Source organism: Periplaneta americana, chromosome 5 (genome assembly GCF_040183065.1).
Source record: "Periplaneta americana isolate PAMFEO1 chromosome 5, P.americana_PAMFEO1_priV1, whole genome shotgun sequence".
Lineage (NCBI taxonomy): Eukaryota > Metazoa > Arthropoda > Insecta > Blattodea > Blattidae > Periplaneta > Periplaneta americana.
In genome coordinates, this window is record NC_091121.1 from 57,524,184 (window position 1) to 57,585,131 (window position 60,948).

The following is a 60,948-nucleotide window of genomic DNA, read 5'->3' on the forward strand; positions in this document are numbered from 1 at the left end:
AGTCTCCCTCACAATATTTATGTAATCCCACTCAATGTGCCTACTACAAAAAAACAAAACACGCCACCTGGATATCGTGCACTAGTAGATTTCGTGCGCTACCAACTTAAAAAAATTATAAAATTCTTACTCAAAACTGTCGTTGGCGCAAACCAATTCCCTTAAATATGGCCGTACTTTTCAATTGCAAATAAACAATAAATCTGGCGCAAACGCATTACACCCGAAAAAATCTCGGGAAAAACAAATGCAGGTAATCAGCCGAATCGGAATGGAACCCATGACCGAGCGCAGCAATACCTGGCAATACCTAAGTCGTCTAGTTGAAACTGTATAAAAAGGAATTGAAAGTTTTGTTGTTTCTATTATAAAAATTCAAATGAATAGGATATGGAAACAATTTCATCCGCACGTGATCATTTTTCACGTTTAAGCGACTTCGATTTAATTTTCAAGTCAGCATTTTTTCCCCCTGATTCTGATGCTCTCTTCATAATTCTTGAAACAAAAACATGTGACATTGCATTTTGTAGTGAAGAAATAGACGAGTTTAAAAATGACATGCAACACAGGAGGGAAAATGTTGATCACCTGTGGATAAAATGAGAGGCACCTCTTCTTCCAACTGCTTATCACGCACCAAACGAATTCGAATTGACTGCATGGTAGGACAAGGAAAAAAATGCTCATACAGACGGCTATGAGCTAAGATCATCGATACAGTATGCCAGAATGTTTCCGAAAGATTTTCTGAGAAGCCGAAACTTTACTTTTTTAGTCTTCTCGATGCAAAATATGTTTCTGAATATAAAATATCAATCCCTGAAAAAGCTTTTAAATGTCTCATAGAGAATTACGGATTGTTCTGCGACAAGTGAACTTGTAGTAATTTATTCAGATTCAGATATGTTGAACGGCAGTGTACATGACTTACATCATCGCATGTGTACTTCAGAAATTACCTTTGCTTTTCCTCAAACATCCAATTTTCGTGAGTTGATCCCAACTATATCGGCAACCAGTGCATCATCTTCTGCTTTAAAAGGAATAAAAAACAGTTTGAGGAACTCCCAGAACGAAGTCAGATTATCATTTCTGGTTTTAATGAACACTGAGAAATCCCTGCTAGTCAAATTACAGTCCACACAGAACTTTGAGGATAATTTTATAGACGTAATGTATTCAAAAAGAAAGATCGAAGAATTGATCTGCATATCTGCATTATAAATCATAGGGCACGACTGTTAGCGGAGTAGGCCTACAACTATTACTTATTCAACATATATGATTCTTAATTATTGTGAAATTACATTCCTACTTTTAATTAATTTTTAAGAATTATTATTACGAATACCGTTAGGTTGCTTCCCCTGTTTCGAAAGCTACGCTACACCACAAATAAACCAAATGTTTATGAGTAGATTTTTGTAGGCTATGACTTTTTTTCATTTTGGATGAGAAATTGTCACCAAAGTTTGTACAGGTATATCTGTTACACCCTACATATCTATTTTAATTACAATTCGGCCTGTAATAGGTGTACAGGGTGTAACAGATGTACTTGTATTACAGGCCTATTATAAGTATAATTGTCACCCCCGTAGCTTAGTCGGCTAAGGTGGTTGCCTACCAATCCGGAGTTGAGCTCGGACGCGTGTTTGATTCCCGCTTCGGCTGTCTACCTGCTTGGTTTTTTCCAAGGTTTTCACCAACCGTGAGGCAAATGTCAGGTAATCTATGGCGAATACTAGGTCTTATCTCACTAAATACCATCTCGCTATCACCAATTCCATCCACGATAAATAACCTCGTAGTTGATACTACGTCGTTAAATAACCAAGTAAAAAATATATAACTCAAATTAAAGTCATTCAGTTCTATAATTTTAAAGGGTATATAATAAATAAAAATAAATATTGGGAATAAAGGAATAAAAAGATTAATTTGTACACTTTGTCTAATTTATTGCATACAATTTATGCATTTCCACGAAAACTTTCGGAACCAAGGTACCACTGTCAGTTTTGTATTCAAATCTCTTCCAATGTCTGTGTTTTGATTTACAATCCTGCCTAGCCTCCATTATCCTACAACTGGTTTATTTCACCATTAGATCGTCATCGCTCTATTCTTCATGGTAAATCAGATAATTTATACACGGATCGAATTATATGTTACTGTACTAGGCCTATAAGAGGAATAACAACATTGCTTGGGTTCTATTACAGCCTCATACTTCAAAGTCTGCTCACGCTCAGACCCAAACTTTAGAGAATGTGTGCTGAAGAGAGGCAGAGAAATAATGCCGCACCTCATGAAAGGCAAGTAAATAACAACTCATCCGTTCATACACTAACAAATCACACCGCGCCGGCCTGAAGACCTTACTCGCCTTCTTAGTTCATGTACATACAGTACAAGGTGATTCATGAATAGTGTGCAATATTCTAGGAATTGATTTAGCCAATACTTTGTGCAATATTGTTTACAAGTAATATGAATTATTATCATTGGGAATTCATTGACTATTACACGATTAGAAGAAAGTATATCAAGATTAGAAGTAACAAAGTATTCAAATACAATAAAATATTAATTGACTTACGAAAATACAACTGTCTTTAAATGTATTATTGTACTATCTCAACATTACGTTAGATGGCAGTAGCTGTTATCTTGTTATCAGTTGTGCCAAATATGGAATCTTCATTGAACTCTGTGGACGGTTACTAGTCAAGAAGGCTTTTTTGGATTCAGTTTCATTTTTATTAAAACATTTGCATTCCACTTCAATCATCCGGATCCCAGTAATCAACGTTACTTGACAGATGATTTTCAATAAATCTTAGTATTAAACAATCTCTGATACGTGGCTATTCATAATATCATATAGCAGAAGCTATAACAAACATAACCTAAATAATATAAACGAGTGTTAGAAAAGTTTTAATTAGGAATGATGAAATAAACAAGAAACGTTTTAATTAACGATGATGAAATAAAAAATAAACAGAAATAATTTTTAAAGAAACAAATTATTCGAAGTACAATTTTCAAATTTGAATGTTTTAGTGGTTGGTGGTTCAGTTGATGTTATATTGGACGTGTGCGTAAAAGAAGTGAACTCGTTGATGTACATGGTGTATCCCTCAACTTATTCAGGATTTCCGAATGGTGCTCTTCATTTATTTGTAAATAGGGTTTCAGGGAAGATGCATAGCTATGACCAGTGATCTTTATTAATTCTTGTTCTTGAATGACAATGCCAGTCACATTTTAAAGTGCTGTGCATCGACTGGAGTGGTTTGTAATTTTCTGTTTTTTTGACGTCCAGATCAGTGCAGTTTGAAATGTTGGCAAACAAAGAAACAAATACTAGGGTAGTGAAAAAAATAAACAAATGCTAGGGACGCGATAAAATTAAACAAATGCTAGGGACGCGATAAAATTGTGAGATAAGCAGCCATGATTGGTTGAAAGACGTCCTTTCGTACCGTTTTTATTGGTCAAAAGTAGTGTGACGTAGTAAAAGTGTAATAGTCAGTACAATATAATTCAAAACGCTCGAGCGAAGTACACAAGAATCCATGTTACGGAAGAAAGAACCGTGATTTTTGCCAAAACTAGTGAATGTACCTATTATATTATATAAACCTGTCCGGGCAAGAAGTATCAAGAAATAATTATTGTTCACCATTTATTAACAGAACGATATTTTATTATTATACAGGATGCAGGAACTCTCCAACATTTTATTTTTATAACAATGCTAGAAATCTATAAAAAAAAAGCAAGAAAATTGAAGAAAACAATAAAGATACGTTTTATCATTGCAATTTATGTCACGAAATGCTAACAGTCAACATTAATTATTCTAATTGAACGTAAAAGTTCAATCGCGAAATAATCTTCTGCCGTTCGGCTGAATGCGGTGAAGAAACTGGAACTTGTATGCTCGTAGTTTGAATCGTTTATGAAGAACGTCATGGACAGTTGATTTGGGAATCTGATCTGATGACTAGCCTGCCTAAAGGACTTCCTTGGGCTCCGTTTGAATGAAGTTCGTATACGATCGACAGTTTCTTAAGTTATTTTTTTCTTGGGATGCTTGCCTGTTTGTTGCATCAAGGATCATGTCTCTTTAAGAGTGCTATCCCAATGCAAAACTGATTCCGACGTAGGTGGATCCACTTTGAATTCCAGACGAAATCGGCGTCGAACTCTTGTAACAAATTTAAATTCGCCAAGCCAAAGCACGCACTTCACTTTTTGCTCTGGTGTCCACCTTTTACGTTCGCAGTTGACTCAACAAAAACATAGCATTCAAAATACTTTCTTTAAAAGGGGAATTATATGGGGATTGAAGTAAATAAATATAAATATTTCGATTATTACCGACTAATGTTACATAAAAGATGTTCGTTCAAATATATTTCGTACCAGTTTTATTGTAAAAAAAAAAATTATATAGGACCTCTATTAAACGATATATACGAATTTTAAAATAACAATGCGCTTTATATCCGTACCGCCTCAATCAGACTCATATAATAAAATTAAAACAACTGACTGCGATTTTAAGGTAAGTCTTGTAAGTATCTGCTGCATGTACAGTATGTATGTGTGTGTCTGTATGTATTAGAGTGCTGCAAAACAGCGCTTAGAACCGGTTTATATTCGACCGGCCCGAAAACAACCGGCCAAGTTGAACATCCGACCGAATATCCTATTTTCAAACGATTGTGCCTAATGTTTTGCAGGGTAGGCAGAACACCAGGTGCACTTCACCCCACAAGAACTCTTATGATATTTTTTGACTACACAAATGGAATAAAAATTGAAGGAAATTTGCTTTTCCTAATTAAAAAAAGTGTTAGCTTGAAATAGGCCTATAATTGATTCGACACTTTGGTACATTTATCTTCATAACTAATAAATTATATAGCCTATATCAATTAATGGACATCGGTAAAAACAAATGAAATAAGCGTAACTCATAGATAAAAACTGACATGTAAACAAATGCAAGAATAAAAATAATAAATTACAAATACTTACAAAATAGAAGAGCAAATAAGTACACACTTACTATTGTAACCTCCAGACTTTAAACTCAAAATGCATAGATTATCTGTAAAAAAGTAATTGTTAATATAAATATAGCCTTTGCCTTTTAATTCTTCTAAGTGGATGTACTATTATTTCATTAATAAACCCTTTTTAAGGAGGTGAAAAGTTATTGACAAAAATAAAAACACTCTCAAGCTATAATAATTGTTCTTTCATGTTCTTTTGCTTCTGACGATACCTAACTGCAATACCTGAACGAATGAATGAATGAATGAATGAATGAATGAATGAATGAATGAATGAATGAATGAATGAATGAATGAAGGGAGAGAGGAGGAAAAAAATATATAATATAAACTTCACACTTTCACTTCGTAACTTTATTGTGCTGTATTCTCGACTTGGCTTTCTAACAGTAACTGTTGTATATGTTTTCTATAAGACATCTAGTATAATCCCTTATTCTTCTAATTGATGTTGCATCTTATTCGAATACGAAATCTTCGCAAAATAGTTTAAGTAACATGTTCTACAATTACAATTAATTCTGGTAATATAATTATGTCGGTCTTAGTGACCAAATTGTGCAGTATAGTTAATTATGGTTAAAATGATGTGGCATACAGGCCTATTCTAGATTTCAGTAATTGTAAAGATGACAAATGTCTTTCTTTGAAGTTTAATTTATAAATACATTTCAAAATATTCTACATTTTTATTTATTTTTTAACGTTCAGCATAGTCAACTGCTGAGCTGTAAAGCAACGGTTGGCATGTTTGATTGCGAAACGAGCGAACACGGGATCCAATCCTGGTCGCAACAAATTACCTAGTTGGAATTTTCGAGGCTTTTCCTCAACCAACTGAAGCAGAATTGCTGGGTAATTTTCGGCGTTGGATCTCAGACTCGTTTCGTCAACATTTTTTTTTTTTCAGTATAATTATTACAATAGAACGGATTCGGTTCTCAGTGTAACGTGCTTTATTCGTAGAAGAGTGTGGCCTTTCGACAACAATATCATTCAGAGAACAGCAGTAGTAACCGCAATAAGCTTCAGGCTGGGTCCTCCTCCGTCAAGGAAAAGGAAAACAAGAAGTTCAGCTTGTATGAGATATAAACGTAGTTACTAAATAGATGACAAAGAAAATCTCTATACATATATTTTTTTCAAATTCTACTTATTACTAACATACTAACGATTTTAAGTCGGGTTTCAAAATATAAACGCTGCCTTCCACAGCCTGCCTGTCCTAACCACAAACTTAAAGGGTGGATATCGGTGTTGCATGCCTGCTGTTCACCGCAGTTTGTTGTGAACTACAGAAGGACTCACTCATTCGTCCGCAATGTAATACAAGCTGTAGTGTTTTTCTATTTGTTTGGGAACAATGAAAGGATTATTCATTCGTGCAGTGCAGATCAAGCTATTATTATTATTATTATTATTATTATTATTATTATTATTATTATTATTATTATTATTATTATTATTATTTTCATAGGATAGGTACTCAAGCGAGTTTCTGCAGTTCTCAGTTATGTAAAAAGTGAAAGAAAACATCCAACAATAATGTCGAACTTTTCGCAAACACAGATTGGTCGAGTATTTCAGAACAAACTTCGGAGGTGTCAAGTATTGAAGAAGGAGTAGGACAGTTTAAATATTTTTGTGACACAGGTAAAATGTGCTTGTATTGAGGTTTAATTATTCTATATTCATTTTACCTACTAAAAAAGTTTTAGAAACTAAAGTTACTGCCGTAGAAACGGCGTCAGATTTCGCGGTCACTGTGCGAGGTGTATAACGGGAAATGTAGTTAAGCTTGCTGTATGCGTGAGCGTGTGCGTATGTATGTATGTATGTATGTATGTATGTATGTATGTATGTATGTATGTATGTATGTATGTATGTATGTATGTATGTATGTATGTATGTATGTATGTGACACTACAATTGGGTATACACCCGGTGGCAGTGATATATAATATACAATGAGTAAAATAAAAGAAGAATTGAAGGAAATTAAGAAAGATAATAACTCATTGAAAGAAGAAAACGATGTACTTGGGTTCAGACTAAATGAAATTGAACAATATTCTCGCAGGGAAAATGTAATGATATATGGAATTCCAGTAACCAAATCGGAATCACTGTATGAAGTTAATAATACTATCTCGAAAGTCACAGGTGCAGAAAATTTTGGTCAAGATGTTAGTGTTGCTCATAGACTTCCATCTCAGAAAGGTAAAGTGCAACCGATTGTTCGTTTCTGCAAGAGATCGAGTCGTGATTCATGGCTTAAATGTTTTAAAGAGGAATCACGAAAACACAGTGACGGCTTTGGGATACCACTACAGAAACTCTCCCAACACTTCCAACCTGGTATGGTCACCGCAGGGGATCACTTAACTCCTACAACAAGAAGTCTTTTCAATAAAACTAGGGAGGTTGCCAGAGAAAAAGGATACAAATTTATTTGGATAAAAGACTGTAAAATTCTCATAAAGAAGGATGAAAATAGTTCAGTCAGTAGAATTATACATTACAATGATTTGGATAACTTGTGAATTTGAATCCCTTTTTTCTCTACGTTTGAATTAGGCCTAGTTACATGTAATATTATATATAATTATCATCATGGATCATAACAACAATAACGTTTTTATCTTTCTTGAAAGTTATTATATTAACAACAGCCCTTCTAAAATATTTTATGATTATATTCTTGTTGCAATTACATTAACAATGGTTCCTTTTTCAATTTAAAATTATTTCATTTAAATATCCGTAGCATTAATAAAAACTACTCCGAATTCTGTGTATTGTTACAACAGTTTTCTTTTACTTTTGATATTATTATACTCTCAGAAACATGGCTTAATAATGATTTAGGCTTTGACATTAAAGGGTATAGGACATTTAAATTTGTTAAACCTTGTAAGTATAATAAATGTGATGGTTTAGTGGTGTACTTCAGAAACAATATTGATGTAGCATTAATTGATGCAGATATCGTAAACTGTAATAGTTTACATTTTAAATTTAAATTCAATAATATGTCCTTTGATTTAACAGCTATTTATAGATCCCCTAACTTAAGCAAAAATGAATTTTTATATGATTTAGAACGCCATTTACAATAGTATAAAGATTCTAAAACACACATTCTCATTGGTGACGTTAATATTCAAATCTTAGAAAAATGTCTAGACAATTTTGGCCACAAATATATGGATATTCTACAGGAATTTGGTTTTAGTAAATTTTTTAATGCAGTCACTAGACAGTTATCGTTATCGTGTCTTGATCATATATTTTTTAAAAGTTGTACAAATATTCTCAATTTTGATTCTGGAGTCTATTGTAGTGCATTGACAGATCATTATTGTACGTTTGCTCTCATTAACTTCATTAATAACACTACTTTTGTGCAATATGATTTATCTACATGTGTTAAAAAAATAGATTATGAAAATGTGTTATCTGACATAAAAAATGAAACTTGGGATAATGTTATTAAGTGCGAGAATCCTGATATTAGTCTTGATAATTTTTATGAAATTTTGAATACGGTTATTAGTAAAAATACTACGAATAAATTTATTAAACAATCTAGTAAATATAAAAAAATAAAGCCTTGGATCACAGTTGGTATCGTGAGGTCTATACGAACTAGAGATAAACTAGCTAAGAAAGTACATAAAGAACCATTCAATACTGAACTTAAATATAAATACAAAAAATATCGAAATATTCTAACAAATGTTACAAAATCCAGGAAAATTAGCTATTATTCCGAAAAACTACAAAACAATCGAAGTGACCCTAAACAATTTTGGCAGACAATTAGAGAGGCAACTAACTTAAAACCGAAAGTGAAAGACGATATTACGGAATTATATAATAAAGATGGTGTATTAATTACGGACAAATTTGAAATAGCTCAGGAGTTTAATAATTATTTTTCAAATATTGGCATTGAAATTGCTTCTAGTATAAGAACTAGGAAGAGTGGTAATATTTGTAATAATATGAAACAACTACAGTCTTCTATGTTTTTGTTCTCTGTAACGGAAAATGAAATAATTAAACATATTTCCTCATTAAAAAATAACATAAGCCCTGGTGAAGATGCTATACCCTCCAAAATATTTAAACTGTTCAGTATTTTCTTGGCTAAACCGCTTGTTCATGTATTTAATTTGTGCTTCTTACATGCTAAATTTCCAGATAAATTGAAAAATGCTATAATTGTCCCTATTTTCAAATCAGGAGATAAAAATGCATGCACAATTACCGACCAATATCATTACTCTCATGTATATCTAAACTCTTAGAAAAATGCATAAAAAGCAGTCTATTAAATTATTTGGACAAATACAACGTACTTTCTTCAAATCAATTCGGTTTTAGAAATAAACTTGGCACAGATGACGCTATTTCATGTGTTACAAACAAAATCATATGTGAGTTAGACCGAGGGAATAAATGCTTGGGTATATTTTTGGATATTCGAAAAGCATTTGATACCGTTAACCATGATTCTTTATTAGATAAATTAAACTTGTTAGGCATTAATGGTCATGTTCTAAGTTTATTTAAGTCATATTTGAATAACAGTAATCAAGTAACTAAAATTTATAATGAATTTAGTTTTACTCAAAACATAAAAGTAGGGGTCCCTCAGGGCACAGATCTTGGTCCAATTTTATTCTTGATTTACATAAATGATTTGTTATTAACAGATTTACGCAAATATAATGGGGTTATATATTCATATGCGGATGATACCGTAATTTCTTTTGGTGAAAAATCTTGGGAAGGCACTTATATTAATGCGAATAATGGATTACAGGTAATTAAAGAGTGGTTTGATTCAAACGCTCTTTCCTTAAACACATCCAAAACAACTGTTGTTCCATTTTCACTAAGGGCCAGTGGTCTTCAATCTCCTCAATCTTCCTTTAGGCTAAAAATTTATCATTCAGATTGTTCTTCTCAAAATTGTGAATATCCCATATTAACCGAATCCTCAGAAGTTAAGTATTTAGGCATTACGATCGACCAACACTTACGATGAAACAAATATATTACATATTTATGCAATAGATTACGTAAAACAATTTATATCTTTGTCATACTTCGGTCATATTTACCAATTAATATTTTACGTCTCATTTATTTACCTTTATTTCAATCCATTCTCTAGTATGGAATTTTGGGGTGGGGAAGTGTTTGTAATTCTAATCTCACTCCACTAATACTTATTCAGAAAAGAATTATTAAAATATGCCTTAATAAACCAATTGATTACTCATCTGAGCTTTTGTTTACTGATTTTATTGTTTTGAAAATTAAACAGATTTATTATATTGCCTTATTAATCTTCATACATAAAAACCGTAATAAATTCAAATTGTATCATCATAAATATGGAACTAAAAGATCCGATTTTATACGACTAGAGGAACCAAAGTGTTTCACAAGCACAGCTCTGAGCCATGGTATCTACTTTGGTCCAAGGTTATACAATAAAATAATTGATAAATACCCAATTTTGGAAAATTTTAGTATCAGGAATTTAAAAAATAGCGTTAGGAATTTAATTTTTAAAGAATATATATTGATTTAATATGTCTATGTATTTTTATGACTTAAATTGTTAAAATTTAAATTGTATTTTTAAATTCAATTTATTCCTATAATTTTTTTTTCTTAACCCAGTTTGTGTCAAAAAATTACCTTTGTGTTTATCTTTGTGTTTAGATATCTCCCTGAACACGAGTTTTTTACTCCTTCAGGGAAGAACTAAGTTTGTATTTCTGTCTAAGTTATTTTATTAACAATAAACAATAACAACAATAACAATAACAATAATACCAAAAATAAACAATAATACAGAATCAAATATGGAGAACATTGATCATACAAAAGTCTCGCCTGTGCAAACGCATTCCAATACCGCACAGATGTTATGTTGAGATACAGGAATATGCTATTCCACGGGTACTCGAATATGGAATTAGGATGGTATAATTTCTCGCGAATTTCTACACAAATTATTTAATAAATATGCAAAACTGGCTTTCAGGTAAAACTCCATGTGAAGCAGATTTGAATAATTTCAAGGGAAAAATTGTTCCGGAGTCCGGTATCGGGTATTTAATAATAATTCGCATTCGCCTCGCAACTTCAACTAAAGTAAAAGTTCTAAAGAATGTGAGAATTTTATCTCTACCTATAAGCTCTAGTCCACACCTGTGGAGTAATGGTCAGCGCGTCTGGCTGCGAAACCAGGTGGCCAGGGTTCGAATCCCGGTCGGGGCAAGTTACTTAGTTGAGGTTTTTTCCGGGGTTTTCCCTCAACCCAATACGAGCAAATGCTGGGTAACTTTCGGTGCTGGACCCCGGACTCATTTCACCGGCATTATCACCTTCATTTCATTCGGACGCTAAATAACCTAGATGTTGATACAGCGTCGTAAAATAACCCAATAAAATAAAAATATAAGCTCTATATTAACGGTCTTACTAATAAACCGTGTATAGTTTTTATACGAGACTTATGCAGCGTTGAGACAGAAAACGTTACTAATAACCCATGCATAAGCGATGGATGTATAAACAATCTGTAACTATAGAATGGGAATTGCTTTGCAGTAGTTATATATACGAAACCCCTTTTTTAAGCGTTGTATATAGAGAAAAAATGGCCGCCCCTCTAACAGTCGTTCGTATCGACTGTCATTTTATGATGATGGATACCTTGTAACCACAGAAGAACACACCAAATAGCACAGAATAAGTAGAATATTATTACAATATCAAGTTCTCTTTGACAAAAATATAGTTTGGTAACCGATCACAGCCAGTTGTACTATCGATTCTTAACAAGGCACACTAGAGCGATCTACCGGATGCAGTAGAGAATCTCAGATATTCTATTACCTTTCGTAATGAAGTAATGACGAAACTATGACGTAGCTGTGTAACAGTTCTACCGTTATACACGACGTATGTAGTGATATTAGTAAGGAATTTACACACGACTTATAAACGAGCTACTCATTGTATAAGTACAAGAGAGTTAAACGTCTGTATATAGAGTTTTTATTAGTAAGATCGTAAATAAATAAATGGAAACTTATAAAATGAGCTAACACTACACGGTACATATCGCTGTACGAACATGGTATACCATCATACATGAAATCTTCGGTATCAGAGTTACCGAGAATGTATTTTGTTATGTAACAATTAATTTCTTGCTGCATCACAATACGTGTCGCTTGATATAGAAATTACGCTTCTCTCTCATCGAGAGGTAGTGACGTATGTGTATTTTTTCCAGGTGAAACAATGTTCAACTTACCCCCACTCGACCCTTTCGAGATGAAAGAACTGAAACTATCGGATGGGCAGGGAAGGGGACAAGTGAATCTCACTATGAGAGACGTCAAGCTGCTAGGGTTGAAGGATGCATACCTGCAGAACTACTCGTGAGTATATAACAGTGATAAATTATAACTAGGACCCAGAAATTCGTATCCTGAAAGACTAATAAACATGCATGCAAATACACCCTTAAAAGTGCAAATTATTCCAACAAGAGTGCATTAATAAATGAAACGAAATTAATTCCAGTAAGACTACGAATATTAATTAGTGTAAACTCACATTATTCTTTCGACGTTGAAACAAAGATGGTTCAGAAGTCTGCAATCAGCAAAGACTTCACAACTAAGACGAGGTTAAGGTTTCTAATTTGAGAAATTGTGTTTCCTGTCACCCAAAAATGGGTTTATACAGTGAAAACTTATTTCTACGTCACACATGGTTGTTGGTGCGTATGTTATTTGGACAGATTTAAGCAACAAGAGACCAAGCACCAAAATTCCTTTTTTTTTTTTTTTTTTTTTTTTTTAGATATTTAGTTGCAATTACGAGTACATAGAAACTCACATTATTAATTTTGTTCAAATTCAACTGTCTCTGAGCATAGAAGAAAATAACATCAATACAAACAGGACTTCATTTACTATTACAATGAACAAGATGTAAATTGAGCAATAACAAACTGTGTTCGTCTGTTATCGCAGAATATAAAAATGGAGGCAAAGCACGTGAGCAACAACTAGAACTTAGTCTTGATAGTGAAAAATAACAAACAATGTGTTCACGTATTATTTTAAGAATATTTCAATTATTTGGCTTCAAATGACACCAAAATCTCATTTCTATAAAACTGAATGGAATTATGCAACAACATAAGTAATAGCAATTTGTTTTTTTTTATGTTTTGTAGTGAAATATTTGTTAAGTGGGACCAAGATAGCCAAATTATCAGAAACGCAAAATTAAGTCATGAGCATTCTCTTATTCACCCTTCTCCTACTGTGAAAGAAATGTGGAAAAACATCAACTCTATGGGTCTAACGAAACAGAAATCTCAGGTAGAAGACACTAAATTCAGACTTGACAGCTTGAACGAACATTTCACTTTCCCTATTCCACAGCCCATATTAAAAGAAGAAACTCTTTTTCGGAATTATATTCTTATCCTGTACCTGACAGAGAAAAATTATTTTTCAAAAACATAACTCCGGCTGAAGTAAAAGTATCATTGACAAGTATTAGGTCACAATCCCAAGGTATAGACAAAATTAACACAACTCTCCAACATAAAATAATAGACGTAATTCTACCCACATAATTAATGCCTCTATTATATCGGGTACTTATCCGAACATATGGAAAATGTCAATAATAGACCCTTTACCGAAAACCAGTGTTAATTTGAAAACCTAATCAATTTCACCCTTCCACGGATCCCCCCACCCCGGATGCAATTGTCTAGAACTCGGCATTCAAAGCAATATTATTTCAGATATGACTTCAATACGGGTCACGCTTCATTCCTGTTTACTATACCTCAATTGACGTTGTTGGGTACCTACAACATATCAGAATACATCCTTATGCTGCCAATAAGTGGGACAGGAAACATCAACATCACTCTGGGTAAGAGACTTGCACATGGAATACATTAGGCTAATCACCAGAGCAAGGGATCTGGAGTACTATAAAGTGTGTGTGAAATATTGTATATACAGCCAGAGTTGTTGCGAATTTCAACCGAGCAACTGCACTGATCAAGAAGAGTACAGTTGAGTCAATGTAAATTACACGCAACTTATTGCACAATTATTTCAGAACCGGCGCAGTACTTGTTCCGTCAGAGAATAAACAACTAAACAGTGCATTTGTGTTCAAGTGTGTCAACCAGCAATTCGTCCACATTTCTTGTAGAGTTATGCCGAAAATGGAACAAGTACAGTGTATAAAAATTAAGAGCACGTATTTCAGAATTTGATGGTGTGTTTACTATTTAAAACAACAAACTATTCTGCAAATTTTGTAAACGTTATGTGACAACTTAATAAGAGTTTTACGTAAAGAGCCATGTAAGTATTATTAACTAGAAACGTGCTTTTGATGACAAACTGAATTTTGAGACTCGAGTTACACTGCCTCGACTGCTGCGCGACGCGCCAATTCGTGCCTTAAATTCTCTCCCTCCAGCGTATCGCCAGATGACGTCACCGGCTCCAACTCAAGGTTATGATGCACACATTGACCTTCGGCTGTCGATCACCCTATACGTCATTTAGATTTGTCGTGTAGTATACTTACTTACTTACTTACAAATGGCTTTTAAGGAACCCGAAGGTTCATTGCCGCCCTCACATAAGCCCGCCAGCGGTCCCTATCCTGTGCAAGATTAATCCAGTCTCTATCATCATACCCCACTTCCCTCAAATCCATGTTAATATTATCCTCCCATCTACGTCTCGGCCTCCCTAAAGGTCTTTTTCCCTCCGGTCTCCCAACTAATACTCTATATGCATTTCTGGATTCGCCCATACGTGCTACATGCTGAAATAAAATCATAGGAGCGACAAAACTCGTCTGAAAATGTGTCGATCGAGGTTCTGGGATCGCATTCTAGTACTGGACCGAACTTATAGACATATTCACGTCAACACAGTGGATATAGCACAGTTAGTGAAATTTCAAATCCGTTATCGAATACATATTCTAATGACGTCATTGAAGATGTACATTTAAGTGACCTATGTAATTTCAAGTATGCTGCAACTGTGTCAGCCAACGTCGAACGCAGTTTTTCCATGTGTAGGTCTAAGTTTTTTCTCTCATGTAACAGGATGTCGTTCTCATTGAAAAGTCTGAAAACTATATTGACTGTGTATGAACTATTAAAAATCACACAAGGATTATAAGATTTATGTTTGTTATTATTTAATGTGTAATATTGTAACATTTGCGAAAGCGAGAAAGTATGGGCGTATGTAGGCCTGCCTGTTTCTTTAAGGGCATCAGTAAATTGTTTATATTTTGGGACAGCAACAAACAACTATATTAAGAGGTTTCAAATTTTTTTTTGTTAACATTGCACCTATGTGATATTTTGAGAACAACTTTTAATATATTAATGATTTATTTTTTAAGCATTTCATTAAATTTCACACAATGGAAATTAGTGACATGTCATTTCAAAAAAAAAAAAACAAAAAAACAAATGGATTCAATTATTTAGTTCGAAATAAAATGTATTTTATATATGTAGGTCAATATATTTCTTTAAACTATGTAATACATTCATTTGTTCTCAAATAATTTTGTAATAAATTGCGTGTAATTTTCGACGACTGTACTGTACTTCTGCTTTGTCAACGCAGTAGCTCGGTTGCACTTCACTAAACCTCCGCCTATAGGCTACTCGTATATAGTACGTTTGAATATTATCTTATAGTGCTGGAAATCCCTTGCCCTGCTAATTACAAATGAAGCTATTTTTTGTGCCACGGCATATATATTCATCAGCATAACATTAATACTGTACCGTTCAGTACTCGTCGCTGATCAAAAGTGACAGCGGTATAAACAGTTATTCACAAATATACCAGCCATTACTGAGATTATTCTTTGAGACACGAGTAATAACATTTTCTGGGGAGTGTTTTTATACTGAGCGATTAGTGTGCTACGTATTTAACAATACCAGTCTAACGAACAAAAATAATTGTGTTAACTTTGAACTAAATACAAAGATACAGAAAAAAAACAAGTGCTTCACATTACAGAATATCAATAGTAAAAAGAGACACTACAAAAAAAATACTATTTGAGTACTTTGTTCTAAATTAATGTTTGAATATCCCTTATACAAAAAAGTACTAATGGCGGGTATTAGACTTATGTCATTCACCCATATGAAGCCAGTAGTGTAAACCAATTTACGACAGACTCGTTGCCCAGGGAGCGCCATAGGAGGCTGGTCTACGCTTCACCCGCGATGAAATGATTATGGTGATTTGTTGCGATGCCACTGGGAAACCGGAGTTCCCGGACAAAACCCCTGTTACTGGGACCTCGGGCTTGTCCAACACAAGTTATAAAACGGTAGTAAACCGGGGATCTAATCCGGGTCCGCAGGATATTAAGTCCAGCATCTAGCCAAATATACCTTCTGTGTACAAAACTATTAGACACATTCTGTTCAATCAGATTTGGAGTCAAATCCTCTGAGAATGATGTTAATGCAGCTAATTCTTTTTAAATTAGTAAGAAATTATTGGAAATATTAACACATAATGGCGAATTAATGAATAGTCTATCAGATACAATGATTTTTCATGACTATGTTTCTGACCTAAAATCGGCTGATGTAAACAGGTGATATGGAGATATGTAGAAAATATTTACCTACAAAGTTTATCCTCACAAATTATTATACATTAACTATTTGGACCGGAGTTGATTCCACGATCTAGCAGAGAATGCCATCCCCATTCAAGAATGCTCTTATCCTCTCAATGTCCCACGATCTGTGATCACCTATGATGTCCAGTATAAAATGACAGTGGCGACATCACGCTCAGCGGTCATATAACATTGAACGCATAATAGGTACCTTATTACTAGGGCTATGAAAAGGAAGCAGTTAAAACAAGTGATGTTACCGAGTATAGCTGCGGCGGGTGGAATGGGGTGAATTTCCCCTACAACTTGACGTAAACAGCGTCAGTCTGTACAGATGCCTCAAACTAGCAAGCTGTCTCGTTCGCGCAGCCGCATAGAGCACTTCTCCCCTACCACTGTCCGCCTATTACTGTGCACTGTGGACTAGAACGGTACAGCTCAGTTCTAATAACAGTTGAGAAGGCTGAATAGGGAGAGTACATCTTGAATACATTGTCAAGAGGTCAACTTTTCAGATAATATGGCTATACATGGGTATCGGAGCTTAGGTGGGCCCCCTCCGTTAGCTTTACTACTTCTCCTCTCCAGGCAGCTTCCTAGTTTGAGGCCTCTGTACCGCTGCTCACGTCAAGTTTTAGGGGAAATTCACCCCATTCCACCCGCCGCAGCTATACTCGGTACCATTACTATACTAAAAGCCAGGTTATGAACCGACTAAACAGGAAGTAGTTGGCATGGCGAGAGGAAAGTGCGGGTTAGAGGGGTAGCCTCTGCAGCGATGACACTTTGAGTGTGGGGGTTTGGAGGGGGAAAGGACTACGGAGCTTTTCATTGGACCTCAAGTGAAAATGCCGTCTGCTAACGAAAATCTGGCAAAGGAATCACGGAGACAATGTAGCCTAACATCTCAGACCATTTGCAGTACCAAGTGCATTACGAGTCGCATTTCGTACCAGCGTCATTAGCTCGTGATTTCTTAAAAACAGTAATTTTAATTACTAATATTGTTGAGTCTTATCGAGGACTATATACAGTAATTATTTTAAACATATCAGTGGCAAACGCTTTGAATCTCGCGCCACTATGTGGCAACAGAGCTTATAAGGAGAGCAACAGAACGTTGCTTCCGGTTTAGTCGGCTCATTACCTGGCTTTTAGTATAGCTATAACTGCTCCCTTTTCATAGCCCTACTTATTACACAGCGTCTATAAAATTTTTCAAACAAAAAAAAAAATATCCTTCAGAGTAATCTAAATGAATGGTTAACCAACCTAATGGAAACAAACCAAAACAGATACTCTATATTTCTAAAAAATGATTTTTGAGACATAGCCTATCTACAAGAATTGAGTTCACTGGAAGAAGAACGTAACTACAAAATCTTGAATTTGAGATACGAAGCATCATACATTTTAGATCCCGCATAAAGCATTACGCACAACAACATCCAAATATTCTATGCGGCGCTGTGAATGTTGGATGGAAATAATATTATTGTCAGAATCAGATACGAGTAGAGGTACAGTATAGTCTACATATAGTACAGTAGCTAGAAATGAAGAGTTCTCATATTTACTGGAGGTTGACACTGGTAAATGATGGTGTGCATTACACTCCATAGTGTCATTCACCCTATAGTATTAAGGATTCAATATATGCTGGAAACGGAAAAAGGAAATAACTTACGTTAAGTCATTATTCCAGAGAAATCATCAATTGTTTAACATACCGCATACATATGCAATATGGTTAACATAACTCAATCAAAACCAACCAAAACAGATACTTCATACACCTACATAACTACTGTCCAATAAAATAAAACTGATTGTTGGAAAATTATACACCAACTGATGAAGTATAACAAAAGGACAGTTTTTCATACCAGCGCACTGTGGATGAAGCTGCTGACTGTCTAGTTAAACAAAGAAGAAAAATCGTACAAAACCACATGTCAACTTTATCATTTTTAACAGTTGAAAGATTAAGCAACCCAAAATATCAAGATATAATATTATACCTTTTCCACGAAATTTCAAATAATAAAAGATGGAAGTCTCTCAGTTTACAAGAAAACATAATTCCTGAGCATCCAAGGGAAACAAAAGTTGCATCTTTCGATTACGCACAGGGCATGACTGTCTGTCAAAACACATGAACAAAATTGGGATTTTTTCTTTACGTCTTTGTCTTAGGGAAGAAATCGATCACAATTATCTTCAGTGATGTCCAACCCTTTACTCTAAATCTATTGTATGTGCGAAATATCGGAGAGCAAGAGAATTAATGGCTTTGTTGCCAAGAATTCAGAATTAGTTAACAACAACTCGTAGTTTCACATCTATAAAAAAATTGCACTATTTTTAGGCAAGTGCATGAAGACAAAATTAAAATAAATCCTGCGTATATCTTCTTTGGAAGAGGGCGAAATTCTATTTACTTTTTCCTCAGGTATCAGGGCCCCTAAATACGGCACTATGCAATTCTAATCTAAACTATTTCACCGCCACTACTATACACAGTTGAAATTAATTTACAGCAAAATGTAACACACATGAAACACTATTCTACAAAAAAGTGTTTACTTCTAAAATCCCGTAAGTACAATTTTTCCCGCATCTTCAAATCTGTGAGTCTGCTGATAACAGCTCTAAAAATTATAAGTGTTTTTATATTTTATAAATAACAAATGCATAATAGTTGTTAGCTGGGGTATAAAAACAAGTTAATTTCCTCTGCTGTACAATTTCCTCAAATGCAGTATTGATGTTTTACTGGTGAAGCAAGGCAACAAGGTTCGCGACTGGCGACAATGTTTCTTCAACTAATACCAACATTAATACTGTCCTAATTATAATATTACGAGATATATGTAATTCATAAATTATAAGGATTTTTTTGCAATTCTGCCAGTTTAGGTAGGCCTACTTAAAAATAGGCATTATAAACAAAAAATGCAATAAAATGTAAAATAGGCATTAATAGCAGTTAATATGGATTTCATTTAGTAAATGTTGATATGAAATAAACTTTTTAAATTTAATTCCCATATTTTATGACGAAAAGAAAAGATACCGATACACATTTTAGATAATCCCTCAGCTTAGTGATATATATATATATATATATATATATATATATATATATATATACAGTTTCTCTCATCCTGAAGTGTTCTTTCATATGAAATAAACACAGTACAAACAAATTTTAAATTTAAAATGGCTGAAGAGAAACGATTCACAAGATCATAACCACTGGCATAGCATAATACAAAGAACACTTTCAATCGTCCTGGATCTTTCGATATGTTAGTCCTTCTATTCTCAGTTTACGATTTAAGAACATTCATTGTACTAGAACAACTGTTTATAGTGCTAAATAGAATATTTTAATTCTTCTTTGAAGAAGTGTATACTAATTACACAGACATAAATACTTTTTTTTCTCCAACAGTCGATAAAAAATTTACAATCCGATACTATATCTCGAAGGGGAAGATTAATGGAGTAGATCATGCACTGTTGACTTCATCGGCAGTCCACCTGGACTCAAAGAGGATGTACATCCACCTCGACAACCTCTTCGACGGCGACAAGCGTCTAGGTAAGACAAAAGTTTCTTCACTGCACTTTCCCTACAATCAATGATGAATTGGAGTCAGGTGATTAACAGTTACACACACATCATCCAGTCAATAGAAGTAGAGGCTTTGATACTACAGAGGTAGTGCTGTAATGCGTATCATCCTCTGTTCTCCTTTTACCACGGGTAAAGGCACGGTAGAGGCCGTAGCATTTAAAGGAGTCTACAAATCTAGTTTTCACGTCAAATTAAATCCAGGACATCTCAGTCGACAGATGCTGCTCCTCTTCCTGTGAATATCCTTCTTAGCATGGGTCACGATTCACTTACTGTTTGTCTCGTCCAGCAGCATCTTTAATTGAAGAGCTCAAATGCAAAACAAGTTATATCCCCAGAAAAGTTTTCTCAGAAATTAGCAAAATGTGCCACACAGTATATTTATCGAGTATATTATAATTCTTTTCCATCATCTAATTCCTTCTATAGTAACAAGATTTTAGAGCAAATATTGGCCTTCAATATTCTTCCTTCATCAAATTATTTAAAATAAAAATGTGGATGTAACTTGATTTCATATTTCTGCCGAAATTTTATTTTAATGATTGAAATCTACCGAGATTAAATTTATGCAAAGAACAGCAGGATGCAATAGGTCAGACTTCAAACGAAAAATGAAAATTTTGCAAAGTAATTGGAAATATTGACTTCATGATTTTCAGCTCCGTGGTAGCTACTTACACATTATAAATGCTTTAAACGTTTAAAATATTAAATTATAATTTAGTTATATTTATTTGTAACATAAATTCCACCAACATTCAACTAAAAGATAGTTATAAAGTGCAACTTCTCTTATGATACAACAAAATATAAGTAGGGTAAAACATACAAAATCACTTATGGCAGCTGAACTTGCAAGGATTCCTATTCTGTTTTTGTTGATGGCCATTTCAAAATTAAATGAAAAGAATGCATTAAATTACATTATCACTTTTGATACAGCAAAATACAAGCTAAGTAGAGTAAAGTGGGGTAAAAAAAAAGGTAGCATGATAATGCCTTAATGCTTTCCTCGTCTGTTCAGCTTACCAGCCGCAACAGTTCCTTGTACAAGGAGAAGGCTCACTTAATTCTCTCTGGCGCCGACAGATAGGTCTTGCTTAAATATTTCATAATGCAGAATAAAAAAGTCCAATTTTGAATTAATGCTTTTCAGCTCCTATCGCTTCAATTCACATTAAAAAAAACATAGTAACGTACAAAACAAACTGGATTTGATATGTAAACTGAACATCCAGAAAAAGATTACCAAAATTAACAGTGGAAAATTTTCCAAATGTAAGAAGGAACAAGGGTTCACCAATGAAGAAACTGACGGATGAATAAAGTCAGAAGAAGTTAACTGTGACCTATGTAACTGAAAGTTGAATGACGATGATTTCACTTTCCTGTAGAAACAAACGAAAAAATATTGCAATTACAGTATAAAGCTTTATATCTATGAATTGTACCACTGTGCCGTTAATATTTGCTGAGAGAATGAAACATTTCATTTTAGGGACCTTCTGTCATATCTTTGCTGTGACTGAAGAGATTTATCTCGAAATAGAAACAGAAGTAGATGGTGGCTGTCATAATCTCATAGTCCTTCATTTTGAAACAATTAAGTGAGTTAAGGATTCATTGCTTGCAGGTGACGAAATGCATAAACTTCTGGACGAGAACTGGAAGGAGGTGTTCTACGAGATCACGCCACATATAGCTGCATCAATCATAGAAGTGTTTACAGGAATGATGAATGGTATTACTAAACAAATCCCGTATGATTTATTAGCTCCAGAAACTCTATCATAACTGCTTCAAAACCATGTCCAATGCAATCTCCAGTTTATCTGACATTTCACTGATTAAAGTGAAGTAGGGTAACCAGAGTTTTTAGGGAGGAAGCGTATGCATCTTAAATTCCTATTTTAATTATAAAGTAACTTTTTAACATCTGTTGAACTTTCTATTACACACTACACAGTTGTAAAATGTCCAATATTTAATATACAATTTCTAATGTGATGACCGCTAGCATTTCAAACAATGATAGTTAAATATCTACTTGCTACAAATATTTTTAGTTTTGTCTTTCAGAGTATTTCCATAATGATCGCAAGGAAAATCAAATAGTACAGTGTCTTGCAGGAAGTAATGCTTGGTGTTAACAGAGGAACTTCGACAGTGTCTCATCACCAGGGAACGGATTTATATGGACTAAAAATATATGAAATATGTAAATATATATGTAGTTATTTTTACCAAAATATGGAATTAAATATGGATTTTTACCAAAATATGGAATTAAATATGGACTTAAAATTATAAAAAAAATGACTATGTACGTTAAATATTGGTACATTTTAATCAAACTAAACAAAAAATATAATGGACGTACCTTATCTTCCAATGTAGTTTCAACAAAACACAATTTTTATTGTCTGTTACCATAACAATAGGTTACAAACATTTCTTTCAAGTGCTGAAAAGTGAATCTTCTTCTATTGTCTCTGAGGATAGATTTATACTGACTAAAAGAGCGTTCGACGTCACAAGAAGTAACTGGTACATAATTCAATTTCACAATGTCTGCTGGGGATAAGTCCAAGTTAATCTTCACTGTTGATTCACCACTCATCACAGCAACAACCTTTTGTAGTTCTTCATATCCAGGGTTTTTTGAAAGTACAGTGTCCACCTTAGCTCTTACTGCATCTGCAACTTTACCTCTACCACGATTCAGTTGTTCCACAGTACTATTTATAATTTCAAAACTTTCAGATAGTGAAAGGTGCCTATTTTGGAGACTTTTGAGCGTTTTTATGATGCATGAAAATGTATGCTGAATGTGAGCTAAGTCATTCTTCACACTTATGTCACAGGTAACTGTTTTCGCAGTATCAATTGAGACTGCATCTTCAGAGTCCAATGCAAGGAGAACATTGTTAATAGAGTCTATATGTTCGGCATAATATTCAACTGCTTCTAGCCATGTACCCCATCTAGTTAAAATTGGCTTTGGTGGCAATGGAATTTCAGGGTACATTTCTTTCAACACGTTAACTCTACTGGGAGCTTTGAGAAATACTTTTTTCACTGATGAAATCAACAAATCTACTTTAGGGAAATTGTCTCTGACCACTTCTGCCACACGATGAAATGCATGCGCCACACAAGTAAAATGAGTCAATTTAGGATATACAACAGATAATGCTTGTCCAGCTTTGACCATATAAGGGGCAGCATCGCTAATAAAGAATAACACATTATCGTACATAATACCCTTTGGCCACAGGATACCCATAGCTTCGTTGAACAGTTTAACTATAGTTTTGTTATTGCACTTTTCTAGAACATCACAATGTAAAAGAATTCGTTCAGAATATTGTTCACTTAACAAACCGATAACTACATTACCAACAAGTCTACCTTCTTTGTCGGGAGTCTCATCAATGGAAACCCAAATTGAACTATCTTTAATTTCATCTCTTATCTTCTGTATTGTCTCATCGTAGATGGATGGAGCATACGTCTTCCTAAGTGTTGACTCATCCGGGATTGTATGTTGAGTATATTTTTCAAGGAATTCCCTGAAGACCTTATTCTTTAGTTTGTAGAGAGGAATATCAGCAGAGATGAGAGAACGGCACAGGTCGATGTTAAACTCAGATCTTACATTCGATGTTGTTGGTTGTGTTAAAAACAATTGTCTCTGCTTGGAATTTAGTTGTTTGTTGGCCTGATGTTTACTAGTTGTAATGTGTTGTTGCACCAGGAACTTTTGTGTAGATGATACTGCACACTGACACAAATTACAAAATAATATTTTATTGTCAGTTGATAAACCATCTTCTTTAAATTCTGAAATGTAACTTGTTAGTTTTGATTTTAAATTGACTGAATGACGTACTTTTGGCATATTTACCGTCTTTATAGTATGATTTACAAAACTGAACCTATGTGTACTCTGACTGGCATTTAACTGTTGAGCTGCACAACTGAAGTCTGTTAAAAATTTTAAATTAAATTAATACAGTTTTGTAACTTACTTTCCCATTGTTGATAGGACTGCTAATTTTCAAATAACTCTGATGTTAAAGGGATTACTGAACATGTGTTTAAATCTCTATTGTTGAAATGTATTTTTAAAAGTTAATGGAATTTTGTTTTGTTTTATTGTTAAACCTAATATAATATGGACTGTTTTATATGAAATATGGAAAATATATGGAAATTAACGAAAATATGTACTAAACTCTAAAATATGGAAAAATATGGAAAATAAAAGTAGGATTTTTCAACCCTACACATTGTGAAACATAAAGATAATGCAAAATATAAATTATATTAGCTTTATAAGTAAATATGTATTTACATATAAATCCTTTCCCTGCTCATCACAATAATATGAGTAACTATAATGTGTATTTTGGTTCCATTGGACTATCACCAGATAATACTTTCAAACTCAGCAGAATAAAAACTATGGGCTATTTCAAACCGTGTAACTCAACATGGTATATACTGATCAAACTAAAGTCCTGAGTTCAGTTTCATAAAGCTAACAGTCTTGTAATAGTAATGTACTAATTTTTCTCTTGTCTAGATTTACTAGATATTATTGATTCATATATAAGGCCTCGCCATCCTCATGAATAATCAAGACTACATTATGTAATTAATATTTGAGGAGAAAAATTCGCTCCGGCGCCAGGGATCGAACTCGGTTCCTTGGTTCTACGTACCAAGCGCTCTGACAACTGAGCTACGCCGAATTCAATCCACAGCTCCGGATCGAACCTTCCTCCTTGAATATTTCCCTTTTGGCCTGACTCCAAGTTAGCATATATGTTGACGTAGCCTATATGTCCAATGTCAACTGTCAATATATTAGGAGCGCACTCAGCTGAGTGACTTTTTGGCCAGGATTCGGTAGTTAAGTGCACAGTAATCTGTACAGAAATATGCACTGCTAGCTATGAAAATATTAAAGATATTTTATTAATTTGTCCTACAGAATAATATCTGTAATATTGACAATTAATATTTGAGAAAAATTCCCTTCGGCCAAACAAGTCACTCAACTGAGTGCGCTCCTAATATAATGGCAGTTGACATTGGACATATGTCAACATATATGCCTAACTTCGAGTCAGGCCAAAAGGGAAACATTCAAGGAGGAAGGTTCGGTCCGGTGCTGTGGATTGAATTCGGCGTAGCTCAGAGGTCAGAGCGCTTGGTACGTAGTACCAAGGACCCGGGTTCGATCCCCGGTGCCGGAGCGAATTTTTCTCCTCAAATTTTAATTGTCAATATTACAGATATTATTCTGTAGGACAAATTAATAAAATATCTTTAATATTCTACATTATGTAGTCAATATATAGATACCTATTATTGGACAAAAATTCGTTCCGGCACCCGAAATGGAGCTCAGGACCTCTCAGATTTGCGTGCTGAGCGCTCTTTCCATCTGAGCTACATCCAGACACTATTCACGGCGCCGGCCGAACTCGCCTCCTTTGTATCAATGGCCTGCTACCTGCATGTTAGACATATAAGTCTTGTATGTATGAGCGCATGTTTTTTAACGACTTTATGGCCAATGAACGAATAGGTTCAACTATTGAAATCATTTTGCCTACTTAGATTTTCATTGTTTGAAGTTTGAAAATAATTACATATTATATGTTTGTATATTATACGATAATTCATTTCTATTATATCACACTTGTACAAGTGCCACCAAAAGTGGCTAATGTACTACCAGTGGCATGCGTACCATTTGTTGAGAACCCTGAATTACACTATTAACTTGTTCCTTTTAGCTTTGTACCTTTTATGAAACAGACCTCTGAATTTATTGTACTTTCAAAAAAATTGTCTTTCATTAAATATTTGATCTACGGCCCCACAAAGATTCCTTCTTTAAGTTTCTCATCAGATACTTGCGGGGTTGATAAAGAAATCAATGTTAGTGCACGAACCGCCACTGATTGTAGTTTTCATGCCTTGTACCTCTTCCCCGTCTCCTTACTTCTTAGACTGTCTCTCGCGTGTAATCACTGCCGTTCGAGTTTTGGTAACCGCTGATCTACTTTCTTACTGATGTTGTAAGTGATAAAAATTTCGGTTCTGAGAGGGATCCTTCATAAGTACAATCAATCCAGTGGAACAAAGGGCTTGGGTTTCGTTTAAAAAGTATTGGCCAAATTTTTGGGCAACATCAAACATCCAAAATACAAAACCATTGTTAAAACAATGTTGCAGAGTTTCATGAAATTAGGATGTAACATGAATGTGAAGCTTCATTTCCTACATTCGCTTATTGAGTTTTTCCCTGCGAACATCGGCGATGTCAGAAGAACAAGGAGAACGTTTCCACCAGGACATCAAGGACATGGAAAAGAGATACGAGGGAAGGTGGAATGCAAACATGATGGCGGACTACTGTTTTATGCTAAAATGAGACGGCACTGGTGAAGGGAGACAATCATGGAACAGAAGTTTTAACCCACGTCAGAAAGAACTTGAAGTGGTGAAATCAGTGAAAAAGAGGAATTAAATTGTCATATTAGCATTTTTAAGTCAGTATATACCACTGTCTACTCTAATGCAGTGCGTTGTAATTTTATGCATGGTTACAAAACATACAATCTTTAAATCGAACTAAAATAATAATTTTCCCTGTTTAAAAAATGCGACTTTCCTTTAAAAACTTCAAAAATGATTTTAACTAAACCTTAACGGTTAAAACCAATAGTTACTCTAGTTACGGCTTACAGGTTACACAACGTGTAGGCCTAGTTGCAATAATAAATACAAGTTTTCATTGTAATTACTCACCTCTTCCTTGGAATTCAGTGAGAAAGTTGAGCCTGCTTTCCATGGCACAGAGCTTTGAAGTCAGGAACGACAGAAGTTAAATAAAGTCTCAAATCACTTTCAGCACAAAGTCTGTTTCTGTATTTATTTTTAATAGGCATATGACGACAACGACGTTTCGCACAAATATGTGGATGAAAAGGGTAATAAAGCCATTATGGCTTTATTCGCTAACACTGGGAACTCCTTTAAACTCAAACAAAAACCAATTAATGACAAAGATTTATAACTTTTCTGTAACTGAAAATCAATGGAAATTTCAAGAAGCTGCTCTTTTTCATCTATGCTTAATGTAGATTCTAAAATTGTTGACTCTTCGAAGGGATTGCGAATCTAATTGTTATTATTGGACATAGCAGGGAAATATTCTCTGAAGGTTTTTCCAAGTCCCTTCAAATGTTCTTTAACCATGTTCTTCACATTTTCGACCAAAGAAAGATGATTTTCCACCAGGAAGTCGTGAAGGGTATCAAAGCACTCAGTTTGATTGCTATTGAAACACGTTTTCCAAAAATTAAGTTTTTTAATGAATGATTTGATACGGTCTTGCACAATATAAACGTTTATATTTGACACCTGGAGAGATAAGCTTAAACTGTTAATCTTTGAGAAAATATCTGTATATTTTGTTACACTGGACAATAGCATTACTTTTATTTCAATATTCAATCGACTACTTCGCAATGTATCTTACAGAATTCTAAAATTGCAAATGAAGTGATGTATATCGACTGCAACTTCGGCTGGATTTCCGAATGCATAGAAAAGATGGAAAATATCGGATTCATGGAATCGATGGATATCATATGTGACGAAAAAATAAATAAATTCAGTGCTGTCAGTGGAACTGCAGGTGAGCATCCAGTGAAAAAATTATAACCAGTGCTTGAAAGAAATCGTAATTACGTCAGTTTATGTAATGTTAGGCAGACTCTCAGCGGAGAAACTCGGAACCCTACGGAAGACATTCCTGTTAGCCACATCCATTTGTTTAAATATGAACAGTAACTTCGCGCGAAGTTCAGAGTTCCTTTTCGTTGTATAACAACATATTGCCCAACCGCCAACAGCATTTGGCTTCTGAAAATATGGAAAAACTGCTTGTGACACATTGTGCTGCATGTCTTGATTAACACTATACGGTGTGTAAGAGGTATAAGTGCCGTCCTTTTCACAGTCATCGGAGACGGTCTACAGGATCAAAAAATGTCCATACAACATAGGGTCAAAACTTTATAGTTTTCCCAGAAAAAAATATTTCTTTCCTAATTTTATTTGCGTTATACTGCTTATATCGTGAGTAAAAAAAATTATGAAAACAATTACATCATTAGATATATTTAGAAAAGAGTTAATATTAGTTTAAATAAATATTTGTGTGTTCTATTACGTTTTTGTGAAATTAAATAGTAATGCATGCTTAAATTTGTTAATATTCTGGCGTGAAGACGTGGCAACATGTTTAGCAGGATTCACACTGCTGACAGCAGTCTGCACAGACGTAGAGACCAGCTGAGTTCAAGCTTCCTGTCCATAGGTCTTCTGCCGAGCGGATAGCAGTTCAGTAAAGGTAAGCCTATTCGATAAACACAATGTCATTCATGATTCAGGAATATCATATGTTATTAATTTATGGAGAAAGTCTTCGTAATTCAAGTGCAGCAAAAACAATGTACCGTCAATGTTTTCGCAAAGATAACCTAATCGGCGAACTTTTGTAGCAGTTTCTCAACAATTATTATTGCTTTAGAGAGAAAGTTCGTGTGATTTCTGCAGTTAATCATTATGGTTCATTTTTAGACGTACAATAAAAATGGAGAAATACTGTTAAATAAAATGTAAATTTAACATGTTTTATAAGTGAGATTGAAAGTTTGTAGGCTATTGGGTGTTCATTTTATGTGCCGCACATTAATTGTCCTGTCCGTCCCTGCATTAGAACAGAGCATCTGTTTTGTACCGGTATGTCTGTACCCGCTTGAGCTGTACTGTGTACTTGTAAACCACGTCTTCTCCATCCAGCAACGTTGCAAAATGTCTACATTGTAAACTTTAATAATTGGTTAAATATTGCAACTAGAAACAAACTGTGATGGCATTTTTTCTTTCTTATGACATGGTTATCACCACTTAAAAGAATGGCACTTACACCCCTTACACCCTGTATAATCGCACTGAAAACTATTATCATGAATATGAGATATAAATCTATAATTTGTATGAAATTAATGATATTAGTTGTCTTTATTTAAAATAAAGCTATTTTTTACTATATGAAAATTTTTAGAATCACGATATGGTATTTTGCTATGAATGGGCAAAGGATTCGCCACAGATTACCTGAAATTCAACTTAGGATTTGGAAAAATCCCAGGAAAAAACAAATCTTGTAATCAGATCCTATCTCTATAAATACCATCTCGCTATCACCAATCCCATCGCCGCTAAATAACCTCGTTGTTGATACTGCGTCGTTAAATAACCAAGGAAAAAATGAAATTATAGCCATTCAGGCCTATAATTTTAAAAGGTAAGTAATAAATAAAAATAAATATTGGGAATAAAGGAACAAAAAGAGTAATTTGTACACTTTGTACAATTTATGTTAACAAAAGACGTATTTCCATTAAACCTTTCGAAACCAATGTACCACTGTCAGTTTTGCATTCAAATCTATCCAATATCTCTGCTCTGATTTACAATTCTGCCTTGCCTCCTTTTTCCTACAACTAGTTAATTTTTCCGATTAATGGGTCGTCATCGCTCTATTCTTCATGGTAAATCACAGAATTTTTACACGGATCGAAGTTTATGTTAGGGTGAATTCCTTCACTGCAAGACAACTTTCCGACCTATGAGCATTAGGTAGGTCTATAAGAGGAATAACAACATTACTTGTCAATTCAATTTGATATTGTGGTAAGCCGATAAGCTATTAATATTTGACTATAATTATTTATTTACTGTGCCACCTTTGCTTATCTTAAAGTTAATAATTTACATTAACGTTTTCGATACATTTGTATCATCTTCAGATGTAGAGTGTTAAATAAACATTTATGTTGAAAACCTTGCCTTATGGTATGGAGCTTATTATGATTTTCGGATCTTGCTAAAGTGTATTGCTCTAACTTAACCTAATTTGGTATATAATACACATATTACATTAAGTTAAAATCATTTGCAGTCCATATAGTACAATTTAAAAGATTTAAAATTATTTAAAAGTAATATAAAACTATAAATATAATCAGAGAAATATAAAACGTTTAGGACACTTTAAAACACTGTAAGCACTTATTGGCTGTGTCTGCCAGTTTTTAACATCGTTAGATGGGGTTGCTTCTGTTGATCTTGATTTTAACAACGAACTAAAACGAAGTACTGTTTATATCACTGACATGTCTATAATTATTAACAATTTGTATTATTGAAGCATTTCATTCGATTTTCGTCAATAGATTGATGTGAAAATCATAGTTATATGTTGCTATGTGTCGGTGGTTTGACGTTATTGGTACCAACGTTAATGTAAATTATTAACTTTAAGATAAGCAAAGGTGGCAGAGTAAATAAATAATTATAGTCAAATATTACTTGTGTTCTATTACAGCCTCATACTTCAAAGTATGCTCACGCTTAGACCCATACTTTTGAGAATGTGTGGTGAAAAGAGGCAGAGAAATAAAGCCTCAAGACCTTACTCGCCTTCTTGGTCCATGTACATACAGTACACATACAGGTGACTCACATATATTTTGTGCAATATTCGAGGAACTGATTTAATCAATACATTGTGCAATGTTACTTACAAAAAAATGTGAATTATTTTGAGTACAATATAATTCTAAACGCTCGCGCGAAGTTCATAAGAATCTGTGATACGGAAGAAAGAACCGTGATTATTTCTAAAACTAGAGAGTATACCTAATATGTACAGCTGTCAAAAGAAAAATTGGCCGCTCTCCTGGAACAAAGTTCCCTTCGGGTATCTTCGCTATAATTCGCAGACAGGCGATGTTACATGTTGTTGGACCACGTTGCCTGATATCTACAGTTATAATTGAAATATTCTCTCTGTGATTCGATAGCGTAATGGTAGCGTTCAGGCCTCTTATTCATGAGGTCCTGCGTTCGACTACAACCTCGTGCTTTTTATGTTCTTTTTTGTTATGTTTTTGAGAGAGACAAACTATACATAATGGCTCCTTTCTCTTTTACGATTATTTTAGTAATTAACATCATGTTCATTAATATATTATGCCATGACTTTATCATTATGATATTGTGGCTGCAAATGGAAAGAAAAAAGATTTTATTCTCAATAAAAATATCTTTCGTGGCATAAACAAAACAAATTTACTGGCGTCGGCCTTAAAACATTCAAACAATTAAGCGTTCAAAAAACAAAAGAAAAAGCCACAATTCAATATTTAGTCTATCTTCCTCTTATCTCGATCATCTTGCAGTCGAGTGGGCATGGAATCGACTAGTCTTTGCAAATAGCGTCACATAAAACCCCCTACCTCCACCCTACCGCCAGTCACTCCCTACCTCCACCCTACCGCCAGTCACTCCCTACCTCCACCCTTGTATAACATAAGACGCTGCAAGAACAATCACCGGATGTGAATCAGCATAATATTTGCACACATAGCAGATAGCGATTGTGGGATTTTCAAACATGTATGAACTTGTGTATTTCACCCCCCCCCCTTACAATTAACTATACAAACTTGTATGAACATGCATAATTCAAACGCCACTACTTCAATTACATACCTGCAAGTGTGCATGACGTCACACTTTAACCTTTAACTCTTAGATAGCCATTTATGACGTCATAATTTAGGTCTGACGTCACATAAAACCCCCTACCTCCAGTCACTCCCTACCTCCACCCTACCGCCAGTCACTCCCTACCTCCACCCTACCGCTAGCCTACCTCCAGAGTTACCCGTCATTTCTTATCTACTAATGTTTGCTACATAGTTCACAATGTGAAAAACACTGAATTTCTAAGTTAACACCTGCAACTATGTGCGAATTTCCTTGGGATTTATTTTAATATAGTCGCTACGAATGCTAGTCGCACTGGAAGATGCAGTTGCTTAAAACCTAAAGACATGTTAGTGGCTATCATTGGAATACGTGAAATAAAACCATCTTTTCTTTCGGTTTTGTCATCTATCATATCATGAGTTTTTTCACATCAACTTTTCTTCCATTGCATAATTTTGGTGGGTCAATATTTCGGAATAGCATTATTGGTGATCCAATATTGAGTATTAAATTGTGTGGTGGCATTTCTTGCAGTTTCAAAGAATGCAAGAATTCAGTTGGATAAAACATAGACTGCTCACTCACAATATGGTCCTGGACTGTGTAATAGCTACATACTGCATAAATTTCCTACAATTGGCATAGTACATAAATTCAAATACCTCTGGGTATCTCTCACTAACAAGAATGTGGAGAGACAGGAACTCCGAAGCCGAATTCAGATAGAAAATAAATCATATTATTTGGTAATACCTTCAATATTAATCACTGTGGTATCACTTGGATGGCTCGAATAATCTTGTATAAAAAAAAAAACTTGTATGAAGTTAATAATTACTTGTTCTTTATCTACACTAATAATAAATCTGTAACCAAAATTTTTGCTGATAATTTTCGCTTTTTCAAAAATAATTGGTGTCAACATGTACAATTAATCATCCTGAGACCAAAAATCGCTTTTTTTTTTTTTACTTTGTATGTGTCTGTGTGGAACTTTGTTAACTTTTCACGCGATAATGGCTGAACCAATTTCTATGAAAATTGGTATTTAAATTAAGTTGGTTCTAGTTTAGATTTTAGGCTATATGGCATCCAAAATATATTATTTAAAAGGAGAATTATAAGAGGGCCTGAATTAAATAAATCGAAATATCTTTCTTATTATTGATTTTTATGAAAAACTTTGCATAAGGAAAGTTTTTAAAAACAGTTTCCGATAAGTTTTGTTCTATGCAAAATTTTCATACGACTGATATTAAAGAGATACACGAGCTTTAAGATGACAATAAGTTTTATCAGTGCCGCCTCAGATTAATAGGCTATATTGAAATGAAAACAAATGACTCCGTCTATTTAAAGCGGCCTTGCACAGAAAAAACGAAGAATATTATTCATGTAACACTATTTTTATACAGATATAAGTATTCTATGATGGTAATACATAAATGTTTACCAATTTTAATATACAGAGAATGTTTGTTTGCATGAAGTAATCTCAGAAGCTACGTAACCTATTTGGATAATTTCTTCACTATTTGAAAGTGTAGTCTCTCTAGATGGACGTAATGCTATATGCCATTAAGGTAACTCCTGAGTGAATCGAGGGTTGAGGTAAGAATAAAATAGAATCTTAAGCACAAAAAACTTGATATTCTCTCGTAATTGTATTACTTGATTATTTTAACTTCATGTGGTCCATTATAAAAACTATAATTTTATATACTTGTTTCTTTTTGTTCACAGAACATAATAGTATTTTTAAGAGTTTTCTCGTAAAGATGAGTATTTTTACTGGACCAAGATTACAGCACATATGAAGTAAAAATTAGTATTTTATCGTTGAGCTCACTACAAAGTGTCACGAAATGGCGTTCCTGCGCTCATAATTTACCCACATTAGTTTCCTGTGTTTCTTAAAATAATATTTACAGTATGTACCACATTCACTTTCATTTTTTATTTACATAAACAACGATGCACAATTGAGCGAGTTGTTTCAGACGGTAGGGTTTGAAACTCGCATTCGGGAGGTCCCGGATTCAAACTCTGTGACCGACCAATCTGACTGGGGTTTTTCATGGTTTCCCTTAATCACAATGGCAAACGCCGGATTGTAAATTTACATGCCATGATTCATCACCGCCTCAATTACCAATACGATAAACATTAACAAAAATCTATAATCAGTTACATAAACACAAGCCATCTACAAAACACAATAGAAACTCAACAAGAGTAAAAATGGCCCAGTGGTATATTCACATATTCTAAACACGTCACATGACCACAGAAGTTAAAGCGTATATACATAAACTTAATAAAGAAAAAAAATATGCACAGTGAGGCCAACATAAAAAAGTCTTCGTATATAATCCACTATATATTAACTTTAATTTGGAATGATTTATTAAAGGATGCATTCAAGACAATTTATAAAAATGTAAAACGAATTATCCTTGCATCAAAAACGGATATTCCTTGAACCAAATGATTCTATTTTAATTATTTGCATATAACAACAATTAAGAAACATATTAAAGGAATTATCTTTGCATCAAATGAGTGCTCTCTGGACCAAAAGAATGTATTTTAATTATTTACAGACAATTTCAATTAAGTAACATATTAAACGGTTTATACTTCTATCAAACACGGAGTTCCCTGGACCAAATGTATAATTTTAATTATGTAATTACATTATATTTATTTCTTACAAGTGCAGAGAAGCGCACAGGTATGGCTAGTTTAAAATAAAACAATATTTTTTAATAAATGACAACATTAAACTCCCTGTGCAATTTTGATATTAGATAAATTAGTACGTATTTTTAACGTTTTTAGTTACATATGTTTTGGGATCAATATTACGTAAAAATCCTACCCTAAGCATGACTCACAAAACAAACTCCACATAAAGAATAAACAACTAGTTCAGCCTGTTCTAATGCCATACACGTTCACTAATACATGGAATTGCATAAAGCTTGCATTAATATGCAAAGCGAAACAATTATATTAATTCATTAGGAGTGCTTTGAAGTCATGGCCAAGAGAAGGACAAGTAATTCAACATTTCCTATAAATGTAGACAGAGGCTGGGTGCTGGTGGCTGTTCTGTACAGTACTTATCACCATGAAGCTGATCTTGCTGGCTGTCACACTGTACCTCGCCCACGCGGAGATTTCCGTAATTCGTGAGTCTTACGTTCCATCTTTTCAAATCTCACGTTTTTTCCACAGTTCCGAATATTCAATTTAATTTAACTTGTGTTAATTTCCAATACTAAAGTCTTTTTTACACTGCGTGCTGATTTTAAAAGTTCATTTATTAAATTTTTATTTTACTTCTTATTCTTCTGTACTGGCACTCTAATAGGAGTCACACAGTAACTAATCTTTTGGAAGGATTTCTACAAACAGATCCCATTTCAGAGATAATTACTTCAATTGGAATGTCATCTTCTTATCCAATTATCGACTAGGAATTAGAATATAGAAGTGTTTCATTTTTCTTTTTCTGTTTAACTTAATAAAACTTGATGTCTGTCTCTTCAAATTTTGGTACGTATTGACAAACAAATTGGTTGCAATTTATGTTTGTAAGCTGGATTGCGTTCGAAGTTATTAATAGGAGGTTTATTGTAAGGTGTTTCTTTCAGTTGGTTATTTATCGAAGTTATATCAACTACTAGATCATTTAGTGTCTATAGAAATATTGGAGATAACGATATGGTATTTAGAGATATTTCATATTGTATATTATATGAGGAATACTGTTTTATTACTAAAGTTTCCTTTAAATTGATGAAGTTAGAATTTCTATTTGTGTCAAACCAGGGTTGGAAAGAACTTTCGGCTTTGAGAGTGTGTTTATTAATTGTGGGCTGTGATATTTTGGTCTAGGCAACATCACCACCACATCATCTGCCAATAATAAGACTATCATTTAAGATATATTGGAGTACCGGTAGGTAGAAAACTAACATAATATTACAAAGTATAGTACTGAGAACTGAACCATGTGGCAAGCCACGATTAAGTTATTAGGTTCCATATTCCATGAACTAAGTTATTCTCAATGAAGTCATCTTTTCCATAATTTTGACTATCAAACTAGTAAGTGATATCGGTCAATAACTCGAAAAGTATTTCTGATTTTATTACTTGGGACTGAATTGCTCTGGTACAATTATGTATTCTTCTTAATGCTGAAAGTGATCTCTCCACTGATGCAGTTCTGGCCGATACTGACAGACTTAGTGAAGTCAATTTGTAATATTATGTTAACTGTGTATAAGCTTATTATTGGTATTCATGTATGGTACCAGCTTGTGCACTGGTTCATTTTCAAATTCAGGAGAAGATTAGAGAGCGATCAGCTTATTTCTTAGCTTAACAACGTCTAATAATTTAGCGTAGGGAATGAAATTACGTTTATTTAATTGTGTGTCGGGAAAATTAGACTTCTAAGAGGAAAATGTATCTTCATTCACAAGAACCAAAAATTCCAGCTTAGTAATAGCACAAAATCGCTCCGCTATTTGATTGGATATGTTATCCATGGTTTTATAATATAATCGTCCATTTTCACATTTACCGCTCCACTTTTTTGCAAGAGATTCATCTGCTTTCTATGGTTTGCACTTCGCAATTCGCCCATACTGATTCAAACCATTTCTTTGAGACGAAAGCTGTTCTTGAAATCTTGTTACGTATTTCCTTATTGCAGTATTAAATATCATGGATTTTCCTTTGAAGTACGTTCAAAAGTAGGTCTCAAAATATCCTTGAGAAAACATATTTTCTTCTCGTCAGACAAAAATTTAATGATTCCATGACCCTGTGAGATATACATGAAGTGTCCCAATCGCCATAGTTCTCTATAATGTGTCCAAATAAATTAACTAATTTCTCATACCTAAAATGTGTTCACGACCTTTAGCATGTACGCTCAAATCATTGTAGTGGTAATAATGTAATGGATTTTGTGATGAATTTGATTTCTAGATAGTGAATATATCTACATTATTGCCATATAAAATTGTGCTACACTATATATTAACATGTAAAATTATAACGTATTACAGCTAACATAATTTAGAAGAATAAAAGGGCAGAAAACAGCAATACCGTTTTTCATTTGATTGCTTTCCTCTTTTCTTAGTAGGCCTATACGAGTGCACCAGAGAACTAGTGAAAAATAAATTTCTTACAAATTATTGAACTCCTTAGAAAACACCTCCCAATATAAAATAAGATATGGTAAATAAGTGAACAAGACATTACTATTATTATTACCTACTATTATTATTATTATTATTATTATTATTGTTATTATTATTATTACTTACTTATTGGCTTTTAAGGAACCCGGAGGTTCATTGCCGCCCTCAAATGAGCCCGCCATTGATCCCTATCCTGAGCAAGATTAATCCAGTCTCTACCATCATATCCCACCTCCCTCAAATCCATTTTAATATTATATTCCCATCTACGTCTCGGCCTCCCCAAAGGTCTTTTTCCCGCCGGCCTCCCAACTAACACTCTATATGCATTTCTGGATTCGCCCATACGTGCTACATGCCCTGCCCATCTCAAACGTCTGGATTTAATGTTCCTAATTCATGTCAGGTGAAGGATACAATGCGTGCAGCTCTGCGTTGTGTAACTTTCTCCATTCTCCTGTAACTTCATCCCTCTTAGCCCCAAATATTTTCCTAAGAACCTTATTCTCAAACACCCTTAATCTCTGTTCCTCTCTCAAAGTGAGAGTCCAAGCTTCAAAACCATATAGAACAACAGGTAATATAACTGTTTTATAAATTCTAACTTTCAGATTTTTTGACAGCAGACTAGATGACAAAAGTTTCTGAACCGAATAATAACAGGCATTTCCCATATTTATTCTGCGTTTAATTTCCTCCTGAGTGTCATTTATATTTGTTACTGTTGCTCCAAGATATTTGAATTTTTCCACCTCTTCGTAGGTTAAATCTCCAATTTTTATATTTACATTTCGTACAATATTCTGGTCACGAGAAATAATCATATACTTAGTCTTTTCGGGATTTACTTCCAACCCTATCGCTTTACTTGCTTCAAATAGAATTTCCGTGTTTTCCCTAATCGTTTGTGGATTTTCTCCTAACATATTCACGTCATCCGCATACACAAGCAGCTGATGTAACCCGTTCAATTCCAAACCCTCTGTGTTATCCTGAACTTTCCTAATGGCATATTCTAGAGTAAAAGTTAAAAATTAAAGGTGATAGTGCATCTCCCTGCTTCAGCCCGTAGTGAATTGGAAAAGCATCAGATAGAAACTGGCCTATACGGACTCTGCTGTAAGTTTCACTACGACACATTTTAATTAATCGAACTAGTTTCTTGGGAATACCAAATTCAATAAGAATATCATATGAAACTTCTCTCTTAACCGAGTCATACGCCTTTTTTAAATCTATGAATAACTGATGTACTGTACCCTTATACTCCCATTTTTTTCTCCAATATCTGTCGAATACAAAAAATCTGATCAATATTGATCTATTACGCCTAAAACCACACTGATGATCCCCAATAATTTCATCTACATATGGAGTTAATCTTCTCAAAAGGATATTCGACAAAATTTTATACGACGTCAACAAAAGTGATATTCCTCGAAAGTTACTACAGTTAGTCTTGTCCCCCCCTCTTAAAAATAGGTACGATTATGGACTCCTTCCATTGTTCTGGTGTAATTTCCTTTTCCAAAATTGCAAGTACAAGTTTATAAATATCGCTAGATAATGCGCTTCCACCCTCTTGTATTACTTCAGCTGGAATTTGATCAATACCTGGAGACTTGTACTTTTTCAAATTTTCTATCGCAATTTCGACTTCTGAAAGCATGGGTTCCGTTATAAATTGCTCAGCAGTTTGTATTTGAATTTCGTCCCGATCATTTCTATTTGGCCCATGTATATTTAGTAGTTGAAAAAAATAGTTTTTCCATCTGTTCAAGATTGAATGAGAGTCTGCAAGCAAGTCACCATTCTCATCCTTAATCACGTTTACCCTTGCCTGATATCCCTTTTTAAATTCCTTTATACCCTTATATAAATCTCGAAAATATTTTTATTCTTACTATTTATTTCTACCTCATTCAGTTTTTTCTTCAAGTAATCTCTCTTTTCATTCCTAAGTGTACGACTTGCTTCTCGTTTCTCATTGAAATAATTATCTCTATTCTCCTCAATTGGATCCTGTAAGAATTTCAATTTTGCCTGTTTCCTTCTATCTACTACAATGGAACAACCTTCATCAAACCATGGCTTCTATTTCTTAGTTTCATGATAGCCTATGCTCTGCTCAGCTGCAATTTTGATATTATCTCGGATATTGTCCCACACGCTATTAACATCTAACTCTTCCTTAGCTTCGTCGGAAGTTGCTAAAGCAGCAACCCTATTTGAAATTTCAACCTGATAACTTTGCTTAGTTTCGTCGTCTTTTAATTTCAGAATATTGAATCTATTAATATTAGCTTCTTCCTCTACTCGCTTGACTACTGATAGTCTTTCTCTTAATTCTTCAATTACCAAATAATGGTCAGAATTACAGTCCGTCCCCCTGAAAGTTCGAATGTCTATTATACTAGTATGTCTCCGTTTATCTACCAAGATGTGATGTATTTGGTTGTGTGTCATTCCATCTGGAGAAGTCCAAGTATATTTATGAATATCCTTATGGGGAAATGTTGTACTCTTGAAAATTAAATTTTTTGATGTGCCAAGTTGACTAACCTAACTCCATTGTCATTATTACTTATGTGTCGGCTCTCTTTTCCAATTGTTGGTTTAAAAATATCCTCCCGTCCTACTTTAGCGTTAAAATCACTCAATAAAACTTTCATGTGATATCTAGGCAAATTATCAAAAGTGTGTTCCAATTCCTCAGAGCAGCTATCCTTTATATGGTCGTCTTTCTCTTCTGTAGAGGCGTGAGCATTTATAACTACGATATCGCATCATCTACCCTTAAGTACAAAATACGATAACCTGTCACTGATAAATTCGACCTTTATTATTATTATTATTATTATTATTATTATTATTACTGCCGGTATAATTGTTTCAGTACATAGCACAGCGATTTTTACTTACTTTGGTGATATCTGGTAACTGTGGCAACATTGAAAAAACGCCAATATTAGCATTTTGAGAAGTAATTTTACGTGATACCCTAGATCATATAAACCCCAGATACGTCGGCCTTATAGTCTTTGACGTTAACAACTTTTGTCAGGTTTACTACGCTGCCATCTAGTTGTTACATAAGGAGTCACGTCATAATTACCATTTGAATTGCATTAGCGACTGTACTGCCATCTCGTGTTCGTTTACGGCGGACGGCTGGCGATCCTGGCGGTCGTTCTCTTCAAAGTGCAAACGATTTTAACATAGCGATGACCTGTCTGTTACATATATGATCTAGGGTGATACCTACACCCCGCGCACTTTAGAAGTTTATCTAATTATAGGTAAAATGCAATACAGACATTAGTAGATAAATCTGTCCTAGAAATAACAGCGAAACTGCAGCAAAAAGTTCTTGGATTGTATCTCGAAACCCATGTGTTGAATGTAATCTTTCAATTTTATAACTCATTAAACCCAACATTTAGGAGTAGAGTTTCTATATATTTTTTTTTTCGAGAACTCACCCCCCAAATTTTGTACAAGTATTTATGTTAAACTCTCCATACCGATTACAGACCGTTATAAGTACAATTCGGCCTGTAATAGGTGTGTAGGGTGTAAAAGAAGTACTTGTACTACAGCTCTATTATAAGTATAATTCAACCACCGGCGTAGATCAATCGGCTATTGCGCTTGTTTGACAATAAGAGTTGCGCTCGGCCGCAGGATCGAATCCTGCTTGGGTTGACTAATTGGTTTCGGTTTTTCCGAGGTTTTTTCCCAACCGTAAGGCAAATGTCAGGTAATCTATGGCGAATCCCCGGTTTCATCTCGTTAAATACCATCTCGCTATCACCAATTTTTTCGACGCTAAATATCCACGTAGTTGACATTGAGTCGTTAAATAACAAAGTAAAAAATTTAAAATTAAAATTATTTGTAATTTTAAGCGGTATGGAATAAATGAAAATAAATATTTAGGAAAAAACAAAAAAGAAAAAAGTAATTTGTTCCTTTTATACATTTTATCGCTTAAAAATGTATGTTAACAGAGGACGTATTTCCATTAAGCTCTTGGGAATCAAGGTACCACTGTCAATTTTGTTTCCAAGACTCTTCCAATGTCTCTGCTTTGATTTACAATTTTGCCTTGCCTCGTTTTTCCTACAACTGGTTAATTTCCTGATTAGATAGGTCGTCATACCTCCATTCTTCATGGTAAGTCAGAGAATTCCTTCACCGCAAGTCTGCTTTCCGACATGTCGTGATTAGTTACATCTATAAGTGGAATAACAACATTGCTTGTGTTCTATTACAGCCTCTTACTTCAAAGTCTGCGCACGCTCAGACCCAAACTTTGAAGAATGTGTGGTGAAAAGAGGCAGAGAAATAATTCCACACCTCGTCAAAGGTAAGTAAATAACAATTCATACGTCTTACACTAACAAATCACACCGCGTCGGTGTGAAGACCTTAGTCGCATTCTCGGTCTAATTATGTACAGTACAAGGTGATTCACGAATACAGTGAAATGCGCTTGGAACTGATTTAGCCAAAACTTTGTGCAATGTTACTTACAAACAATTTGAATTATTTACAGTAGGCTACAGTATTTATTCTAAACGCTCAAGAGAAGTTCCTAAATTGTTCTCGTAAGTTTCACTTTTAAAAAATAATTGGTGTTAACATGTATAATAAAATGTCCTGAGACCGAAAATGGCATTTTTAAATATGTTTGAACTAGAACTGTGCATACAGCAACATTCAGCCTGCCTGACCTGCTTGGACTGGTGAAAAGGCAAGAGCGCATTTAATCCAATAATAGAAGCAAGTTTATGTGTTGTGTTGTGTGTCGGATTCCACGTGAGCTTGCTCCTAGGATGGCAGGCTCTTATCGTGCCTCTTCTGTTTTGTTTTACGTGTACTTAGCTTTCACAGTCAGTACTGGATTCAATAAATATAAAAGTTGTGTCTAAGATAACTATTAACTTTTTATTTTATTGTTAATTTCCAAGTTTATTTGTCGCAAAACTTCAATTTTTGAAATAGGTCTAAATAGCCTACATGCTGTTTTTAAGGAGAAAAAATATATCCGATAGGGGCTGTCCTAACTTTAAGAATTCTTCCCCTTCCACAGTAGAAAATGGTCTCAAATCTTTCGCGCACATTTTCACACAACTTTCCACTACAAAATCTTGATCAGTTTTAAAAATATTTTAGCTATCTTGAACATTTCTTTCCACTTTACATAATATATGACGCAACATGCCTGAGGTACCTGTTTTCACTTTTAAAATCCTTCCATACGTATTGCATTTGCAGCACCCTCTGGTTTAAGTGTTTCTTTTTCATTTACTCAAGACAATTTTTTCCATGCTTCAGATCCTATTTCCATTAACTAAAACATAGTCTCCTCTCCGCATCTAAACTTGTCTTGCGTACAGTTAAACTAGACACAGGCTTCGTAACAACCCATTGGGCTCGCTTGGGTCATACTACGCTTGGTATGAGAAGGAGCGGGTACTGCCAGGCAAGCTTGCGCTCGGCCTGATGTTTACATGGTTAAAAGCGGAATGTCAGACGTACTGTCTTCCATCGACGAGTTTAGTGCTGGGACCTGAGCTATTCTTGCCATCGGTGCGGGGGGGGGGGGGTTGCAGGTAGATTCTTTTGTTACTACAGCCAAGCCGAGCCGAGCGGAGTGGGAAGTATTAATCGTCCAAAAATATGCAGTCTTCAGTTTGTAGTAGTGTGTGACTGTGTGCACGTGTTAGGTACTCTATATACGAGTGAAATGTTTTCAGTATGATTGTACTTCCTTCCAGACTGCCGCTGTCACTGCTCTCTCCCACTCCAGTACCACCACAGTCTACTATAGACAGTCGCGAAGCTTGAGGTGTTTTTTTGCAAATCTCGTGATAAAGCGCTCCAAGCGGTTAGCAACTAGAAACAATAGACTGTCCATGATCGACTTTGGAATGTGTCGTATTTCTATCGAGTGCTAGTTCGTTGCGTATTTCACATTGATGCTTGTGAAATGTTCGTTATTGGTTATAATGAAAATGTTAATGGCTAAAATATAATAATTGGAATAATAATAGGGGACAAGAAGGAGACGTTTGTAGTGCTATAAATTGTAGCAACAGTAAGAGAAAGAGGCCAGAGTTATCCTTTTTCCGATTTCCGAAAGATTCAGAAAGGTTCCTGGGTTTCCACAAGAATGCTGTGCAGAAACAAAACTGTTAATTTGAAGTTCTTTGTGACTTTTAGAATACATTATATCCTTAAATTTCACAATGAAATGTTTCAGTCTAACCGAAAGGACATTAGATACCGGTTAAAGTTCTCTCACTTAGGCTGCTAAATTTCCAGAGAAATAAAGGTTAGGTCTACTGTTTTTTTTTTCAGAGGATATATTTTTAATTGTAGCTATTAATTTTGTTATTATTTTATGTGTTATTTTACTAAAGACGTAGAAAAATTAAGTTTGTTTTAATAAAATTTATTGATCACGTTTTATTTTCAATTCTGATGGGATTATTATTGCTTAGGCCTACTTTTTTCTTCAAAGGATATGTTTATAATTATAGCTGTTAATTTTGTTGTTATTTTTATTTTCTGCTTTACTAGACACATAGAAAAAGTCTGTTGCAATAAAATTTATTGATCACGTTTTATTTCCAATTCTGGTGTGATTATTATTGCTTAACCTCATCCCACTTTGTTAAATACGTAAGCCTACACTAGAAGCACCGGTACACGTAAGTTACACCATTAATTCATATTTCCATTATTATTGTTGTAAAGGGAAATGCAAATTAATATTTATTGGTTTCATAGTTAATTATCGCTATAATCTTGAATGAGTGAAGCTATTATAGTAAATTTCAGTTCGTTTTGCACAAACAAATATTATATAACATATCCATAGTTTATGGATATCACGTTATTTATATTTTTTTATCGTTCTTTAGAGATAGGAATGAAATTCAAGTCATCATTTGTATTCTGTTATCGTTTTATAACGATATGAATAACAATTATTATTATTGTATCTCCAATGGTGGTTAGCCCTATTTTACATAATGCATGTTAGGGCTATAGTTTCATACACAAAAAAGATAAGCATAAAGAGAAATAGAAAAGAAAATTAAATTAGCTTACGCGATGTAAACAAAACATAAACAATCCGTAAATTAGGCATTGCGATTGCAAAATAAATATCAGCTATCAAATTTGAAACATACAAAAACATTAACAACACACATACGTAACACTTCTATAACACAAATACGCAGCTTTCCGTACCATACATCATAAATTAATACACAATAGTCACACAAACACAATCAAACTATAATTACGACATTGCGACGACATCAAGCATCACATAACTGACTCACATACATAACAAATCAAGCATCCGTTACAACACATACACTTCAACATAGTAACCACACTTTTAAAAGTTACAAATTTGGCTCCAAGAAGAATAAATAGGACACTGTTACTAATTATTATTCTTCTACAATTTCTTAAATACATCTGTAATAAATCTGTGGAATTCCGATATGAATAATATTCACGTTTTTTATATTGTTATCGTTCTTTAGCGATATAGATAATATTCAAGTTATCATTTATATTGTTTTCCTTCATTAGCATTATAAAATAATATTCAAGTTATTTATATTGTTATTGTTCTTTCGCAATATAAATAATCTGTATTTTATGTAAGTAATTATTATAACACAAATAACCATCTTTCTTTGTAAAATAGGTTATTTTATTTAGATAATTAAATAAGTATTATATAATATCTTATATTAATTAAACAAACCGATATTTATCATTTATATTCTGTTATCTTTCTTTAGTGATACTGTATAAATAATATTCAAGTTATTTATATTGTAATCGTTCTTTAGCGATATAAATAACATAAATTTAATATTAGGTTTGGAAAAATCCATTTGCATAATACTGGTATTAGTTTTCCTTTTTGTATTATTACATTATACTATCTTGAACCACAATAAAATGAAAAGGAGTAACGAGGAATTGAACCTTAGACGTTGACATCTAAATTTCGACGTTCGTCCGCTGAGCTACGAGGGCAAAAGTGTGGAAACATTTTCGGAAAAATTGGCCCAATCACACTCTAAGATTTTCTGATGATTCGTAGAAGCTAGTCCAGGATGCGGGGGGCAAAGGCTAATTGAGATTTCCCGGTCTCTGATCGGGTCAAACATCCTGATAGAATTAATATTTAACCCTTGCCGTGACTTTCGGTGAAGTCCGGAGGGCCCAATTAGTCAAATCCACTCTCCTCATCTCCAAGCTTGGGTCCCCTGGAATTTAATAAGATGCGAAAGAGATAGTGGTGTGCGGAAAGCAACGGGATGTTACCGCATTTAGGCCTATCCTTCCCAAGAAAAACTGCAAACATGAACAAAGGAAGCTTTTAATAGAAGAAGAAGAAGGATATTCTGCGGACCTCTGGAAACAGAACTAAGGAAGAGACTAGTGAAGTGCTTTGTGTGGAGTGTGGCATTGTATGGGGAAGGAACATGGACATTACGACGAAATGAAGAGAAACGAATTGAAGCATTTGAAATGTGGATGTGGTGAAGAACGGTGCGTGTGAAGTGGACAGACAGAATAAGAAATAAAATTGTTTGAAAAAGTGAGTGAAGAAAGAATGATGCTGAAACTGATTAGAAAGAGAAAAAGGAATTTGTTGGGTCTCTGGTTGAAAAGAAAAATAGACGACATTAGGATATGTGGATCATATGCGGAGACTAAGAGGAAGGCAGATTGGAGATTGCTGGGTTTGCAATGAAAGACCTGCCCATTGACAGAACACTTATGTATGTGGGTATGTTCAGAATGCCTGGAATATCGTGTCTAAGAACAGTCGCTATTTGCAAAGACTAGTCGATTCCATGCCCACTCGACTGCAAGATGATCGAGATGAGAGGAAGATAGACTAAATATTGAATTGTGGTTTTTTGTTTTGTTTTTTGAACGCTTAATTGTTTGAATGTTTTAAGGCCGAAGTCAGTAAATTTGTTTTGTTTATGCCACGAAAGATATTTTTATTGAGAATAAAATCTTTTTTCTTTCCATTTGCAGCCACAATATCATAATGATAAAGTCATGGCATAATATATTAATGAACCTGATGTTAATTACTAAAATAATCGTAAAAGAGAAAGGAGCCATTATGTATAGTTTGTCTCTCTCAAAAACATAACAAAAAAGAACATAAAAAGCACGAGGTTGTAGTCGAACGCAGGACCTCATGAATAAGAGGCCTGAACGCTACCATTACGCTATCGAGTCACAGAGAGAATATTTCAATTATAACTGTAGATATCAGGCAACGTGGTCCAACAACATGTAACATCGCCTGTCTCCGAATTATAGCGAAGATACCCGAAGGGAACTTTGTTCCAGGAGAGCGGCCAATTTTTCTTTTGACAGCTGTACCTCTCACTTGGTGATGTGTGTCAGAGGAAGAACAATTGTTTGTATGCATCTGAAGTCTGATTAGTGTAATATTGTAGCTAATCCGCGATGTAAACCTATGCAATGGAGGGGAAAAAGAACTGACCACCGTATCCCATTATTAAATTACAAAAATGACGAAATTACCCCAACTAAATTACTTAATTGTTTGTATATATATATATATATATATATATATATATATATATATATATATATATATATATATATATAATGTTTACTCAATACATCATTATTATACGGTACCTATATAAGCTCTTTAATGTGCATGATAATGATTTTATATTTAAGTGTTACTACTAATATTTCTGCTTTGTTTTATTTCAATGTATATTTCACTTCTGGTAGTGTGGAAGACAAGCCTCATAGCTTTCAAGGCTCATTCACAATGAAGATTAAACATAACGTAAGCGTTAACTTAAGAATATGAACGTTACGGTAAAATCAAGAAGTCATACCATCATTCACGATGGGAACATAAACATAACAGCAAACATACTTGGTAACCATGGAAACATAACAACGACGCCATTTCCTCATATTCTGTCGTATACATCAGCGCTCCACGGTTGTGCTCTGTTTGAAAATCACGTAAGCATAGGCATGAAAGTTTGGAGTTTCATGTTTCATGTTTATGTCAATGATTATGTGAATCATTGTGAATGATCCCATTTGGTAGCCTGGGCGCAAACGTCTGTGTTTATGTTACGGTTATGTTTAATTTTCATTGTGAACGGGCCTTTACTCTACTCGGATAAATAAATAAATAAACGAATTAACGAACGAATAAACAAGTAAATGAAAATAAATAAATATTTAAATAAATAAATAATCTCCTCGCCATGTTGGTAACACTTGTAAAGTTCAGACCTGTCTTCGGACAGATGACTAAAGAACAACACAGCATTCAAAATACTTTCTTTAAAAGGGGGTTATAAGGGACACTGAAGTAAAAAAATTAAAATATGTCGATTATTATTGTTTTTATGATAAAGATATATAACAAAGGTTGCTTAAAAAAATCTTTCCGACAAGTTTTATTCTAAGAGAATATTTTAGAATACGAATATTGAACGAGATGTATGAGTTTTAAATAACGTGTTATAATGCGATTATTTAAGGTGGCTTTTTATGCATGTATATGTGTATGTATATGTATGTAGGTATAAGTATGTATATACACATCACTTTTTCCCTTCGTAACATTATTGTGCTGTATTCTCACGATTTGACAATGTTCTATATAACTTACATGCTTTCCATAAAACATCTATTTTAATCCTACTTTCTTCTAATTGATGTTGCATCTTATTCGACCACGAAATCTTCGCCGAATAGTTCAAGAAACAATTTCCACAATTACAAATGTGTTCTTATAGTTATCTGTTAGTGACCAAATTGTGCAGTAGAAATAATTCAGCTTAAAATGATATGGCATATAAGCCTACTCTAGATTTCAGTAATTGTGAATGTCTTTCTCTGAAGCTTAATTTATATATACTGTGGCAACCATGCTGGAAAGTTCTCGCTGCCTCGGGAGTCGAGCACGCGTCCGGCAGAAGGGAGGGCGCGCGGAAGGGGGGACGCAAGTCGGCGGGCGCTGAGGCGCGGCTTGGCGAAGGGTAAGGGGAACGTCTGGATTCCGAGTGTGTTATGTTATTAACATACTAACGCTTTCACGCGGGCTTCAGCTACGTAACTAAAAAGCCCTCTGTATATGATTACACGGGACCTACCGTATAGAAACGTTGCTTCCCTAATGTGCCTGTCGTAACGACGAAGTTAAAGGGCGTTTATCGAGCGTTGCATGCGTGCTGTTCACCTCAGTCTGTTGTGAGCAACAAAAGTACTAATTAATTCGTACGTAATGTGGTACAAGAGATAGGGTTTTCCTATATGTTTGAGAACAATGAAAGTATTATTCATTGGTGCAGTGCAGCACAAGAAATTCTGATTTGCATAGCATACTGAAACGAATTTTTGTAGTTTTAAGTTACGTAAAAAGTGAAAGGAAACATCCAACAAAAATTACGAACATTTCGCAAACAGAGATTAGTCAAGTATTTCAGAACAAACATAGGAGGTGTCAAGTATTAAAACATAAGCTGTACATTCCGAATATTCTGTGACACAAGTAAGATGTGCTTGTCTCCATTTCTAAGTTGTTTATACACATTTTTCCCACAAGACAAGTTTCAGAAACTAAAGATACTGCTGTAGAAACGGCGACAGATTTCGCGGTGTAGTTGAGCTTGCGATGTAAGGGAAGCATCAAATATGAAGGACACTGAACATACAAAAGCCTCGCCTCTGCAAACGCATTCTAATACCGCACAGATGTTAATGTTGACATACAGGAATACGGTATTCCACCGGTACTCGAATATGGAACTAGGATGGTAAAAGTTCTCGCGAATTTCTACTAGTACATAACTTATTTAATAAATAATTCCCATTCTCATAGCAACTTAAATTCCAGTAAAATTTCTAAACAATGTGAGAAGTTCATTATATACATATGAGCTATATATTAAACAAATAAGCGGAAACTTATAAAACGAGCTAATATTGCAGGGTACAGCTGTCAAAAGAAAAAGTGGCCGCTCTCCTGAAATTAAGTTCCCTTCGGGTATCTTCGCTATAATTCGCAGACAGGCGATGTTACATGTTGTTGGACCACGTCGCCTGATATCTACAGTTATAATTGAAGTATTCTCTCTGTGATTCGATAGCGTAATGGTAGCGTTCAGGCCTCTTATTCATGAGGTCCTGCGTTCGACTACAACCTCGTGCTTTTTATGTTCTTTTTTGTTATGTTTTTGAGAGAGACAAACTATACATAATGGCTCCTTTCTCTTTTACAATTATTTTAGTAATTAACATCAGGTTCATTAATATATTATGCCATGACTTTATCATTATGATATTGTGGCTGCAAATGGAAAGAAAAAAGATTTTATTCTCAATAAAAATATCTTTCGTGGCATAAACAAAACAAATTTACTGGCGTCGGCCTTAAAACATTCAAACAATTAAGCGTTCAAAAAAACAAAACAAAAAGCCACAATTCAATATTTAGTCTATCTTCCTCTAATCTCGATCATCTTGCAGTCGAGTGGGCATGGAATCGACTAGTCTTTGCAAATAGCGACTGTTCTTAGACACGATATTCCAGGCATTCTGAACATACCCACATACATAAGTGTTCTGTCCATGGGCAGGTCTTTCATTGCAAACCCAGCAATCTCCAATCTGCCTTCCTCTTAGTCTCCGCATATTATCCACATATCCTAATGTCGTCTATTTTTCTTTTCAACCAGAGACCCAACAAATTCCTTTTTCTCTTTCTAATCAGTTTCAGCATCATTCTTTCTTCACTCACTTTTTCAAACACAATTTTATTTCTTATTCTGTCTGTCCACTTCACACGCACCGTTCTTCACCACATCCACATTTCAAATGCTTCAATTCGTTTCTCTTCATTTCGTCGTAATGTCCATGTTCCTTCCCCATACAATGCCACACTCCACACAAAGCACTTCACTAGTCTCTTCCTTAGTTCTTTTTCCAGAGGTCCGCAGAGTATCCTTCTTCTTCTATTAAAAGCTTCCTTTGTTCATGTTTGCAGTTTTTCTTGGGAAGGATAGGCCTAAATGCAGTAACATCCCGTTGCTTTCCGCACACCACTATCTCTTTCGCATCTTATTAAATTCCAGGGGACCCAAGCGTGGAGATGAGGAGAGTGGATTTGACTAATTGGGCCCTCCGGACTTCACCGAAAGTCACGGCAAGGGTTAAATATTAATTCTATCAGGATGTTTGACCCGATCAGAGACCGGGAAATCTCAATTAGCCTTTGCCCCCCGCATCCTGGACTAGCTTCTACGAATCATCAGAAAATCTTAGAGTGTGATTGGGCCAATTTTTCCGAAAATGTTTCCACACTTTTGCCCTCGTAGCTCAGCGGACGAAAGTCGAAATTTAGATGTCAACGTCTCAGGTACAATTCCTCGTTACTCCTTTTCATTTTATTGTGGTTCAAGATAGTATAATGTAATAATACAAAAAGAAAAACTAATACCAGTATTATGCAACTGGATTTTTCCAAACCTAATATTAAATTTATGTTATTTATATCGCTAAAGAACGATTACAATATAAATAACTTGAATATTATTTATACAGTATCACTAAAGAACGATAACAGAATATAAATGATAAATATCGGTTTGTTTAATTAATATAAGATATTATATAATACTTATTTAATTATCTAAATAAAATAACCTATTTTACAAAGAAAGATGGTTATTTGTGTTATAATAATTACTTACATAAAATACAGATTATTTAAATTGCCAAAAAAACAATAACAATATAAATAACTTGATTATTATTTTATAATGCTAATGAAGGAAAACAATATAAATGATAACTCGAATATTATCTATATCGCTAAAGAACGATAACAATATAAAAAACGTGAATATTATTCATATCGGAATTTCACAGATTTATTACAGATGTATTTAAGAAATTGTTGAAGAATAGTAATTAGTAACAGTGTCCTATTTATTCTTCTTGGAGCCAAATTTGTAACTTTTAAAAGTGTGGTTACTATGTTGAAGTGTATGTGTTGTAACGGATGCTTGATTTGTTATGTATGTGAGTCAGTTATGTGATGCTTGATGTCGTCGCAATGTCGTAATTATAGTTTGATTGTGTCTGTGTGACTATTGTGTATTAATTTATGACGTATGGTACGGAAAGCTGCGTATTTGTGTTATAGAAGTGTTACGTATGTGTGTTGTTAATGTTTTTGAATGTTCCAAATTGATACCTGATATTTATTTTGCAATCGCAATGCCTAATTTACGGTTTGTTTATGTTTTGTTTACATCGTGTAAGCTAATTTAATTTTCTTTTCTATTTCTCTTTATGCTTATCTTTTTTGTGTATGAAACTATAGCCCTAACATGCATTATGTAAAATAGGGCTAACCACCATTGGAGATACAATAATAATAATTGTTATTCATATCGTTATAAAACGATAACAGAATACAAATGATGACTTGAATTTTATTCCTATCTCTAAAGAACGATAACAAAATATAAATAACGTGATATCCATAAAGAACGATAACTGGATATAAATGATAATTTGAATAGCATTTACATCGCTAAAGAACGATTAAAAAATAAAATGAAAACTTGAAGAAGGCCCGAACCCACAACCTTTGAATCATTAAACAAGCACTCTACCGCTGGCCTACGAGGCGCAGACATGGAACACTTTCATAGTTCTAGAAGTGCTTGTACAAGCACATGCATCGTGTAACATCGCCGCGACCCGAAGTGGACTTTGAAAATATTCGCTGTTCACGAGTGCGGCCACTTTTTTTTTTGACAGCTGTACATATCGCTGTACAAACAAGGCATATCAAATTTTCGTTGCACAGTTACCGAGAATGTATTTTTTTATGCAACAAATTTCTTGCAGCATCACAATACATGTCGATTGATACAGAAATTATGTTTCTCGTCCACACAGAGTTAGTGACGTATGTGCATTTCTTCCAGGTGAAAAAATATTCAACTTACCCCCACTCGACCCCTTCGAGATGAAAGAGCTGAAACTATCGGAAGGGAAGGGAAGGGGACAACTGAATATGACTCTGAGAAATGTCAAGCTCCTAGGATTGAAGGATGCGTACATGCAGAACTTCTCGTGAGTAACAGTGGTAAATTATAACCAGGACTCGTAAGTTCATGTCCTAAAAGACTAATAAACATGCATGCAAATATGCCCATAAAAAGTGCAAATTATGCCAACAAAAGTGCATTAATAAATTTAAACTTGCATTATTTTTTCGAGCTTGAAGCAGAGGTGATTTACTAGAAGAAAGGAAAATAAATTTTCTTCTATTAACATTAACTTAATTACTTAATACTAATATAAAATTAATTTTAATTAATTGATTCTATTTTAAAATATAAGTATACTGTATTAAAATATCCTACAAAAATTATAAATTTGCTTTCGAAGGGAACAAGAGTAAGGTGGTTCGCGAAAATGTTCTGACTTAAAAAAGTGGTGCCCACTTCAAAAAAGTTTCAGAAATGCTGCTGTAAATTATGATCTATTCCAAATGGGTCAGAAGTGGAGCATAGAGATCAACCATCGTGCATTCTGCTTAAACTCTGAATTAAATAATGTGCAAGAGACTGAATACTGGCTGCAATTCAAGACTGTAGAGCAGATTTCAAACGGTAGGCTCACCATGCGGCATGTAATCATACGCTGCAAAAGTATTAATAGATTATTATTTGTTAATTTGAAACCCTAGTCAATTTCACCCTTCTGTGGATGCTCCTCCCCAGATAAAAATGTCTAGAACAAGGCATTCAAATCAATATTATTTCAGAACTGACCTCAATCAGGGCCGCTCTGCAATCCTGTTTACCGTTCCTCAATGGAAAGTGTTGAGTACGTACAACGTATCAGGACAGATCCTTCTGTTGCCAATAACAGGAACAGGAAACATCAACATCACTCTGGGTAAGAGGCTTGCACAAGGATTACATAAGGCTAATCACAAATGAAGCAATGTTTTGAACCACGGCACATACATTCATCCGCATAACGTTAAAACGTATGTCTTGTGTTCAGTACTCGTCGCTGATCAACAGTGACAGCGGTATAAACAGTCATTCACAAATAGACCAGACATTGCTGAGATTATTCCTCCAGGGACGAGTAACATCAATTTTCTTGGGGCTTTGTTTATACTTAACAATACCCGTCACACGAAAAAAATTTGTTAACTTTGGACTAAATATGAAGATACAAAAAAAAAAAAACAACAACTCAAGTAGGTACAAAGGTGCTTCACATTACACAATATCGACAGTCCAAAGAGATACTAACTTACGAAAAAGACTACTTTGGCACTATTTCAAAATGAATGTTTCAATATCTCTGATAATACCAAAACATTTTCTTTTTACTTATATACACATATGTGACCCGTTGCTCGAAAAGGGACCTAAAGTCGTGAAAGAAAATTTTACGGGAGAACAAAATAACGAATTTGCGGTATAAAACTGCATTTCAATGTTTTGACGCCTTGTCCTACCTGTAGGCTTCTCTTTTTTTTTTTTTACTAAGGGTGCTATTCATAGTCATTTCGGTAGTCCGCGCTACGAGAGTGCTAAACTAGCCCCGGCTATCGACTGGTTACTTGTACAGGATTCATATCATATGATATCGCTAACACTGGTTTATGAATATGAAAAACGTTAGTTCGCTGATCATCCACCGGAAGTCCGCGCTAAGAATATCTATGAATACGGCCCATAGGTACTAAACTAGGACGTAGTTTTAGACAGTGCTTCTTAAATACTTAAATCTTTCTTATAGTTGCTAATGAAACAAATGAAAATTTTAATTTCCATTTTTCTCTAAAAGTGCATAATGTAATATCAATATTCAATAAGTAATATATTACAAACTACAGCACGTAGAACCACGACTTTTTTTTAAATATTCAGTATTTCATTCTCCACAAAAAAAAAAAAAAAACACAAAAAAAAATAAAAAATCCAACTTTTGGTCCCATTTCCTGCAATTAGTCACATATTATATATATATATATATATATATATATATATATATATATATACATTACAAATTTTTAATTTTACATTCATTACATTACAAATTTTTAATTTTAAATGGCTGAAGAGACAAGATTCACAAGATCATAACCACTCAACTAGCACAATATTAAGACTATTTTCAATCGGCCTACATGTTTCAATATATTAGTCCTTCGTTTAAGAGCTTATAATTTAAGAACACTGTACGAGAACAATTGCTTTTAGTGCTAAACAGAATTTTTTTAAACCTCCGAAGAAATGGATATTAAAAAAAAAAAAACATTTATACATATGTAAATTCTTTTTTTTCTCTCTCTCCAACAGTCGATGCAAAATGCATGGTTCGATATGATTTCACGATCGAGAAGATTAATGGAGTAGACCACATACTGTTGACTTCAGCGACAGTCCACCTGGACCCAAAGAGGATGTACATCCAACTCGACAACCTCTTCAACGGCGACAAGCGCCTCGGTAAGACAAACTTTTCTTCACTGCAATTTCCGTGATAACAATTATGCGTTTTGCAGTCAGATGGATAAAATCTACACGCATCATCATCCTGAGTCGATAGATGTAGGGAATTTGATAATAAAGCGGTAGTAGTATAATGCATATCATGTTTTGTTATCCTTTTACCACCGGTAAAGGCCCGGTGGAGCCGTAGCATTTCTAGAAGTTTTCAAATCTCGTTTTCACCTGAAATTGAACCCAGGACATTCCAGTTCTTACTGGATATTCTCGACTGACGCGCTGTTACTGTGCATATTCTTTCTACCATGACAAGCAATTCACTTCTTCTATTTTTCGTCCAGCAACACAATCGAGATCGTGGATCTTCATTTCAGGCAAATATGAGAGTATATTTTATAAATCAGATTTTCTTTCACATTTTATTACCTTTTATTGTGATGTCTATTTTCTTTCCTCATATTTCTCTCAAAATACATTACTTTCCCAACAATATCTGATGCATACGAAAAAGTATTGTGATGCTGTAAAAAATATCTTTTCATTAAAATGTAGTACACATTTTTGATTGGCCTGTTACTAAAAAGTTGTTTTTGGAGTACACCCCCATCTCTCCATCCATCCATTCATCTCAAGTGATTCCTCCTAAAATATTGGCAGGATTTTGTATATTCAATGGGGAATTAAATGTAGCACTTTTAGCGCAAAAATTAATATTATTTTTCTGAAAAATAACGTATGATAGGGAAATATAATAAATCGCATCTCATAGTTCGAGCTTTTGTGTCCTACATTAGAACACGCAATAAATACAAGAGCATTGAATTCAACAGAAATATTGATTCATCTTTAATAAAAATAATGGAAGACAGAGATATCCTCAAACTCAGGTCTATACTTATCCCTAACGAGATTTTATTCTCCTCAGTATAATAATTTTTAATGAGACGAAAATTTCTGACAAAAATATGAGAACTCACATGCACTTACACGAATAAATTTGTAAAATCTTCAAGCTGTAAAATATCAGCACTCACATGCATGTACCTACAAGAATCAATATGTAAAATAATACGACTCACAATTAACTAGATTAATCAATCTGTAAAATACCACGTCTTCCAGGTACCTACACAAACAAATATGGGAAGGTTGCCCTTATGGTACCAGCGGCTAAATTGTACCCAAAGAGTTTGTAATATATTACAAACTCTTTGATTGTACCAGCTTAGTTACTTTCGTGTTTCTGGTGATATGTGACATCTGGTGGTTTACTGTGAAACTAGAGTCACCCGTGCGTAATTTTATCAGTTGTGAGCATTGTGAAAGGGTGGTTCCTTTACTAGAAGAAGTTATTTTGTTGCAGCTCAATCTGAATTTTCAGCAACGTAGCTAAGATGAGATCTGTAATAATACGTAGAATGCCAATATCAGCATCATTCCTTCCTTGAACGTTGTATCATTTGCGGATAATTCTGTCATTTTTTTAGACTTTGAAATATTTTAATACCTTTTTTAAAACTTCAAATATTTACAGTAGTGGCAAAAAAAACCGGACCGACGAATAATCAAAGTGCCCGAAATGAGCCACTGCGCATGCCACGCCCGCATTCACAAGATAGCGAGTAATCTATTGAAATTGTTGTAGTTTCGACTGCTGACGTAGCCCATTTCGAAAGCCATTAGAAAAGAAGCTGGTAAAATTCATGTTCTGGGAATAATAAGTTAATTAAGTAGTAAAATATCGGTGCAATCGAAAAGTATTGGGAATAAATGTTAATAAGGAACAAAAAAAAGTTTCCTTTCCAGACAGAATTCGGATCAACCACGAAAGACTTAGTTACCAGTCTATCGTGCTCTGGAGTGAACAAGGCTCTGAAATCAGCTACAAGGGTCGGTCCGGTTTTTTTTTTTTTTTTGCCATTACTGTACTTACAATCTGACTGAGATTAGTTACACAACATCTAAAAAATCAATTGAAGTGTAGTCACCATATTACAAGACTATTTTAACGTATTACAAATGTGATTCATTGCAAGTTAATAAGACTTAAACCATATTTGTGTTCACATATTATTTTATAATGTTTTTATACACGTTTACATGTTTATAATGCACACAAATGTTCACCTAATGTATATCACCTGTGTTCTATTTACTACTTATTGTGTTCACTACCTGAAGATGACTTTATACAAGTTGAAAATATTTGTGGAAATATAATTTTGTAATGTGATGTGACTGAAAATTAATTCTGTACTAATACAATTTGATGATAATACAAAAATGTGAAGTCTTGATTGTTCAGTCTTTGACTTTTTATTGTATCAAAATATCAAAAGATTATTTTTGTTAATACATATTAGTGAATGTTTTCGCCCTTATTATTGGCATCATCAGACTAATAAGTAGATATCTAGGTAAAAGTAACTAAATCCATGTTAAACATATTGCAATAAACAAGTTTGAAATTTAAAACAAACATCAATAAAAAATAAATTATTAAAAATTATTAAAGATGACGTGTGTAGTGTCAGTGAAGTCTATTGTGTAAGTGTAGTGGCTGTGCAAAGTATTTGAAAAGTGAAATGGTTTTGAAGTGTTAGTGAAATCAGGATAGAATCAGTGCAGTGAGTGAGTTGACAGCGAAATAAGTGTAGTGCCGAAAGGTACGTGTGCAAGTATAATCCTATCACACTCGTGAGTCTTAGTTCGAACATAGGGTTAAGATACAAATTAGATTTACTTGAAATGTTATTTTAAGTGATCATGCTTCATTTAACTTAGGATGCTCCTCGTTCTTGTTATTATTATTATTATTATTATTATTATTATTATTATTATTATTATTATTTTTATTATTATTATCATTACTACTACTATTTATAATTATTATTAATTATTGTTTTTTATTAGTTGTGTTTATTATTAATTGTCATTATTGAGCGTAATTAGTTACCACAGCCACCGGGTATATACTCATTTGCAGTGTGAATAAATTCATATATACATACACATACATACATACATATATACATACATACATACACACATATAAAATTTATTAGAAAAAGTCTACAAAGAACATAACTATCTGCAAAAATAATTCTAGTAAAACAAGTGACAAAAAATGTTAATATAAATGACAGAATTCTTTTTGCAGATAGCTTTCTTCTTGTAGACTTTTTGTAAAAAGTATGCATATTTTAATTTCTCCCCATTGCTAGATAAATAGTGTTACTTACAGTTACTTCTCACATTCGTATAGTTGTCCGTAAAATATACATAACCTAGTGATGATAGATAAGCACTGGTTCTTAAAAAAAATTAACTCATCTCATATAGACAATTTTAGCACGTTTTTATTAAATATGCATAATTTTCTAATAAATTTTATATGTAACCTTTAATTATTTTTAATCATTTACTTTTTTATTGATGGTTACTTTAAATTTCAAACTTGTTTACTGCAATATGTTTAACATGAATTTACTTTCTTTTACATAGATATCCACTCATTATTCTGATGATACCCATAATAAGGGCGAAAACGTTCACTAATATGTATTAGCAAAAATAACCTTTTGATATTTTGCTCCAATAAATACGTCAAAGACTGAACAATCAAGACTTCACATTTTTGTATTATCATTATGACTTATTGGAATACACAAAAAATGAATTCAAAATTCAAATTTAAAATTTCGTAAGTGGCAGACTCAAATTATAACTATATTTATTATGGATTGGATATGTAAACTGAACATCCATATCAAGATTACCAAAATTAGCAGTCGAATCGTCATGGTTCCTTTCGTTTTTCTACATACTCTTTAACAGCTGAATTTAATCGGTAACAATGCAATATTCTCCAAATGTAAGAAGGATTCAAGACAAACCAATGAAGAAACTGACGGATGAATAAGGCCAGAAGAAGTCAAATGTTCTATGTCCTTGTAAGTTGAATGATGATATTAGTTTCCTGTAGACAAAACGCAAAAATCCCTCAAATATAAATTTTCATACCACTGCTATTAGGCCTAATATTTGCTAAGAGAAAGAACCACTTCATTCTAGGCACCTTCAGTCACCTCTTTGCTGTGACTCAGAGGATTTGGTTTAAATTAGAAACAGCAGAAGTAAATGCTGACTGTTATAGTCTCACTCCCTTTCATTTTCAAACAGTTAGAGTTAAGAACTCATTGCTTGCAGGTGACCAAATGAACAAACTTCTGGACGAGAACTGGAAGGAGGTCTTCGACGAGATCACGCCACACATAGCTGCATCATTCTTAGAAATGTTTATAAAACTAGCAAATGGTATTTCTAAACAAATACCGTTTGATTTATTAATTCCAGAAACTCTGTCATAACTGTTTCAAATCTATTTGCAATGCAATCTCTAGTTTAGCTTACATTTAACTGATTAAAGTGAAATAAGGTAACCAGAGTATTTACGGAGGAAGCATTTGTATGTTAAATTTCTCTTCTAATTTTAAAGTAACATTTTAACATCTGCTGCAGTTTCTATTACACATTATAGCGTAGTAAAATGTTCAATATTTTGTATATAATTTCTAATGTGATGTCCACTAGAAATATTTCAGGCAACGATAGTTAAATATTTACTTGCTCCAAATATTTTAAGTTTTGTTTATTTTAATAATAATCACAAGGAAAATCAAAGAGTACTGTGTCTTACAGGAAGTCAAGCTTGATGTTAAGACAGCAACTTCGACAGTGTCTCATCACAAAAACATGAATAACTATAATGAATGTGTATTTTGTTTTATTGGACTATTACATTCTGTGACAGAACAGTAGGCCTACTTTCAAACTCAGCAGAATATAAACCATGACCTATTTCACAACATATAATTCAAATATGGTATCTATTGATGAAACAAAAATCATGGGCCGAGTTTCATAAAGCTAACAGTCTTGTAATACTAGTGTTTAACTTGTTATCTTATATAGTTTTACTGGATATTATTGAATTAATATTAACGAGGTTTGGTGAAACTGGACAACTATTACAAGTATTAAACCACACATTAGTGAAATGAATGAATGAATGAATGAATGAATGAATGAATGAATGAATGAATGAATGAATGAATGAATGAATGTATGTATGTATGTATTTATTTATTTATTTATTTACACTGCAAGTGGGCAAGCACCTGGTGGCAGTGGTATACACAATATAAACAATACACAATAAAATTATAAGCAATATACAATAAAATTTACAGTACACAATACAATTTTATACACAATACAATAAGAATACACAATACAATTTAACACAATCATAATAGAACATAAATAAAATACCTAATTTTACAATACAACCTACATAATTATGTATAGGCCCTAATAAGTTTGAATAGTCTTTCACTTTACTCTCATCTCACTCCCTGTAGTGGCACTATGACGCATTTCACTGACACTTTAGCACAAATTTCACTGACACTCTGTAACACATTTCACTGACACTATAGGACACATTTCATTGACACTATAAATTATCACTGATCGGAACTGTTCACTGCACTGTAAAACCATAATTTCACTGACTCATCTCGCTTCACTGATACAACAGTTCAAATAAGTCAAATAATTACACCCTTATGCATACTTATAAACAGAACTACATTTAAACTAAACATTTCTAGTCTAAGGCCCTCTTACACGCTATTTTTAAATAATTTACAATTCAAACCAAGGAAGTAAACTCGTCAGGCTAGATAAATACATGTCACCTTAAAAAATTAAATGTTAAATGTCACCTTAATTTTAATTTGCACTTTATACACAACTTTATAAGTTATTCTTGAATCTCCTTAAGGAAGGACAGCCCTCAAACACCGTTGCAGGTAGGTCATTCCAATCATTTATAGTTCTATTTAAAAATGAGAATTTACCGACATCCGTTTTCTGTTTCCTAC

The 60,948-nt window shown here is 33.9% G+C and overlaps 2 protein-coding genes across 2 annotated transcripts; both read left to right on the forward strand.

Annotated features, from left to right (window-relative positions):
- Positions 1-12,427: 12,427 nt before the first annotated feature.
- Positions 12,428-22,548, forward strand: LOC138699667 (protein takeout-like). The gene is made up of 4 exons (XM_069825709.1): positions 12,428-12,571; positions 13,960-14,093; positions 20,314-20,463; positions 22,136-22,548. Exons 1-4 carry the CDS (start codon positions 12,432-12,434, stop codon positions 22,294-22,296), a joined length of 585 nt encoding a protein of 194 aa, XP_069681810.1. The 5' UTR covers positions 12,428-12,431; the 3' UTR covers positions 22,297-22,548.
- A 12,674-nt stretch (positions 22,549-35,222) lies between these two features.
- Positions 35,223-59,498, forward strand: LOC138700486 (protein takeout-like). Its single transcript, XM_069827092.1, has 6 exons — positions 35,223-35,345; positions 41,653-41,745; positions 52,448-52,595; positions 53,293-53,426; positions 54,851-55,000; positions 59,210-59,498. Exons 1-6 carry the CDS (start codon positions 35,285-35,287, stop codon positions 59,368-59,370), a joined length of 747 nt encoding a protein of 248 aa, XP_069683193.1. The 5' UTR covers positions 35,223-35,284; the 3' UTR covers positions 59,371-59,498.
- Positions 59,499-60,948: the final 1,450 nt, after the last annotated feature.

Bases quoted from the DNA above. Each gene is read 5' to 3' on its own strand.
- LOC138699667 (XM_069825709.1), top strand. From the start codon at position 12,432: ATGTTCAACTTACCCCCACTCGACCCTTTCGAGATGAAAGAACTGAAA. The intron at 14,094-20,313 runs GTAAGAGACTTG...TTTCTCCAACAG, and splicing joins AAACATCAACATCACTCTGG to TCGATAAAAAATTTACAATC. The intron at 20,464-22,135 runs GTAAGACAAAAG...CATTGCTTGCAG, and splicing joins CGACGGCGACAAGCGTCTAG to GTGACGAAATGCATAAACTT.
- LOC138700486 (XM_069827092.1), top strand. From the start codon at position 35,285: ATGAAGCTGATCTTGCTGGCTGTCACACTGTACCTCGCCCACGCGGAG. The intron at 52,596-53,292 runs GTGAGTAACAGT...ATATTATTTCAG, and splicing joins GCGTACATGCAGAACTTCTC to AACTGACCTCAATCAGGGCC. The intron at 55,001-59,209 runs GTAAGACAAACT...CATTGCTTGCAG, and splicing joins CAACGGCGACAAGCGCCTCG to GTGACCAAATGAACAAACTT.